General features: G+C 45.6%; 1 protein-coding gene across 1 annotated transcript; it reads left to right on the top strand.

The window, feature by feature from the left end:
• The first annotated feature begins 31,542 nt into the window (after positions 1-31,542).
• LOC120979858 (cytochrome P450 4B1-like) lies at positions 31,543-71,783 on the top strand. Its single transcript, XM_040408814.1, has 11 exons — positions 31,543-31,666; positions 34,013-34,057; positions 34,228-34,355; positions 34,934-35,058; positions 36,285-36,436; positions 42,513-42,619; positions 45,732-45,922; positions 46,756-46,889; positions 57,368-57,432; positions 58,779-58,861; positions 71,035-71,783. Exons 1-11 carry the CDS (start codon positions 31,543-31,545, stop codon positions 71,201-71,203), a joined length of 1,323 nt encoding a protein of 440 aa, XP_040264748.1. The 3' UTR covers positions 71,204-71,783.
• The last annotated feature ends 306 nt before the right edge of the window (positions 71,784-72,089 follow it).

The raw sequence follows: 72,089 nt of genomic DNA, 5'->3' as shown, positions 1-72,089 counted from the left end.
ACAAAATAATGGCTAGAGCAGCAGTCGAGCATGTGCACTGCATTAGTCTATGTGACTGACAGCACCCCTTGTCAAGTCAGGTGCTGTAACGGTCACGTCCACACACACACAGGGGGAAGGGTAGTGACCACTGCGCTCCATCCTCACCCCTGGCCCTGCCTACTTGCCTCACGAGTCCTGATGACAGGGGACAACTGGACGGCAGTCCCTAACTTAGGATATGTGCAGGGAAGACAGACAAGACAAAATACGGAACATGAACGGACCGTGTAAGAACCAAGAGAGCTACGCAGTACAACGGATTAAGCAAAGAATGGTCAGGAGAAGCCGGGGTCAAATACCAGGAGAGTAGCGAAGTACAAGAGGAGTCCTAAGAGAGTAGTCAGGTGGGAGCCGAGGTCACAATACCAAGATGTATGCGCAGTACAGGAGGAGCAGGCAGAGGATCGTCAGGGAACAGGATCAGGTAAATATTCAGTAGTCCAACAAATAGCCAGGAACCTAGAAATTAACAGGCAACCTGTGGCCAGCAGGCTGCCTGTATTTATAGTGGGGAGTGAGGGTCATGTGACGTGGCCAGCGTCACATGACCGACAGGCCAACCAGTCGAGCACCGAGTGATCAGCTCGGCGCTCAAGGCAGACTAGGAGCAGGGAGCCACCCAGCCAGCAAAGCCGCCCTGGGAATGAGGTCAAGCACAAATCCTCATTCCCAAAGCTAAGCAACAGGTCTGCGGGCAATGGGGGACCGAGTGCACCTTCGGAACCCCGTGACAGTACCCCCCCTTTTACGAGGGGCCACCGGACCCAAGACTTCAGGCGATGGCTTTTCAGGGTGTTCTAAATGAAATTTACGAACAAGTCTAGGAGCATGAACCTCCCTAGCAGGTACCCAAGATCTCTCTTCAGGTCCATACCCCTTCCAGTGAATCAGGTACTGCAAGGCATTACGCACCTTCCTGACATCCACTATTTTAGACACCACATACTCGACAGCATCATTAACAAGAACCAGCGGAGGCGAGGCTTTTGATGGTACTACCGGTTCAAAATATTTTTTAAGCAGAGATTTATGGAACACATTATGAATGTGGAATGACTCGGGCAGCTCCAACCTAAAAGATACCGGGTTAATCACCTCCGTGATCTTATATGGTCCAATAAAACGAGGAGCAAATTTTTTAGAAGTTACCTTGAGAGATAGATTCTTGGAGGACAACCATACTTTATCCCCAACCTGAAAGTTCACCCCCCTTGAACGTCTCCTATCGGCCTTGAGTTTTTGAGAACTTTGAGCCTTTTCTAGGTTCGATTGAACCCGGGCCCAAACTGTGCACAGTTCGGAGGAGAGTTTTTCCGCTTCAGGGTTAGAGGAGGAGACGGACGACCCAGAATGAAAACGGGGATGAAAACCATGGTTAAAAAAGAAAGGGGAGACCCCAGCAGAAGAATTGACACGGTTATTCAAAGCAAATTCAGCCAACGGAAGGAATTTGACCCATAATTGCTGGTCATCAGCAACATATGCAGCGTACTCAAGTTGTGTGCAATAGGTGTTTCTGGGTGATGTAGTGCAATATACACTAACCTGGTACAGCTGACTCTCTGCAAGGGCAGGTATAGGTAGAAATAGTTTGTGACGCCAGTGCCAAGTAAACGGTGGCACGCCGTTTGCGGATGCAGGAATAAATTTGAGGAAACGTGGTGTTAAAACAGAACTTCAACTTTAGTAGTTTGCAGGTAGAGACAATATTGGAAACGCAGTTCCTCAGCATACAGTCGATTTTGCAATTCGGTCGATGCAGGCAATTCAGTACAGCAGGGTAATTACAGAGTGTTGAACACAGGACTTGCAGCAAAGGAGCTTGCACTCTAACTCTGTCTGATCCTGGAATGTAGCAATTCTTCACCAAGGCCCATTAACCTAAGTCTGGCTTTATATCCTTGATTATGGCTTAAATAAGTACCTCCTCTGTTTCTCTGAGTACCTCTGGCTCCTCTGATCTTTGCCTCAGTCTCTCCTAGCTTCTGAATGGTTCCTCAGGCCCTTAGGCTAAGATGTTCCTGCTTCTGCATATGGGTATTCAGGAGGGAATCTTCTCCTGAACAGCAGGCTTCAGGCCTGGACTTGTCTCAGACATTGTCTAAACTCCAACTGTAGATTACAGATCCTAGACTCCGTCTGCCTTGCACTTCCCTGACTGGGCTTTATATAAACTAGGGCTCCCTAGCTCCCTCTATGGACTAGAAGTAGGAATGACACCCCTAGCAGGCCTGTAAGTGCAAGTTTCAGTGACAGGAAAATACACACATTACATTACATTTTATAAAACTGACATATAGCAACTTCCCATAATTAGGAGGGACGACAGCACACCAAGTGACCTTTGGTAGTAACGGGTATTACAACTCCCGTATACTACATACCCCACTGCTTTAAGCTGAGTACGACCTCGTACTCCACCATGGGTCGCCCAACTGGAATCTCTTCCTGAAATAGAAAATAGAGACATGCAGGCATACATACATGTAATTCATCTGCATTTACATTTACATCAGGTCCAATTGGCAAAAGTGAAGTGTGGTGACAAGGGGCGTCGTTCTCTTCTCTCAGGATAGTGAATGGAACGGGGGCGCTGACCTGGCACAGCGTAACATTAGAACCAGGATAGTCCATGACAATGAATAAGTCCATGATAAAACAGTAGAAAACGGTATAAAAGTTCTTGGAGGCTCAAATAACAAACATGAGTCCGTACCCAGGTTATTTCTTATTAAATCACAGAGGCTCTCATGCGGTGGAGTCCATCTCTGGGCACATTTCCTTAGTATGAAGTTGCACAATAAAATGACAGCATAATAACGGAACTACCCAGGGGTTTCCTGTGGGTGTAGCACAGGCAAGGGCTCACGTGGGGGAGTCCATTCTTGCGCACAAATGTCCAACAAGGTATTGCCCGTGGCAACTGTTTGGGAGGAGACACCACCAGAATAATCAAAGTCTCCTAAACGGACTGGCGGACGTCCCCTGGTCATCCGGGTAGACCTTCTCAACACAGGGGTCTCCTCTTCCCTTAGCAACGAGGTAGAAGGGAGAGGAGCAACAGGAGGGTCTCCATCCGTGAGACCTCGGTCAGGAACAACTGGAACAACAGGAACAACTGGAACAACAGGAACAACAATATCCACTACAGGGGGAACTGGATCCAGGGCATCTTGAACCGGCTCTTCTGGAAGTAAAACTACAGTAGGTGCCGGAGCAGGCACCAGCAAGTTCAACCACGGTGTCAGAAGCCAATGCATGGGATCAGCGTCATACCTGAGATTACTGACAGCCTGCATAGGATCCTCGGGCGGTATTGCTGACTCTGACACAGGATATTCAGATCCGGAACTCTCGGCACTAGGTTCTGGTGTCAGGCAGAGCTTCAACCGGTTTCGGTGTACAATTTGGGATCCCTTGTCTTCCCGGGTGATCTCATAAGTGTGAGTTCCAACATTTGGGATTGCTGTGACAACATAGGGACTTCGCTCCCACTTACTGTCCAATTTGCTGGTACGACGGTTATTCTTTAACCATACCACGGCCCCTATGGTCAAGGGTTCTGCATGGGCTGCCTGATCATAGTCTCTCTGCTGTCGGTCTCTAGCAAGGTCCATACGTTCCTGAACAATGGCTTTGGCTGCATCTAATCGCCTTTGGTGCTCAGCAACCCAGTCGGTGTTAGGTAATGGGTTAATGCAATCAGGTACATGTATGTCCAATGAATGATCAGCAGGCAATGTTCCTTGGCGCCCAAACATCAAGTAAAAAGGGGTATACCCGGTGGAACAATGTATGGTATGATTGTATGTGAACATGAGCTGTGGCAACAGACTGGGCCAATCTCCTCTGTTCTCAGGAGGCACGGCCCTCAGCATCTCTATCAAGGTCTGATTCATTTTTTCACATAATCCGTTACCTTGAGGATGGTAGGCCGTCGTCCGGATCTTTTTACAGTTGTGTAAGCGGCACAGTTCATGGAACAGATGGGACTCAAAAGCAGGTCCTTGATCGGTGAGGATCTTTTCTGGACATCCATAGGGCAGGAGGAAGTGCTTCCAGAACATTTCGGCTGTAGTCTTGGCTGTCTGGTCTCTCACAGGCACTGCTACAACAAACTTTGTGAAATGGTCAATAATAGTCATGGCATAAGCATACCCTGAGCGACTAGGCTCCAGTTTTACATGGTCGATGGCGACAAGTTCAAGAGGACGAGTACTTACAATGGGTCTCAGTGGTGCCCTCTGATCATGGTGCTCACTTCGTTTCAAGGCACAGGCTACACACTCTCGACACCACTTCTCCATGTCTTCTCTCATGCCTACCCAGTAAAACCGCTGGCGGATAGTAGCCTCAGTCTTTTGGACCCCAAAGTGACCGGATTGATTGTGGTACATCTCCAACACCATACCTGCATCTCGTCGGGGTATGAGAATCTGGTGTACTCTTTCGTTGGACACTGGGTCTAGGCTTCTCCGTAGCAATAGGCCCTTTTGTATGAAGAGTTGATGGCGCTGTCTCCACAGTTTGATGAGCTCAGGATCTGCACTCTTACGCCGGATCCTCTCAGGGGCTCTGCCACTAGTAATGAAGTCCAACAACTCACCCAGCACTCTACTTTCAGACTGTAGTTTCACCCACCTTTCTTCTTTAGGTTCAGGCCTACTGGAGGGTGAAGGAACTGCAGCTCTGTTATTGGTAGCTCGAGCCTGATCCTGTTGAGCAAATTTGTTATAGAAAGCCGGCATCTCTACATCTTCCCAAGCATCTCGTACATCATCAGGAGCTGTCTCTGTGGGAAGTCTGGATAAAGCATCAGCATTATCATTAGTACATCCAGCACGATACTTTACAGAGAAATTATAGTTGGCAAGGCGAGAGGCCCATCTCTGCTCCAAGGCCCCCAATTTAGCTGTATTTAGATGCGCCAGAGGGTTATTGTCAGTGAATGCAATGAACGGGGTGGCGGCTAGATAATCCTTGAATTTTTCTGTCACCGCCCACACTAATGCCAGGAACTCTAGTTTGAAGGAACTATAATTCTGGTCATTTTTCTCAGCTCCTTTCAGGGAGCGGCTTGCATATGCTATCACTCTCTCTTTTCCCTCTTGGATCTGGGCTAACACAGCTCCCAGGCCTCGCTTGCTAGCATCAGTATAGAGATGGAAGGGCTTGCTATAATCTGGATAACCTAACACTGGAGGCTCGGTCAGTTTCTTTTTTAGCAATTGGAACGCTATCTCTCTTTTCTCATTCCACTCAATGGGCACAGGAGTTCTAGGACTCTTTTTGGGTTGCCCCCTCAAGAGCTCCTGGATAGGATCAGCTATTTGAGCAAAATGGGGGATAAAACGTCTATAGTAGCCGGCAAAACCCAGGAAACTCCTCACCTCTTTGACAGTAGTAGGAACCGGCCAATTACAGACAGCTGCCAATTTATCAGGGTCAGGTTGCACTCCCTCTCCGCTTACTATATGCCCCAGGTATCTTACTGCAGGTTTGAGCAGGTGACACTTGGATGGCTTTACCTTCAAGCCATATTTGATAAGGATTTCAAATACTTCTGCCAAATGTTTCAGATGGTCCTCATATGTTTTTGAGTACACAATGACGTCATCAAGATACAGCAGCACTGTTTCGAAGTTTTTGTGACCCAAACACCGTTCCATTAGTCTCTGGAAAGTTCCTGGGGCATTACATAGCCCGAACGGCATACAATTGAATTCGAACAGGCCCATGGGAGTAGTGAAGGCAGTCTTTTCTCTATCTGCAGGAGCCATGGGTACTTGCCAGTAGCCACTGGTCAAGTCCAATGTGGAGAAATAGGCAGAGGAGCCCAGAGCAGTTAGTGACTCCTCAATGCGGGGCAGTGGGTATGCATCTTTGTGGGTTATTTGATTAATTTTCCTATAATCCACACAGAAACGGATACTACCGTCCTTCTTCTTTACAAGAACCAGGGGTGCAGCCCACGGACTACGGCTGTCCCGGATCACATTAGAGTCTTTCATCTCTTGGATCATTTCCTTTACAGTCTGATATGAAGTAGGTTGTAAGGGTCTGTATCTCTCCTTGATAGGAGGATGAGAGCCAGTAGGTATGGTGTGTTGTATGACACTAACCTCTCCATAGTCAGTAGCATGCTTACTGAAGGCCTGGTGGTGCTCCTTGACAAGCTGTAGAATCCCTTCTTGTTGATGTTGGGGGGTAGTCTCGTCCCCTACATGGAGCTCTTCCCACCAGGGCACTTGTGGCTGGGTCACCGGCGAACATCTGCTGTCTGCAGCTGGCGGCTTTTCTGTCACTGGAAGACGAATGATGTCTTGGAAGGACACCTGGGACAGCTGGGCAACAGGGCAATGCTTAGTAAGCGCAACAGGATGATTACTCAGATTAATCAGACGGACAGGTACTTTACCTTGGGAGACGTTCACCAGGCACTTGGCAGCTCTCACATAAGGATAATCCTCCATCTGGAGTGGTTCCACCAGGGCTGGATAATCTCGGCCTTCGACTCCCAGGACAGCACGACACCACAAAAGAGTTTGAGAATTAGGAGGCAAAGTCACAGGCTTAATATCACGGATCCTGGCAGTACAAATTTCTCCTTTCCCATTAGCAAACCTCTGCTGGGCACTTAACACAGTAATAGTCTTTTGAATCACCCTCCTGGATGCAGAGGAAGCAATGGGCAAAGTCTGATGTAATACAGCAAGTATTTCTGAATAACAGTTTTTGAAAACATTGGTGCCTAGAATGACAGGATGTCCTCCTCTGTCACCGGCCTGTACTACGATCACTCCCTGTTGAGGCAGGGTTACTTCTCCCACCTGCAGGGTGGGTTCCCAGTATCCATGAACCTTTACTGGTTTGCCATTGCTGGCGATAATTTCCACCCAGGATTCAGGCGGTTGGGTCAACTGGTTGGTGTCCCAGAACTTTTCAAATGCAGGCAGCTGAATAGTAGTGACCTGAGACCCAGTATCTAATAGGGCTTCAAAGGGGACCCCGTTGATCTCTATATTGATTTTAGGATGGGATCCTACATAACGTGGCATCCAACTTGGATCCTCTGGACCTAGTGTTCTACCTCCCGAGGGGTGGTCCTCAGCCTCAGGGGTTGCCCGTTTAACTGCCAGCACGTGGATTCTGTGTGTCCCAGCTTTTTGCAGTATGTACACACGGGCTTCTTGCGACCTCTATTACGCCTCCCAGGATCCCTGGGGTGAGTCTCTTGGTAAGGAGGTGGGAACGGCCTAGGAGGTGACAGGAATTCTTCATCTAGCATTATGGGTTTTTCCCATTCCTCTATTTTTCTGCACACTTTCTCTAGACTTTTAGTGAGGTGATTTACTTGCTCTGTCAGCATGGCAATAGTATCAGTAGCTGACACTTGAACAGCTTGGCCGGCCTCAGCTCGGTTAGTGACAAGCGGTTTTGGCTTGCAGGCTGATGACTCAGATAGGGCGCTCAACTCAGGAGATACTGTGGACCCCAGAATTTTTATAGCCAGTTCTTTAAAGTCCAGAAAGGCACTGTTAGGGTGCTGGGCGGACAGCATCTTTAACTGGGTCCTTATTTGTTCACTAGACACCCCGTTGATAAATTGTTCCCTCAGGGTCTGGTCCCGGTTATCAGCCTCTTTGGGATCTATCTGGATTACAGCCCCTAAAGCCTCCTGAAGTGATAGGGCAAAGTCACGGAGGGACTCACCGGACTTCTGTTTCTTGCCAAAGAAGTGCATCTTTATCTCTGAGGCAGTCCTAGTCTCAAAAGTGGCTCTGAGGCGGGTGAAGATCTGTTCTAGAGTACTCCGCTCAGTAGCAGGCCATGATAACACTTCCCTGCGGGCAGCTCCCTCCAGTTGCGCCAGCATGATTTCCATTTGCTGGTCAGCATTTATAGGGTACAATCGGAATAGTGCCAGCAACTTTTCTTTAAAGTCCCTTAGGGTATGGGTCTCTCCCCTGTAGCGGGGGAACCATGGGGCCCCGAAATAGTAAGGCATGGTAAAGGGCATCATGCTGGGGGCTGTAGGATGATTAGGAGCCGCAAGCTCTCCCGGGGCCGGCTGCTCAGGCACTCCTGGCTCTGACATGGTAGTCTATTGAGAGGTGGCCGCTGGCGACTAAAGGGGCCGGAACAATCCCCTTCCCTCCGGTTACAAGTGCTTACCGGTATCGCTGGTCTTGCGCAGGCCAAGTCTCGCGAGGTTCCGGACGTCCTGAGACCGCGGTGACGCAGGAGAAGCAGGGCCGCAGCGGTGCGATGATGAAGAGGGGCGGGACTCTCTGTGTCTTTGCAGGGATCCGCCCACGAATGTCCTCAGCGGCGCGGGAAACTTTACTCCAGGCAGCCGGTGGCCATCTTTAGCAAAACGCTGTCCATTCACTGACAGCAAGCAGGATTGTAAAAAGTCCACAAAACCACACTCCAATGCGGCGATTTTCTTCCTCTGGGTAGCGCAACACTGCACAGCGCTTTTTAGAGGTTTTTGGTACACTTTGGGTACGATTTTCAGTCCACAAAGTCCACTTGAATAAAACAGGAAAATTGTCACTTTGGTCACAGGGCAACTGTATAAGGCACAAAGTTCACGCTTCTTGCACTAGAAAGCGTGCGTATCCTGTTCGTGGAACGCCAAAAGAGATGTGCAGCGTACTCAAGTTGTGTGCAATAGGTGTTTCTGGGTGATGTAGTGCAATATACACTAACCTGGTACAGCTGACTCTCTGCAAGGGCAGGTATAGGTAGAAATAGTTCGTGACGCCAGTGCCAAGTAAACGGTGGCACGCCGTTTGCGGATGCAGGAATAAATTTGAGGAAACGTGGTGTTAAAACAGAACTTCAACTTTAGTAGTTTGCAGGTAGAGACAATATTGGAAACGCAGTTCCTCAGCATACAGTCGATTTTGCAATTCGGTCGATGCAGGCAATTCAGTACAGCAGGGTAATTACAGAGTGTTGAACACAGGACTTGCAGCAAAGGAGCTTGCACTCTAACTCTGTCTGATCCTGGAATGTAGCAATTCTTCACCAAGGCCCATTAACCTAAGTCTGGCTTTATATCCTTGATTATGGCTTAAATAAGTACCTCCTCTGTTTCTCTGAGTACCTCTGGCTCCTCTGATCTTTGCCTCAGTCTCTCCTAGCTTCTGAATGGTTCCTCAGGCCCTTAGGCTAAGATGTTCCTGCTTCTGCATATGGGTATTCAGGAGGGAATCTTCTCCTGAACAGCAGGCTTCAGGCCTGGACTTGTCTCAGACATTGTCTAAACTCCAACTGTAGATTACAGATCCTAGACTCCGTCTGCCTTGCACTTCCCTGACTGGGCTTTATATAAACTAGGGGTCCCTAGCTCCCTCTATGGACTAGAAGTAGGAATGACACCCCTAGCAGGCCTGTAAGTGCAAGTTTCAGTGACAGGAAAATACACACATTACATTACATTTTATAAAACTGACATATAGCAACTTCCCATAATTAGGAGGGACGACAGCACACCAAGTGACCTTTGGTAGTAACGGGTATTACAACTCCCGTATACTACACATACAACCTCAAGAATTGTTCCACAGACTGATTAAGTCGTTCAGTCTGCCCATTACTCTCAGGATGGTAGGCGGAAGAAAAAGACAATGAAATTTTACATCTTTGACAGAAGGCCCTCCAGAATTTGGACACAAACTGCACACCCCTGTCAGAAACAATGTTTTCCGGGATGCCATGTAAACAAACAATCTCTCTCACAAAAATAGACGCCAGGGTTTTAGCATTCGGAAGTTTAGACAGGGGAATGAAATGAACCATCTTGCTAAACCTATCGACCACTACCCAAACCACAGTCTTACCCTCCGCCAGCGGTAGGTCAGTTATAAAGTCCATCGAGATATGGGACCAGGGTCTACTGGGAATGTGCAGGGGTTGTAGGTTACCAGCAGGGCGAGTCCTAGGTGTCTTAGACCTGGCACAAACCTCACAGGCTGACACGTAGGACTTGACATCCCTGGTCAGAGTGGGCCACCAATAGGATCTAGAAACCAGATCCTTAGTGCCCTCAACACCCGGATGTCCACAAAAGGCAGAATCGTGACACTCCCCCAACAGCTGGAGACGAAATTGTACGGGAACAAACAACTTATCTGTTGGGGTGGATGCCGGTGCCAGATGTTGTTCAGCCTTAATGCGAGCCGAGATATCCTGGGTTAGAGCTGCTAAGAAGATGTTTGCTGGTAGGATGGATTCAGGCGGCGTCTCAGTGGTTTGAAAGGCATGGAAGCTCCGGGATAATGCGTCTGCTTTCACATTTTTACTTCCCGGCCTGAACGTAATGGAGAAATCAAAACGGGTAAAAAACAGAGCCCATCAGGCTTGTCGGGGATTCAACCTCTTAGCCGACTCGAGAAACATTAGGTTTTTATGATCAGTGACAACAGTTACTCGATGCCTTGCCCCCTCCAAAAAATGCCTCCACTCCTCAAATGCCCATTTAATAGCCAGCAGCTCCCTATTCCCAATGTCGTAGTTTCTCTCCGTGGGAGAGAATTTCCTGGAGAAGAAGGCACACGGTCTCAGGTTAGTGAGGCTAGCAGGACCCTGTGAAAGAACTGCACCTGCGCCGTCCTCGGACGCATCTACCTCCACAATAAAGGGTCTCTCCTGATCAGGCTGGATCAGAATGGGAGCGCTACTAAATGCCTTTTTTAATGTTTCAAATGAAGAAATGGCCTTGGTAGACCAATTCTCCAAATCCGCCCCTTTCTTAGTAAGGTCGGTCAATGGCTTAGCAATTACAGAAAAATTCATGATAAATTACGATAGTAATTAGCGAAACCCAAAAACCGTTGTAAAGCCTTTAAGGATGAAGGCCTTACCCATTCCTTAATTGCTAAAACCTTACCAGGATCCATCTTAAAGGCGTGAGGAGTCAAAACATGCCCTAGAAACAGTATCTCCTGTACACCAAAGACACATTTCTCTTGCTTAGCGGATAGCTGGTTCTCCCTCAACACCTCTAATACTTGTTTGACATGAGACACATGAGATTCGAAATCAGGAGAGAATATCAAAATGTCGTCAAGATAGACAATAATAAATTTACCTAAAAACTCTAAGAATATCGTTCATTAAGTTTTGGAACACAGCTGGGGCATTGCTGAGTCCAAAAGGCATCACCTGATATTCAAAGTGTCCTATCGGAGTATTGAATGCTGTCTTCCATTCGTCTCCCTCCTTGATTCGGATTAGATTGTATGCCCCTTTCAGGTCAATCTTGGAAAACCAGGTTGCCCCCAGAACCTGGTTAAATAAATCCGGAATCAATGGGAGAGAGTATCTATTTTGGACAGTGATCTTATTTAGTCTCCGGTAATCAATACAAGGCCTAAGACCACCATCCCTCTTTTTAACAAAGAAAAACCCTGCTCCCATAGGAGAGACTGAAGGTCTAATATGCCCATTAGCAAGGCTCTCCTTAATATAATCTTCCATAGCCTTGCGTTCGGGCCCTGAAAGATTATAAATTCGCCCTTTAGGAAATTCGGCACCCTCTATTAGCTCTATGGCGCAATCATACGGTCTATGGGGCGGTAGAACCTCTGGAATAGGGGATGAGAATACATCAGAATATTCTTTAATAACTGAAGGTAATGTATTAGACCTTACTGAAACCCCAGCCTGGACCACGGACAAGCATGAGTCACACTTAGGTCCCCATTTCACCAACTCTCCTTTGAACCAATCAATTGTGGGGTTATGTAAACGGAGCCAAGGCAACCCTAGTACCACCTCAACCGGTAGGTTCTCCAAGACAAAAAGAGAACATCTCTCAGAGTGGCACACACCCACGGTCAGAGAAATTTCAGAGGTACATGACCTCACCGTACCACCAATCAGGGGAGTAGCATCAGTAGCCATGACATGGATAGGTGTAGGTAAAGCAAACATTGGAATACCCAATTTACTAGCAAATTCTAAGTCAATAAAGCTGGCCGCTGAACCGGAATCAATAAAGGCCTTACCCGGCCACTTATTAAGCCCCAGAGAAATTGTTATGGGTACCAAAAGCTTATATTTAGAAAAATCAGGGTGTACCTGGTCTTTAGGTTGTCTTGCCTTAGGAGACTTGTCAGAGAGGACCCTCTTAGGACACTTGTTAATCCAATGGCCAGGATCTCCACAGTAGAAGCACTCTCCGCGTCTGCGACGAAGATTACCCCGGGTCATGCCAACCTGCATGGGATCCTCGGTGGAGACCTCAGTGTTGTCCCTGGAAAAGGCCTCTGGCTGGACCACCATCTGAGAACAGAACTGTCGTTCCTGTCATCTCTCTCTAACTCGTCGGTCAAGTCGGACAACTAGGGTCATCATCTCCTCTAAGGTCTCTGGAACTTGATAACTGACCAATAGATCTTTTAAAATATCAGACAGACCAGACCTAAACTGACTCTTCAGGGCTGGTTCATTCCATCCAGAGGGGACACACCACCGTCTGAATTGGGTGCAATACTCCTCCGCAGGGAGATGGCCCTGAACCAGTGCCCTAAGAGCCTTCTCGGCTACCAGGGCCCTGTCTGGTTCGTCATAGAGGGTACCCAGGGCCTGAAAAAACCCCTCCACGGAAGTCAGACAACTGGCCCCAGGAGGTAACGAAAATGCCCAGTCCTGGGGATCACCCTGTAGTAGAGAAATAATAATCCCCACGCGTTGGCTCTCGGGACCGGAGGACACGGGGCGCAAACGGAAGTAGAGTTTGCAATTCTCCTTAAAGGAGAGAAACCTCTTCCGGTCTCCAGAAAAGGGTTCTGGGAGCTTGATCTGGGGTTCAAAATATGGACTGGAGGACAGAGGAGTGGAAGAACCTTGCCCTAACTCACAAGAACGGAGTTTCTCTCCTAGCTCCTGCACCCTCTGTGTCAAGTTAGAGACATGGTCAGTCAGGGTAGTAAGAGGATTCATGATACAGTGGTTATTGGGCCTGTTAATCTGTAACGGTCACGTCCACACACACACAGGGGGAAGGGTAGTGACCACTGCGCTCCACCCTCACCCCTGGCCCTGCCTACTTGCCTCACGAGTCCTGATGACAGGGGACAACTGGACGGCAGTCCCTAACTTAGGATATGTGCAGGGAAGACAGATAAGACAAAATACGGAACATGAACGGACCGGGTAAGAACCAAGAGAGCTACGCAGTACAACGGATTAAGCAAAGAATGGTCAGGAGAAGCCGGGGTCAAATACCAGGAGAGTAGCGAAGTACAAGAGGAGTCCTAAGAGAGTAGTCAGGTGGGAGCCGAGGTCACAATACCAGGATGTATGCGCAGTACAGGAGGAGCAGGCAGAGGATCGTCAGGGAACAGGATCAGGTAAATATTCAGTAGTCCAACAAATAGCCAGGAACCTAGAAATTAACAGGCAACCTGTGGCCAGCAGGCTGCCTGTATTTATAATGGGGAGTGAGGGTCATGTGACGTGGCCAGCGTCACATGACCGACAGGCCAACCAGTCGAGCACCGAGTGATCAGCTCGGCGCTCAAGGCAGACTAGGAGCAGGGAGCCACCCAGCCAGCAAAGCCGCCCTGGGAATGAGGTCAAGCACAAATCCTCATTCCCAAAGCTAAGCAACAGGTCTGCGGGCAATGGGGGACCGAGTGCACCTTCGGAACCCCGTGACAGGTGCATTTTGTAGAAATAAAACTTTAAAATTTTGCAGTACAAATTTAGCAAATGTAAGAAATTTGGAACTATATTTCTAACAGGGAAACATTTGACAACTTCTTTTGTGTTTTTTTTTTACATTTTTTTTTATTTTTTTATTTTAATATTTTTTCTTTTGTAATTTATGGGAAATCTGCCACCATAAAATTTTTCATCTAACGCTGTACTCACAGACTGGAGACCAGGAGAATACAAATTTGATTCATCAGCAAAAGATAATCTTTTCAGGGAAGAAAGTACAATCTTGTGCAAATAGACTGGCGCCATGATATATGGCCCTATTACACAGGAATGCTCCATGTATTATGATACTGTATAAGTAACATTATGTAAGGCCTGGGCCTTCTGCCATACCTTCCACTGTGTCACCTGTCATATCCGCTCGCTGACCCCTGCTGTCTCTGCCAGATGGGACAGACACGCGACTGCCAGACGTGTCCTCCAGCCACGCTGCCTCTGTGCTCTATCCCATGCTGGTGTCCCATAGGGGTGTGCGCCCTCCACTTCCTGCCTCCCAGCACTCCGCCTGGGTGGGGTTACAAGTTTAAATAGCAGCTTCCTCTCCTAGAAAGTTGCCTGAGCAATGAGTTGCTAACAGTAATAGCAAAGGTGTTCTGTTCTGATCTTCTGTGTTTAACCCAGCCTGTTTGACCATTCTGTTTGCCTGCCGCCTGCATTGACGACTGGATCTGTCTGACCCTGAGTCTGATCCTCTGTTCCATGCTACTATCTGATACCGTCTTCTGATCTCTGGCTTGTCGCTGACTACTCTTCAGCTTCTACCTCTGACAGTGATCATCATCATTATTATCTGCTGCCTTTACTACAGTCTTCTCTGCAATACCACTTCTCACCACCGTGTCTGCTATTGGACCTAGTTCATACTAATGGCGGTTCTAACCGCAACTTGAACTATTGGGGCGTTATCTGTTGTCTGACTCAGTGAGTCAGCTGTCAACCATATTATCTAATCCTGTAGGTAGTAGTTCAGTTTCTCTCTTGCTGCGTTCTGTCCTGTCTCCCGGGAGAGTGCTGAATAACACCCTAGGGGTTAGTAGTTGTCATCCCTTGGTTGACACAGAGAATCAACACTATTTCTGATTTGACCAATGGGTCAACACATTGATATTAAAGGGCTTATCCCTATATATGTTTATGACTGAATTTTACTCATTTTTGGCAAAAAATATTTTCAATTGGCCTTTATTAAAAATATTGAGCCGTTCTGTCACAAAGCGTGTCACTGCCTGCCCTGTGAAAGGTCTGAGAAGATCAGATAGACTTGCAGCACGTGAGTCTATCTGACAGGTCTTTCTGTTTTTCCTTGCTGTCTGTTGTTGTGGGCAGGATCTCACCTCTCCACAGGTTCTACTCATTTGCTGTTTAGTGGCTCTTTTTAAGCCCGCCTCTCACAGCAGACCTTGCGGTTGTTATTTCCTTCTGGAGTTCTAAGTTGGTTGTTAGAGGTTCTCTTGCTTCTTACTCATCTCAAGCTAAGTCCTCCTGTTTCTACTTTTTGTGTGTGTTGTGTCTAAGCTACCAAGAGTAAGAGAACTAGATCTATTAGTTAGAACAAGTTAGAGATTGTTTGCTACCTCTTGGTAGCATGGATGGGGAGTTCTAGAATACAGTCAGAGAGAAACAAGGTATTTTTGTCGTTTACCTGTAATACCCAATTGGTCCTGCCTGCCATGGTGGCGCTAGACTCCGAAAATATTGAATTAGAAGTATTTGTTGACAGTGGTGCAGGGGTTAACCTTGTTGATTATGAATTTGTTCAGCGTCATGGTTTTAAAACAAGTGCATTAAACAAAGGGATATCTGTGTTTGCTATTGCTGTTTCCGGCGGTCTTTCAGCACTTTATCAATGAAATTTTTTATCATTTGATGGGGAGGTTTGTTGTTATTTACCTCGATGACATACTGATTTACTCACCCAATATGGAGACTCATCAGGATCATTTAAGACAAGTATTATTGATCCTCCAGGAGAATAAGTTGTATGCTAAGTTTGAAAAATGTGTGTTTGCTGTTCAGGAGCTGCAGTTCCTGGGTTACTTGCTTTCTTCCTCAGGTTTTTGTATGGATCCCGAAAAGGTCAGTGCGGTATTAGACTGGGATCGACCTGAGAATCAGAAAGCGCTGATGCAGTTTTTGGGATTTACTAATGACTACAGAAAATGTATTCTGAATTATTCCACTATTGTCAAGCCTTTGACTGATATAACCAAGAAAGGTGTGGACTTCTCAGTCTGGTCGGAAGAGGCATTACATGCTTTTTCTGCAATACAGAAATGTTTTGCTTCTGCTCCCATTCTGGTGCAACCCGATGTGTCTCAACCTTTCATTGTGGAGGTTGACGGGTCAGAAGAGGGAGCAGTGTTGTCACAGGGTCCCTCTCCTGGCAAATGGCGCCCGTGTGCTTTTTTTTCAAAAAAACTCTCTTCTGCCGAAAGAAATTATGATGTTGGTAATAGAGAGTTGCTGGCCATTAAATTGGCCTTTGAAGAATGGAGCCATTGGTTAGAATGAGCGATTCATCCCATTACAGTAATTACGGACTATAAGAATCTGGCTTACCTGCAATCAGCGAAGCATCTGAACCCAAGGCAGGCCAGATGGTCATTGTTTTTTACCAGATTTAATTTTGTGGTCACAAGCGGATGCTTTGTCGCGTAGCTTTCCCGGTGGGGGGAAGGAGATTTGTAGGATCCTGCTTCGATTTTGGCTGATGGGGTGGTGGTATCCACCCTTTATTCTGAACTTGAGGTGGAGGTGTTGGGAGCTCAAGGTGAGGCACCCGATTCCTGTCCTGTATTGTTTGTTCCTTCTGGGCTTCGACACAAGGTGTTCAAGGAGCATCATGATACTGTCCTTGTGGGATACCCTGGGAGCAGATCCACTATAGATCTTATTTCTCAGAGATTCTGGTGGCCAGGTTTACGTAAAAGTGTGGAGGGCTATGTGGCAGCTTGTGAGCCCTGTGCACGTGCCAAGGTGACTCATACTCGGCCTTCAGGATCTCTCCTTCTTTTGTCCATCCCATCCCGTCCTTGGACGCATTTGTCCATGGTATTCATCACTGATTTACCTAGCTCTTCTGGGAAGACTGATTTTGGTGGTGGTAGACCATGTCAGTAAGATGGCGCACTTTATACAATTATCAGGTTTGCCCAATGCCAAAACTCTCACTCAAGTGTTTATTGATAACATTGTGAAATTACACGGCATTCCCGTCTGATAGGGGGACGCAATTTGTTTCCAGGTTCTGGAGGGTGTTCTGTACTCGTCTGGGAGTTCAGTTAGCTTTCTCTTCGGCTTTTCACCCTCAGTCGAACGGACAAACTGAGCGCACTAACCAGAATCTGGAGACTTATTTGAGGTTTTTTGTCTCCGAGAATCAGGAAGAGTGGTCTTCATTTTTGTCTTTGGCTGAGTTTGCCTTGAATAACCGTAGACAGGAGTCCACTGATAAGTCACCATTTTTTGGTGCATATGGGTTTCACCCTCAGTTTGGTACTTTTTCTGGGACTCAGTCCTCTGGTATACCTGAAGAGGAGAGATTCTCTTCCTCATTGTCAAATCAATTTGAAAAAAAAAATGGGCGAAAGATATAAACGTATGGCTGACAAGAGACGTATGACTGGTCCGGACCTGTGTGTGGTGATTTGGTGTGGTTGTCCACTAAGAACATTAAGTTGAAGGTACCCTCTTTGAAGTTGGGCCCAAGATTTATTGGTCCTTACAAGAACTCTGCCATTATGAATACGGTTGCGTTTCGTCTTCAACTTCCACAGGCTTGGAAGATCCATAATGTGTTTTACAAATCTTTGTTGAAAAACTATGTGGAACCTGCTGAACCATCTCCCTTGCCACCTCCTTCTGTCATGATAGATGATAATCTGGAGTTTCAGATCTCCAAAATGATTAACTCACGTATCCTTCGTGGTTCCCTTCAGTAATTTCACATTGGAAGGGTTAAGGTCCAGAAGAAAGAATGTGGGTTCCGGCGACTGATGTCAGTGCTACTTGTGATAAATGAACTGGGCACTCTCATGATATAGGGATCAAACAGATATTTATTAATGTATAAGGCAATAAAAACGACAATAAAAGAGAGAATATGGCCCTCCTGTAGGAAAGCTATGTATAAAACAGCACTTGCTCACTGTAGCTGGCACTCTGAATCTAGATGGGTATTATAACCTACACATGGCATATTCCTGCAATAAAACGACAATAAAAAGGTACATCACAAATTATTCACACAATAAAAAAATCGCACAGTAAAAACGCATACATATCGCAGATGCTGAATGTTCACTGGGAAAACTACAATGCGAGTTGTTCCCCAACTCACTGACAAAGTTCTGAAGCTCCAAGGTAACAGTTAGAGGCACCGTGACGTGATAGTCCCACAACAAACAGGTATAGCGGCGTCCCACTCTATATTCAACCAGTACTGAGCTACTGAGGAAGGAGCAATTTTAAGCCCCGAAACGCGTCTAGCTCTAACAGGACCCCGAATTTTTAAGGTGTGAGGACCAACAGATAGTGCCGGAACCTCGTACCATACTGCTCAACACCACGATAAGGTTAAACTATAAGGAATCCGTGACAGCCTACAGCAGAGACCGGGATGCACATGCCAAACTTTTACCTACGTGGGATTTCAACAACCTGACCGCTCAAAAAAGTCTGGAGGTAATTAAAAACACGACCCAGCAGAGCGACGGTGTGCAGCGAAGTGGTGAGGAGAACCTTTCCGGTAAGACTATCTTTTTCATCAAATATTTGCGGACAGGAGATTTAACAAGACTTAAATGCTATTAGCCCAGTGGGACGCTACTGGTTGAATATAGAGCGGGACGCCGCTATACCTGTTTGTTGTGGGACTATCACGTCACGGTGCCTCTAACTGTTACCTTGGACCTTCAGAACTTTGTCAGTGAGTTGGGGAACAACTCGCATTGTAGTTTTCCCAGTGAACATTCAGCATCTGCGATATGTATGCGTTTTTACTGTGCGATTTTTTTATTGTGTGAATAATTTGTGATGTACCTTTTTATTGTCGTTTTATTGCAGGAATATGCCATGTGTAGGTTATAATACCCATCTAGATTCAGAGTGCCAGCTACAGTAAGCAAGTGCTGTTTTATACATAGCTTTCCTACAGGAGGGCCATATTCTCTCTTTTATTGTCGTTTATATTGCCTTATAAATTAATAAATATCTGTTTGATCCCTATATCCTGAGAGTGCCCAGTTCATTTATCACAAGTTTCACGTTATTTTAGTGGACTGGGTGAGTCCACTTTACTGAGTGCACCTCTGCTTGGTCCTTGTGTGTTCCTGTGCGCCTCATTTACCTTTTTTATTGCATGATGTCAGTGCTAGTCGCCTTCTGAAGGCCTTTCACAGGGCACACCCGGATAAGGTCGGTCCTGGGTGCCCGGAGGTCACCCGTAGAAGGGGGGGTACTGTCACTGCCTGCCCTGTGAGAGGTCTGAGAAGATCAGATAGACTTGCAGCACGTGAGTCTGCAGACCTTGCGGTTGTTATTTCCTTCTGGAGTTCTAAGCTGGTTGTTAGAGGTTCTCCTGCTTCTTACTCATCTCAAGCTAAGTCCTCCTGTTTCTACTTTGTGTGTGTCTTGTGTCTAGGTCTCAGGGAGACGCTGGTCCCTTCACGGTGAAAGGTCCCGGCAGTCTCATCTCCGCTCCCTAATTTAGAGTTTGTGACAGTTTCAGCAGGTCTTAGGTTTCGGTGTATTAGTTCTTCCACCATTAGGATTTGCCCATACTGTCAGCAGTCAGGGAGAGGCTCAGGGATAACTAGGAGTTTACCATCCCACTCCTCACTAGCTTTGGGGCCTAGTCTGTGTTACTGTTGTAGTTTGTTTATTTGGTGTCCTTCTTTTCCCCACTTATCGTGACAAAGGGTTAACTGTTTTTCTAGCTGTGCACTGGTACTTTCACTTTCACTTTGTGGCGGTCTTCTAATAACCCCTATCTCTAAACTTCTAAGAGGTCATAAACAATTATTTAATAGTGGATAGGTATAAAAAATGAACCTTATAAAAAGCGGCGCTGCTGCAGAAGACAGGACTCAAATAGATAAAATAAAGTGGGTCTTTATTTATATAGGTCTACGCGTTTCAGGGTCGGACTGCCCCCTTCATCAGGACAATATGTCATTACCAGGTAATGACATATTGTCCTGATGAAGGGGGCAGTCCGACCCTGAAACGCGTAGACCTATATAAATAAAGACCCACTTTATTTTATCTATTTGAGTCCTGTCTTCTGCAGCAGCGCCGCTTTTTATAAGGTTCATTTTTTTATACCTATCCACTATTCTCCATACCCCGGATATCGTGCTCCACGAAAACGGGTAAGAACCTGGGCAGCAGCAGCAGTCATCCCCACAAGCTGGACGGGCTTTTACCAGCACAAGTGATTCATAGGAGTTGTGACTCATCACAACCAAATACGGTAAGCACAATCAGTGCATTATTGTTTTTAATATTATCATACGGTTTCTACACACGAGGCGCTGCCTCCTGTCTTTCTCCTTTTTCTTACATAAACAATTATTTAAAGAGGACCTTTCACCGATTCTTACCCTATGAACTAAGTATACATACATGTGGAGCGGCGCCCGGGGATCTCTCTGCACTTACTATTATCCCCGGGCGCCGCTCCGTTCTCCTGCTATGTTCTCCGGTATAGCAGGAGAACGGAGCGGCGCCCGGGGATAATAGTAAGTGCAGTGAGATCCCCGGGCGCCGCTCTACATATCTGTATAGTTAGTTCATAGGGTAAGAATCGGTGAAAGGTCCTCTTTAAGACACATTATTCTCAGTAAGATAAGGATTGAGCTCTGATGACTGTTTATAATGTCAGAGAGCAGAGATAAGGAGTCTGTATGCTCCCCAGATGACGGAAAAGACAGAAAATCCACAGGCAGCTACTAGAGCATGCATGTCAGAGCATGGGCACCTTATGTAAGTCATTAGCATATCACTAAAATCGATTTTATAAAGAAATAAATCAAGACTATTAGTTAATAAGAGCATCATTTATTACAGCTCAGGGAGACCTACAAGTAGCTATGTTTTACTGTAGGGGGTAAAATGCGGTGGCAGAATCCCTTTAAAGTCTGCTACTACTGAATGTATTTGTAGTTCTACAAATACATTTAGTTCTGGCCTCATTCTTCAGTACTGCATTTCCACTGCACCGATCCCCAGGGAGCAACAGCCTAAGTGAGTACACTGGGACACAACACTTCATCAGGGCCACTACTACTCCCATCCTCTACACCGGCTCCTCAGGGGCTCGCCACACAGTGAAGTTGTTGCAGCTAACCTAGTCTCATCATTGCTTCATGCACTACTATTACACTAAAAATGCTGGGGTCATTACATCCGGGTCCCTGCCTTGCACCTCAAAACTTGCAACACCAAGGGCCCCTTGACCATCATCAGGCAGGAGAGCCAAGAACGAAAGTGTGCCCTGAAGGGAAGAAAAGGTGTGCTCCTGCCGTGAGTGCATGCCGACCCAAGGGCTTCAGAACCGTGTGTTCAGCTACTACTACTACTACTACACCCATATGGCTACCCATACCCACGAATGACCCTGCGACCTGGTCTCTGCAGGTGCTGTCAGGGACAACATTTTCTCTGCACACTCATATCCAAGAAATTGTTCAGTTGCAATACCCACACATGGACAGAAGTAGCTTTATAAGAAACACCTCACCCCTTATAGTAGCAGCTGGCAGGCGACCCAAGACGTGAGTCTTACAATCCACAAGTCTTGGCAAATCCCAGCAATATGCTGCGACTTATATGATAAAATGGCATCTGTCAGCAGATTTGTATCTCTGAAACTGGCTGACCCGCTGCATGTGCTGTAGGCAGCTGAGGGCATCTGTGTTGGTCCCATGTTCATATGTGTCTGCATTGCTAAGAAAAATTAGGTATTAATATATGCAAATGAGCCTCCAGGAGCAACGGGGGCGTTACCGTTACACCTAGAGGCTCTGATCTCTCTGCAACTTCTGCTTCTCCTGCATTTTGATTGAGAGGGCCAGGCAGTGTAAATGTCACCGCACATGTACCTGTCAATCAAAGTGGACAGGTCGCAGCAGCTACAGAGAGAGCTGAGCCTTTAGGTGTAAAGGTAAGGCCCCCGTTGCTCCTAGAAGTTAATTTGCATATATTAAAACTAATTTTTTCTCAGCAATGTGGACACATATGAACATGGGACCAACACAGATATCTTCAGCTGCCAAGCGCACATGTAACAGGTCAGCCAGTGTCATAGGTACAAAACTGCCATTTAATCCCTCTAGGGTTAAAAAAGCACTTCAGTTTTTATTTTATTTTACATATATTGTTACCTCACCACCAGTATCCTAGCAGTGTACACTCTAACTCATTTGCATTTATACATTTTGAACCTTGCTAACCCCTTGCTGTGATGTGTAAACAGGAACTAGGTCTCTCCTCTGTGGCTGACTTCCTGTGAACTACAGGATGACATCATCACCAATCAAATCCCTCCTGGCAGCTTTCAGGTGCCGCTCCGCCCTCCATGTTCTTCAGTATATCTCTGTATTGTATTGAATATATAATGTCTCCACTATCTAGAGGACCAGAAGTGGAGATGTATAGAAGGTGAGTGTATACAGTGATTAGCTGCAGTTATATAAACCTCCTGACCAGGGGCATACATTGAAATCACTAGGCCCCATAGCAAAAAACTAAAATTGGGCCCACATGCCCCATTCATAGGCCCTCCAACCACCTGTAACTGGCCAGTATACACTCACCTAAAGAATTATTAGGAACACCTGTTCTATTTCTCATTAATGCAATTATCTAGTCAACCAATCACATGGCAGTTGCTTCAATGCATTAGGGGGGTGCTCCTGGTCAAGAAATCTCCTGAACTCCAAACTGAATGTCAGAATGGGAAAGAAAAGTGGTTTAAGCAGTTTTGAGCGTGGCATGGTTGTTGGTGCCAGACGGGCCGGTCTGAGTATTTCACAATCTGCTCAGTTACTGGGATTTTCACGCACAACCATTTCTAGGGTTTACAAAGAATGGTGTGAAAAGGGAAAATCATCCAGTATGCGGCAGTCCTGTGGGCAAAAATGCCTTGTGGATGCTAGAGGTCAGAGGAGAATGGACCGACTGATTCAAGCTGATAGAAGAGCAACGTTGACTGAAATAACCACTCGTTACAACCGAGGTATGCAGCAAAGCATTTGTGAAGCCACAACACGCACAACCTTGAGGCGGATGGGCTACAACAGCAGAAGACCCCACCGGGTACCACTCATCTCCACTACAAATAGGAAAAAGAGGCTACAATTTGCACGAGCTCACCAAAATTGGACTGTTGAAGACTGAAAAATGTTGCCTGGTCTGATGAGTCTCGATTTCTGTTGAGACATTCAAATGGTAGAGTCCGAATTTGGCGTAAACAGAATGAGAACATGTATCCATCCTCTGATGGCTACTTCCAGCAGGATAATGCACCATGTCACAAAAGCTCCAATCATTTCAAATTGGTTTCTTGAACATGACAATGAGTTCACTGTACTAAAATGGCCCCCACAGTCACCAGATCTCAACCCAATAGAGCATCTTTGGGATGTGGTGGAATGGGGAGCTTCGTGCCCTGGATGTGCATCCCTCAAATCTCCATCAACTGCAAGATGCTATCCTATCAATATGGGCCAACATTTCTAAAGAATGCTATCAGCACCTTGTTGAATCAATGCCACGTAGAATTAGGGCAGTTCTGAAGGGAAAAGGGGGTCCAACACCGTATTAGTATGGTGTTCCTAATAATTCTTTAGGTGAGTGTATATCTATATTATATATTATAGATATTGTGTGAGGTATATGAGGTAATAGTGGTTGTAACTGTCTGTACAATATATGAGTGAGATGTGAGTAAAAATAGGGAATGGGGGGGGACAAATGAAGAGAAAGGAGGAGGACCTCCTCCTAGTCTACTTTCACACTCGCGTTTTTGCCTGATCCGGCAGGGCTCAGCAAAAACGCTTCCGTTACTGATAATACAACATCTGCATCCATTATGAACGGATCCAGTTGTATTATCTTTAGCATAGCAGATCCGTCATGAACACAGTTGAAAGTCAATGGGGGACGTATTCGTGTGAGGGCATGGTGCTGCTGGTGAGCGTCGGCGGCTGAGCTGTATGGTAAAGCGGAGAGCGGACGGCACCCTGCTTCACCAATACAGTCAGCTGTCTCTGCGTCCTATGGAAGCAGGACCATGGGAAAGCCACTAAAATCCGGGGCTGTCACGCTGGATCCGGGACGGTTAGGAGGTATGCATTTGAGGATATTTATCAAAACTGCTGTAAAGAAAAACTGGTTTAGTCAACCATTGCAACCAATCAGATTACACATTTCATTTTTAAAGGAGCTGTGAAAAATAAAAGGTGGAATTAGATTTTTTGCTATCAATGACTAAGGCAGTGTATCTTTACACTAGCCTTGATAAACGAGGCCCATTGTGTTGTGTACTGCTCCTCCCCTCGTCCTGACATTCCCTCCTCCTCTTCCCTACAATGTCTTATGAACCTTTTTCAACAGAGTGCAGCGTGCCAGGGCTCCCTAAGGATGATGCGGGCGTGAGCGTACTAGTGATAAGGTGCCGAGTATAGTAGTACTTACGGTTTAGTGTCTCTTTGGGGCCGGCAGTGCAGTGGATGGGAAGACAGCATGAGATCTTCCAGGGCACTCTCTGCTGCAGGGAACACCAGCCAGATGTTGGTTGAGGTGCCCTTGAGGGTGGTGATGTTTAGGCAGGGCTCGAGATGGCGACCAAAATGGTCGCCAATGCGACTTAGAATTTACAAATGGCGACAAGACTTTTTAGTCTTGTCGCCATTTGCGACTATACCCGCCGCCGCAGCTCTGCAGTTAAATACAGCGACGGGGCACAGGAGATGATAGTTCTCTGCCCCGCCGCCGATGTTCTTCTCAGCAGCGCAGTGGAGAAGGAGTCTCTCCCTCCCCCCTGTGCTGCCGCCGCCAATAGGAAGAGAGACGGGAGGAGGAGGGGAGGGGCTGTGGCCACTGCGCCACCAATGAAGATAACTGACCTGTTAATACAAATACAGGAGGCGGGTGCCGGAATCAAATAGCCGGCACCCGACCTCTATGACAGGGAGCTGCGATCAGCGGCAGTTAACCCTTCAGGTACCGCACCTGAAGGGTTAACTGCCGCTGATCGCAGCTCTCTGTCATAGAGGTCGGGTGCCGGCTATTTGATTCCGGCTCCTGCCTCCTGTATTTGTATTAACAGGTCAGTTATTTTCATTGGTGGCGCAGTGCGCCACCCCCCCAACACCCCAGTATAATAAACATTGGTGGCGCAGTGCCAATGAGGGTTAAAAAATAACATGGTTATAAGGGAAAATGATAGCATTCTTTAATACAGAATGCTTAGTAGAAGGTCAATTGAGGGTTAAAAAAAATATATATATAAACTCTCCTCCTCCAATTGATCGCGTAGCTGCCGGTCTCCTGTTCTTTCTTCAGGACCTGTCAAAGGACCTGTGGTGACGTCACTGAGCTCATCACATGGTCCATTACCATGGTGATAGATCATGTGATGTACCATGAGATGAGCGCAGTGATGTCACCACAGGTCCTTTGACAGGACCTGAAGAAAGAACAGGAGACCGGCAGCAGAGTTAATATATATATTTTTTTTTAACCCTCAATTGACCTTCTACTAAGCATTCTGTATTAAAGAATGCTATCATTTTCCCTTATAACCATGTTATAAAGGAAAATAACACAGTGAATAGACTTTTATCCTAGCAACCATGCGTGAAAATCACACCTCATCTGCACTTGCTTGCGGATGCTTGTGATTTTCACGCAGCCCTATTAACTTCTATGGGGCCTGAAAAACACACAACATAGAGCATGCTGCGATTTTCACGCAACGCACAAGTGATGCGTGAAAATCACCGCTCATGTGCACAGCCCCATAGAAGTGAATGGGTCCGGATTCAGTGCGGGTGCAATGCGTTCATCTCACGCATTGCACCCGTGCAGAAATCTCTCCCATGTGAAAGGGGCCTAAGGGTGAATAGGACAAGGGTTCCAGCCCCTAAGGGGGCTAATAGTAAGTTAAAAAACAAACAAACACAAGCACTAAGGCTACTTTCACACTTGCGGCAGTGTGATCCGTCAAGCAGTTCCGTTGTCGGAACTGCCTGCCGGATCCGCCGATCTGGATGTGACTAAAAGCATTTGTGAGACGCATCCGGATGCGGATCCATCTCACAAATGCATTGCAAGAACGAATCCATCTCTCCGCTTGTCATGCGGACAGACGGATCCGTCCTGTATCTTTTTACACATTTTTACACGGATCCGGCACTAATACATTCCCTATGGAAAAAAATGCCGGCACTTCCGGCAAGTCTTCAGTTTTTTTCGCCGGAGATAAAAACGTAGCATGCTACGGTTTTATCTTTTGCCTGATCAGTCAAAATGACTGAACTGAAGACATCCTGATGCATGCTGAACGGATTACTCTCCATTCAGAATACATGGGATATGCCTGATCAGTTCTTTCCGGTATAGAGCCCCTGTGATGGAATGAAAAACGCTAGTGTGAAAGTACCCTAAAATATTAAGTTTAAAGAGGACCTTTCACCGATTATTACCCTATGAACTAACTATACAGACATGTGGAGCGGCACCCGGGGGATCTCACTGCACTTACTATTATCCCCGGGCGCCGCTCCGTTCTCCCGCTATGCCCTCCGGTATCTCCGTTCACTAAGTTATGGTAGGCGGAGTCTGCCCTTGTTCTTCTGTAGCGCTGGCCAATCGCATTGCAGAGCTCACAGCCTGGGAGAAAAGAACCTCCAGGCTGTGAGCTCTGCGCTGCGATTGGCAGCGCTAGAGCAGAACAAGGGCAGACTCCGCCTACCATAACTTAGTGACTGGAATCTCCCGCCTACCATAACTTAGTGACCGAAGATACCGGAGGGCATAGCAGGAGAACGGAGCGGCGCCCAGGGATAATAAGTGCAGTGAGATCCCCGGGTGCCGCTCCACATGTCTGTATAGTTAGTTCATAGGGTAATAATCGGTGAAAGGTCCTCTTTAAATCCCCCCTTTACATATAAAATATCTAAACAATAAATAAATAAACATATTACATAGCGCTGCGTCCGAAAAGTCCAAACTATTAAATTATTTAAAATATCTCCTACAGTGGGATGCGAAATTTTGGGCAACCTTGTTAATAGTCATGATTTTCCTGTATAAATCGTTAGTTGTTACGATAAAAAATGTCAGTTAAATATATCAAATAGGAGACACACAGTGATATCTGAGAAGTGAAATGAAGTTTTTTGGATTTACAGAAAGTGTGCTATAATTGTTTAAACAAAATTAGGCAGGTGCATACATTGGGCACCACAAAAAAGAAATGAAATCAATATTTAGTAGATCCTCCTTTTGCAGAAATTACAGCCTCTAAACGCTTCCTGTAGGTTCCAATGAGAGTCTGGATTCTGGTTGAAGGTAATTTGGACCATTCCTCTTTACAGAACATCTTTAGTTCATTCAGGTTTGATGGCTTCCGAGCATGGACAGCTCTCTTTAAGTCACACCACAGATTTTCAATTATATTCAGGTCTGGGGACTGAGATGGCCATTCCAGAACGTTGTACTTGTTCCTCTGCATAAATGCCTTAGTGGATTTTGAGCAGTGTTTAGGGTCGTTGTCTTGTTGAAAGATCCAGCCTCGGCGCAGCTTCAGCTTTGTCACTGATTCCTGGACATTGGTCTCCAGAATCTGCTGATACTGAGTGGAATCCATGCGTCCCTCAACTTTGACAAGATTCCCAGTCCCTACACTGGCCACACAGCCCCACAGCATGATGGGACCACCACCATATTTTACTGTAGGTAGCAGGTGTCTTTCTTGGAATGCTGTGTTCTTTTTCCTCCATGCATAACGCCCCTTGTTATGGCCAAATAACTCCATTTTAGTTTCATCAGTCCACAGCACCTTATTCCAAATGAAGCTGGCTTGTCCAAATGTGCTTTAGCCCACCTCAAGCGGCACTTTTTGTGCTGTGGGTGGAGAAAAGGCTTCCTCTGCATCACTCTCGCATACAGCATCTCCTTGTGTAAAGTGTGCCCGAATGGTTGAACGATGCCACAGTGACTCCATCTGCAGCAAGATGATGTTGTAGGTCTTTGGTGCTGGTCTGTGGGTTGACTCTGACTGTTCTCACCATTCGTCGCTTCTGTCTATCCGAGATTTTTCTTGGTCTGCCACTTCGAGCCTTAACTTGAACTGAGCCTGTGGTCTTCCATTTCCTCAATATGTTCCTAACTGTGGAAACAGGACAGCTGAAATCTCTGAGACAGCTTTCTATATCCTTCCCCTAAACCATGATGGTGAACAATCTTTGTCTTCAGGTCATTTGAGAGTTGTTTTGAGACCCCCATGTTGCTGCTCTTCAGAGAAATTAAAAGAGGAGGGAAACTTACAATTGACCCCCTTAAATACTCTTTCTCATAATTGGATTCACCTGTGTATGTAGGTCAGGGGTCACTGAGCTTACAAGCTAATTTGAGTTCCAATAATTAGTTCGAAAGGTTTTGGAATCAATAAAATGACAACAGTGCCCAATTTATGCACCTGCCTAATTTTGTTTAAACAATTATAGCAGACTTTCTGTAATCCAATAAACTTCATTTCACTTCTCAAATATCACTGTGTGTGTCTCCTATGTGATATAGTTAACTGACATTTTTTATTGTAACAACTAACGATTTATACAGGAAAATCATGACGATTAACAAGGTTGCCCAAACTTTCGCATCCCACTGCATGCGGTGAGCGCCGTACAGAAATAAATAAATAAAACCATGCGATTCGACATTTTTTTGTCACCCCAAAAAATAGGATCGGACTGTTCTATTATGGGCCGAACGTTTCATAAAATGCGAAATGCACGCGGCTTTTTATTTTTTTTTGCGTGTATTGAATATCACAATACTTTTTTTATAGTGATGAAAGCGAATCAAAATTTTGGTATTGAAACAACCCTACGCCGATCTGATCGGCGTAGCGTCGTGTCACGATACAAAATTTTGATTCAGTTTCGATTTGGCGACTAAAAATTTTATTTGGCTCCTAAGTTTTTCAGTTAAGGAGCCAATGGCTACTATGTATTTTTTTTTTTGTCTGGAGCACTGTTAGGGTGCTTGTGGCTGGGCCCCTGGTTCGTGACGCCAGCACCGTTAGGTGCAAATGTTGAGAGTAGTAGTAAAGATGATATGGAATAAAGAAAACTAGAATTTTAAATAAACTCCTGGTATTTTACTGAAGCTGATCCACAAGTTATTAATGTATAAAAAGTAATTTACATCAGAGCAGCTTTTACAATGATTCCCATTAGTTCTGAGGAGTTGCACGGGGGAAGAGTCCTTGATGACAATCAGTCTTTCTCACTCTTAATGCTCCAAATTGGAGGTTAATGCTGTTTTTATTGTACTGTATAAGGCTACTTTCATACTCGCGTTTGGTGCGGATCCGTCTTGTATCTGCACAGACGGATCCACACCAATAATGCAAACGCTTGGATCCGTTTGCATTATTCCTAAAAAAAAGTCTAAGTCAAAACGGATAGATCATCAGCTTCTGATCGGCGGGGGTCCGACACCCGGGACCTCCGTCGATCAGCTGTTTGTGAACGGAGCTTAGCCCCGCCCACGCTAGTTGATACTAGTCGTGACGTCACTGGGCCGGAGGTAAACAGTGAGAAGGCCATGGCGCTGCTGGAGCGCCGCTGCCTTCTCAAACAGCTGATCGTCAGGCGTTCCGGGTGTCGGACCCCCGCCGATCAGAAGCTGATGATCTATCCAGAGGATAGATCATCAGTTAAATGAAAGTGCAGAACCCCTTTAACTATGGAGGTTTTGTAACCCTCCAAGATGGAAGCTGAGGTTCAAGTTGTCCTCAGGCATCTCCACACACTGACCTTCTTCCTGCACTGTGGACTGAGTGTAGGGTGGAGTCATCCCCGGGAGGCTTGTTAGAACCTCCTCCTCCCTATGCAACTTTATGAGAACAGATTTACAAGCACAGTTACATGAAACACAGTCACAACATTAAGCAGTGTGCTTCAGGACACTGCAAGAGCACGATCTATCTCCAGTGTGACAATCCTGACATATGTAGCAGAGCTCAGGCTGCGTCCCAGACATGTCATCCCCTCTATTCTTCGGGCTGCACTCGCAGAGTGTGTGGTCCTGGGCGGTCTGGCTCTGCCTCCTGTATGTGCTGATGAAAGCCTGGAAGCTCTACCTGAATAAGAGGCAGCTGGAGAAAGATTTTAGGCAGTTTGAAGGTCCTCAAGCGTCACTGGCTGTACGGCAATGCTCAGGAGGTAAGAGGTGTGCGATGTAGAGGGTTCTGCATCAATGTACTTTATGTTACTGCGTTACTCCCATAGTTACTGTAATAAAAGTCACTTATTATGTGATCAAATTGGCAGTGAAATTCCATTAATCTGGCATCTCATCATCTAGAAGGTTTGATTAAAATTACTGAATCTTATATTGACCTTATCTAAACTTTGTTCTGTACTTGAAGTCTGAGTAAAATCACCTAATCGTATCTTTACCTTATCTAGGGTTGTAGTCTGAGCTCCACTTGTCCCCACTGGGATGGGATAAGGCCGGGTTCACGTCACCGTTTCGTTTCCCGTTCTTCTGATCCCTTAGAAGAACTGAAAGATAAACAAAAAAAACTGGATCCTGTATTTTAAGCATCCGTTATTCACTGTTATGCACATTTTGCATCTATTTTTAGCCATTTCCATCTCAGATCCGTTATTTTACGCAGAAAAAAAATACTTCGTAGAGGACTTTTTTTTCTGTCTAAAATAACGCAGATGAGATGGAAATGTCTAAAACGGATGCAAAATCTGCTTAACTGAGCATAACGGGTGCTCAAAATAAAGGATCAACGGTAGTTTTTTGGGGTTTTCTGTTCAGAAGAACGGAAAAACGAAATGGTGATGTAAACCGGCTTGATCTGTCATATACCTTTTTTGTGATATTCTGCATGGGTTCCCCTTTGACTAATTGTGTGACTATTTAATATGGCCTCTTATCTTGTTTTTCTTGATTAGCTACTACATGTCTTGACCTTCGACCTGCTTTTCTTCATTAGTTGGCACACTACCACACGATACTTCCATTTGCAAATGAGGCGACGGTGAATGTGATCTAATGTTATTAGCTTAATAGGGAGTTTCTGCTCCTAGAGATAGATCATCAATATCAGATCTGTGGGGATTCTACATCCCGCACCCCCCACTGATCTGCCTGTTTTCGGCAGCTGCGATTGCAGGAAACAAAACTCTGGACGGAACCAGAGAGCAGAACACTCCATTTACTGCCTAGTGGCCCGTGCTGGGTACTGCAGCCCCAGCTCACATTCAGCATGGTCACTACACGTAGATGATGAAGTCTTCTGCCTTTTAGCTCCATGCCTGTGTTCTTGAGCTGGAAACTGGTTGCTGGGGGTGCTGAGTGGCCACCAATATCTAGAAAATGAGTAACGCCCTTTAATCAATAGGATAACTGACCCGTCCAAAGAATCATTGCTGTTCATTGTGAATGCCTCAGCTTTGAGTACCGTCTTTCTTGATTCCCATCATAGTTCCATGAATCTGCAATGACATGGAGATTATGGTTCGTCATGCTGAACAATACCCGTACGGCCTATCCACTGTGGCTGGAAATTTCTTTGCATTACTGAGCATATGCCATCCAGACTATGCAAAGGCCATCCTGTCCAGACAAGGTGAGAGGCCCTTTGCGATGACGTCTTGTTGACCATTTTTCTGTCACACATTGCCGGAGATTTATCACCAAGGGAATATAGAAGTCAATTTGGCAGGAGTCTGCATTGCCACAATTTACACCAAATTTATCAAAATGTTTGATAAATTTGGTGTTTCTTCAAGTCTAGGTGTAGGACCACATGGTCAGGTTTCCAGATGCAGTTTTGGAAGCCAAACCAGTAGCTTGATTCAAAAAGAGCAGAGTCATATCCACTCTTTATACTTTCTCTCCTTTTATGAGCCACTCCTGATTTTGGCTTCCAAAACTGCATCAGGAAACCTGACCGTGTGGTCGTATGTAGAAGATGGTTGATAATGGAACAGCAGTTGAGCAAACATCTGGTGAACGTTCGCTTTGCAGACACTCTTTGGTCCATATTGACCGTTACGGTTGATCAAACTGCCCATACATGTTCAATGAAACCGGGCGATGTAGGAAAGATCCTTCTGGGAATGTTCTTTTAGAAATTTCTTTCATTCTGAACGATCACTCTTTGAACAAAAGATCTTTCGATGAAATATTAAACACAGCCGACGGTTTCAAACGATAGTGCTCTGTCATCTGTCTGGCTAAAGCGATAGTTCATTGTTAAATTTCACCTGACGAAAACATTTGTTTGGGTCAACCCGTTCCTTTATTTTTTTTATTTATTTTATCAGATGTCTTTTTATTGCTTTTCCAACATACACATACAATATGTGAATCAGACAAATTAAGGAATGCCATATACAGAGACGATTCTGACAAACATTGCAAAAAGCAACATATCGAAGTACTAAGCAAAAGTAGATCGTATATATCCCCTATAACAAGAACCCCCCCCCCCCCCCCACCCCAACATAACAAGAGCAGGTAATAATAAAAAGTCCATATATGTTCTCCTCCTAGAAAAGAAAATAGACACGCAAAGCAGTCAGCGTTATACCCATTATCAGTAGTATGACCCATTCAGTCACCTCTAGGGTGTCGACACCACAAATCCCAATTTGGAGACAGCAAGGGGCACTAACAACATGGAAAAGTGCATGCATTATTGTACGTATCGCACACACCAGACACCTAGACACCCAGGCCCATTATATTGATAGAGCACCAAGTACCTTACTAATCCGTAATCCCGTACCCTACTCCATCCAACAGCTGTACAAGCATCAACACTTTCTCACATTCCAAAGCCACATCCACACCCACCAAACACCAGGGTTAAATGGATCGTAAGATCCCCCTGGTAAGTGCCAGCCACGGGCTACAGCACCCTAAGTTGTCAATCCATGCTCCCCAAATACCTTCAAACTTAGACAAACTGTTCCTTTTTAGATAGACCCCTCTCTCCAAACGAACAATCGCATTCAGTCTATTCACATACTCCGATACCACGGGAGGCGTTGGTTGCATCCATTTTGCCGCTAACGTTTTGCGCGCTTGATACAGCATTCTGCTAATACCAATGGTGATAACCACTTGTAGATCCTCCACTGGCAGAATTCCCAACAGGCACATCCTGGGATCGGGAACAAAATGTGTACTATATACTTTATTAATTAGTTGCACCACCGCTATCCAATAAGCTGATAATAAAGGACATGCCCAAAGCCAACCCGTTCCTTTTGATCAACTTTAGACTAATGTGTATGGCCATCTTAAAGGGGTTATCTGGTTTACACCGCCATCCCATATGAGGGCCACTTCCTGGATCCCATGCAGTACAGTAGGCACATGATCCCAGCCTGGCGTTTGAACCCACAGAGCATGCACGAGTCTGAATCACTCGCTAGCACTGTGGTGAGAGATTCAGGCTCACGCATGCGCAGTGGGTGCTAACCCCAGGCTAGGATCACATGCCCAGCTTCCTTATATCATGCTTCCTTATAACATGCTTCCTTATATCAGCTGGACAGGCTATCCATGTCCGCTTTCCTACCCTTTTCTCAAAACTGGAAGGAGTAATAAAAGTGCAAAAGTGTGTCCCTACACAGTCTGACAATGGCAGCACTGATTGGATAGTATTAGACTGTGCATGGACATGCCCTCAACTGGTAAAACCCAGCTGGACCTTCAATGTAAACTGTTAGCAATCCATTCATAACTTCTAGCAGGAATATTAAAGGAATGGCAGGACATAGAGTCATAGGAATAGATGCTCCAGAATTGTTATTACATGGGAATGCAATGAGATGATAAAACAGACTCATCTCAGCAGGGAAGACAGGTCCTAAGAATAACACAGTGCCATTTTGCCAAAGTGTTCCTTGAAACCCCCCTCTAAAATTTTAACCTAGATTGTCTTTTTTTTTTTTTTTTTTAGATCCAAGGATAATTTTTGCCTACCACTTTATTACTCCATGGATAGGTATGTAATTTAGTAGAAATAACTATGACTGAGGTGCCTACAGACATTGAGGTGATTAAGGATGACTTCACCAGGATCCAGTAACAGCCTTCCTGTGTATCAGACACCAAGAATTGAATCCACATTCTAAATCTTCAAAAAAGCTAATTTCTCACATTTGTATCATTTAGGGAAGGGGTTGCTGGTGTTATCAGGAGAGAAGTGGTTTCAACACCGCCGGCTGCTGACCCCGGGATTTCATTATGATGTTCTGAAGCCGTATGTCAAGCTGATGTCCGACTGCGTCACTGTCATGCTGGTAATTCTGCAAAGAGTTTAATAATGGAATATAACAAAGGATTTCCACCAAACAGGGATGATAGCTTCCCCCCGTTCTTCATCAGGATGGGGCTTCAATTTACAGTACGGGCAGAATGTATGGCTTCAAGGGCTTTCCACCATTGGGTCGAGTTGTACCATCTAAGGAGTCAAAATACATTTCTGGAATCCCTAAGATTCTTCAGGAGTGAATCCTATCTGTATTGATACTATGGTAAAATCCTCAGGGTGGGACGCCATATTACCGCTATGCATCTATATCTCTATGCGGGGTCAGACTGGGGTTCCTTGGGTCCACCAGTGGAAATTATTCTCAGGCCAAAACCCCATATCAACAATAAAGTCTAATTGATTTTGATTCAAAGCTATAGAACCTAATGGCAGGTTATTGGCTCCAAAAGCAACTCCAAAAAGTATTTTTTTCCTGGACCTTTGGGGCCCACTATGGTATCAGAGCCCAGGAGGATCCTCTGGTTCTCTGGTGGGCCAGTCTTACACTGTCTCTATGGTTATAATCTATAGCTCCTGAAATATGTTGTTGATGTTGTATTATTGTAGGACAAATGGGAACGTCTTATCCCAGATCAGAACCCTGTGGAGCTTTTCCATCACGTCAGCCTCATGACCCTGGACACCATCATGAAATGCGCCTTCAGCTACCAGAGCAACTGCCAGCTGAACAGGTTTGCAAAAAAAAAAAACATATAACACATTAGTATAAAGTCTTTTGGGAATAGGAATTTGTATTGGATATAGGGATTGTACAGCAAAATGTAGATGATTTCTTCCAGAAACAGCGCCACCCCGGTCCGCAGGGTATGTAGCAGCTTAAGGGTGGGTTTGCACTTGCGTTATGTCATTCCGTTATAGATTACGTTTATAATGGAATATAACGGAATGTCCAGACAGAATGCAAAACGGAAGCCTTTAAGAGACATTCCATTTTTATCCATCACAATAGAAGTCTATGGGCAAGCATAACGGATCTGTCTGGTTTCCGTTATGCGAAACAGAAAAAAAAGTCCTGTCCATAGTTTTTTTTTTCCATTTTGCATAACGGAAACCAGACGGATCCATTATGCTTGCCCATAGACTTCTATTGTGACGGGTCAAAACAGAATGCCTCTTAAAGGCTTCCGTTTTGCATTCCGTTTGGGCATTCTGTTATAAACGGAACCTATAAAGGAATGCCATAATGCAAGTGCGGACCCACCCTTAACGGCATCTGTCAGCAGATTTGTCCCTATGACACTGGCTGACCTGTTACTTGTGCACTTGGCAGCTGAAGGCATCTGTGTTGGTCCCATGTTCATATGTGCCCGTATTGTTGAGAAACATGATGTTTTGATATATGCAAATGAGCCTCTAGGAGCAACAGGGGCGTTACCATTACACCTAGAGGCTCCACTCTCTCTGCAACTGCCGCGCCCTCTGCACTTTGATTGATAGGGTCAAGTATTATGATGTTTCCACTGCCTGGTCCTTTCAATCAAAGTGCAGAGGAAGGTCTGGCAGATGAAGTGGGAGAATCAAGAGTGCACACAGTGACTTGGACCCGCCTTCAGTGCACTTAACTGCTCGTTTCCATATGGATTAAAACTACTTTTTCTCCAGATTGCCAAGTGAAAGGTACCATTTCGTTCCGCAGAGCTAGTCCTACAAGGCATTGTGTCTGGCTTATAAGTGAACTTCCCCCTGACAGATTCCCTTTAAGTTAATAAAGCATCCAATCACTCTCATCCAATCATTTTGGCAGCATATATACAGTGGGCAGTGAACAAGAACAAGCGTTGTTCATACCCGATCTCAGCATGAGCCTTCAAGAGCCCTTCAAACTATAGCGACCTAAATATATTAGATCACCCTAAAAGTTTGCAAAGTTTTAAAATGTTCAAATTTCTCTTCCTAGTGAGAGCATTTATATCAAAGCTGTATACGAGCTATCCCATCTGGTGAGCTACAGATTGTTCTATCCCCTGTATCATAACGATCTGATTTTTTATCTGAGCCCTCATGGATTCCGATTCCGCCGAGCCTTAAAGATAGCGCATGAACACACAGGTGAGTCTAATCTGGAGTAATACACCCAATGGTCTCCAACCGGTGGCTCTCCATCTGTTGTAAAGCTCCAATCCAACATCACTTGTTGGGAGTTGTAGTTTAGAAACGACCGATTTAACGACATTTCTTTTACTACTAGAGTGCTTTAGGTTTATAGTTTTAGGAACCAGGGTCGGACTGGCCCACCAGAGTATCCTCCAGGGAGCCCAAACTCTGACACAAAAATGGGCCCCTTATAATATAGGGCCACTGAGGTCTAGCAGGAGAGAATTTGGAACTGACCTTGAAACCAATGAGCAATTAAACTTTATAGATAACTCCTGAATATGGAATGATAGCAAAAATGGCTTGAAAGCGAATGTGTGTATAATGGTGGGCCCCCAGAATTATTTCCTCCGGGGGCACAAAGAACTCCAGTCTGACGCTGATAGTAACACCTACTGAGTTCATTATTGTGTGCTTACATTAGGCATGAACTTTGAGCTGTTGCCGAATACAGTGAACCAGACTTTGTTATCAACCACAATTGATGCCAAGAGATACAACAGAGTCCAGCACGCCTACGTAGAATTGTAAAACTTGCATGGAATCACTGGGAAGGCATCAAACTGAAAAATACGATTCCAGCTTCCTTAAAATATAGTTTTTTTTTTCAAGCCAGTAAAATCCAAGAAAAATGACATGTGCACACTTTAACGCGTTTCGGGCGACAGGCTAGTTTAGAGATACATGCAGATGTGTCCTCCATTACCTTTCCTCGTGATCAATAAAAAAAAAACTGTTACTCAGTCGGGTGACCTTTATGTTATAAGTCCTCAGGATAGGTCATCATTATCACATTGGCGGGGGTCGGAGTCCCGGCACCCTTCCCAATCAGCTGTTTGAGGAAGCTGTGGAATTCACTGGAGCTCCGGTGAGGGTTGTGGCCTCCTGACAGCTCCGTACATTGTTTAACATCTGTGCTTGTTATTGCAGCTCAGCCCCTTTGACTTGAATGGGGCTGAGCTGCAACTAGGCCATGTGACCAATGTATGGTGACATCACATGGCCTAGGAAGACTCTACGTCACTCATGGAGTGCCCCGACTCTTGTAACAGCTGAACGGTGGAGGTCCCGGGTGTTGTATCCCCCCAAAGGTAAGGGTGGACATGTGGGTAGATTGAATTGATCTTGATCTAAGAATTAAAATCTGGGAAAAAACCTCCAAGTAAGGTTAGGTTCACATCTCCGGTATGTACTACAGGCTACCGGAGTATACCATAACGCCGGATCCCCATTGTCTATAATGTTTCACATCTCCGGTGTATACTCAGTAGTAGAGCTGTAGACTACTGCAGTATACTACAGTCGTGGCCAAAAGTTTTGAGAATGACACAAATATTCGTTTTCACAAAGTTTGCTGCTAAACTGCTTTTAGATCTTTGTTTCAGTTGTTTCTGTGATGTAGTGAAATATAATTACACGCACTTCATACGTCTCAAAGGCTTTTATCGACAATTACATGACATTTATGCAAAGAGTCAGTAATTGCAGTGTTGGCCCTTCTTTTTCAGGACCTCTGCAATTCGACTGGGCATGCTCTCAATCAACTTCTGGGCCAATTCCTAACTGATAGCAACCCTTCTTTCATAATCACTTCTTGGAGTTTGTCAGAATTAGTGGGTTTTTGTTTGTCCACCCGCTTCTTGAGGATTGACCACAAGTTCTCAATGGGATTAAGATCTGGGGAGTTTCCAGGCCATGGACCCAAAATGTCAACGTTTTGGTCCCCGAGCCACTTAGTTATCACTTTTGCCTTATGGCACGGTGCTCCATCGTGCTGGAAAATGCATTGTTCTTCACCAAACTGTTGTTGGATTGTTGGAAGAAGTTGCTGTTGGAGGGTGTTTTGGTACCATTCTTTATTCATGGCTGTGTTTTTGGGCAAAATTGTGAGTGAGCCCACTCCCTTGGATGAGAAGCAACCCCACACATGAATGGTCTCAGGATGCTTTACTGTTGGCATGACACAGGACTGATGGTAGCGCTCACCTTTTCTTCTCCGGACAAGCCTTTTTCCAGATGCCCCAAACAATCGGAAAGAGGCTTCATCGGAGAATATGACTTTGCCCGTCCTCAGCAGTCCATTCACCATACTTTCTGCAGAAGATCAATCTGTCCCTGATGTTTTTTTGGAGAGAAGTGGCTTCTTTGCTGCCCTTCTTTGCAGCTGAATCCTCTTTAGGAGACGATCCTGGCGCTTGCTGGACTTTCTTGGACGCCCTGAAGCCTTCTTAACAAGAATTGAATCTCTTTCCTTGAAGTTCTTGATGATCCTATAAATTATTGATTGAGGTGCAATCTTAGTAGCCACAATATCCTTGCCTGTGAAGAGATTTTTATGCAACGCAATGATGGCTGCACGCGTTTCTTTGCAGGTCACCATGGTTAACAATGGAAGAACAATGATTTCAAGCATCACCCTCCTTTTAACATGTCAAGTCTGCCATTTTAACCCAATCAGCCTGACATAATGATATCCAGCCTCTGCTCGTCAACATTCTCACCTGAGTTAACAAGACGATTACTGAAATGATCTCAGCAGGTCCTTTAATGACAGCAATGAAATGCAGTGGAAAGTTTTTTTGGGGATTAAGTTAATTTTCATGGCAAAGAAGGACTATGCAATTCATCTGATCACTCTTCATAACATTCTGAAGTATATGCAAATTGCTATTATAAAAACTTAAGCAGCAACTTTTCCAATTTCCAATATTTATGTAATTCTCAGAACTTTTGGCCACGACTGTATATCCATTATATCCAATCACCACTGGATCCCCATTGACCATAATGCCGACTTTTATGTTGAAAACCCCCCAGATTCCCATCAGATCCCATTATGGACAAGGAGGATCCAGCAGTGCCCGGCAGTGTGAGGCAGTGTCTGGCTGTGCCGGATACAGTGCTTCCAGTCTGTTCCTCTGCCAGAATACCTAAAGCCTGTATTTCACTGGCAGATTGCTGGCCAGTTCATCGTTAGCAATGATCTGACAGTCTAAGGGTGGGTTCACACTAGCGTTATGGAGTCCGTTATGGCTTTCCGTTATAACAGGGTTATAACGGAACATAACGGAATCCATAAGACGGAAGGGCGGATCTGTTTTGCTGCCCATAGACTTGCATTATGACGGAATGCAAAACGGACGCCTTTACAAGGCATTCCGTTTTGCTCCGTTCTAATAGAAGTCTATGGGAAAACATAACGGATCCGTCTGGTTCCCGTTATGCAAGACGGAAAACAAAGTCCTGTCGACAGGACTTTGTTTTCCGTCTTGCATAACGGGACCCAGACGGATCCGATATGTTTTCCCATAGACTTCTATTAGGACGGAGCAAAATGGAATGCCTCTTAAAGGCTTCTGTTTTGCATTCCATCCTATGGATTCCGTTATGTTCCGTTATAACCCTGTTATAACGGAAAACAATAACGGAATCCCTAACGCTAGTGTAAACCCACCCTAATACTGTCGCCAATAACCTGATGAACAAGCAAAAGGTCATTCATCAGGCAATCCAGATTTTAAAGCATGCTTAAAAATCATCATTTGCCGGCGGCAGATCATGCTGTGTAATTATGATCTGCTGCCGGTAAACAACTGGACAGCATGAGGGCGAACAATGGCATAACGATCGCTCCTCCCCATACTCTGGAGGAGATTGCTGCATGTAATAGCAATGGTCTCCTCTGCTAGCGAGCAGGCGATTGCCAGGAAGGAACCCTTCCCTCCCGACAATCGCCTGCTAGATCGTATAATCTAATACAGGCAGGGGTGCACCTAGCCTTTACGCTGCCTGAGGCGAAAACTGAAGTGGAGCACCAACCCCCAATGCCAATTTCTTAACCTAACCACTTTCCTTTAGCCCTACTGTTAACCCCTTAGTGACCACCCATACGTGTTTTTATGGCACTCACTAAGGAGCCTTAGGCTGGGCAGCTGCTTTTTTACGGCGGCACAGTCTAAGCACTGCACGAGTCCCCCGTGCATCGGAAAGCAGGGACCAGTCTCTCACATGAGAGTCACGGCCCTGCTCTAGCAGCCCGGACTGCAAATGCGATCGCGGGGTGCCGATGTGTGTGAAGGCTGCCTGGGGTCTGATGTAGGCCCCAGACCAGCCTTCAGTGATTTCCAGCGGGCTGTGCCTCTCTGGCGCAGCCTGCTGGTCAATGTTAGAATAGCATTGCCATTAAAATGCAATGCACTATAGGGATAGTGCATTGCTTTTAAAAGCAATCAAAAAGCTGTTATAGTCCATGTGGGACTATTAAGTGGTAAAAAAAAAGTAAAAAAAAATCCCATTCAAAATTTACGCTTTTTTTTCCATTGAAAATACGCTTTTCAATGAAACAAATTGCAAAAAAAATCTTCCCCATATGTTTGGTATTGCCGCGTCCATAACAACCCAAACTACATAAATATCATGATACCAATGAATGATACCAATGAAAATGATACCAATGAAAAATACATGTCGTCCCACAGAAATCAAGCCCTCACACAACTCCATAGAAAGAAAAATTCAAAAGTTATGGGTCTTGGGAAGCGGCCATACAAAAACATTTTTTCCTTTTAAAAAAGGGGGTTTATTGCAAAAAAGTAGTAAAACGTAAAAAAAACAATATGTATTTTGTATCACTGTAATTGTACTTACCCATAGAATAAAGATATTATGTCATTTATACCGAAAAATGAACGCTGTAAAATTTATAACGTAAAAACGCAGTGGCAGTATTGCTGTTTTTCCCATCTCCCTCCCGGAAAGAGTTAATAAAAGTTAATCAGAAAGTTATGTGTACCCCAAAATGGCACCATTAAAAACTACAACTTGTCCCGCAAAAAACAAGCACTCATAAAGCTATATAGACATACTTGGAAAACATTACATACAGAGCTTCAAAACATACAGAGTAATACAGCGCCACATACTGTGCCCATTGTGCTTCCTAATACTATACTGCAGAAACAGATAACCGCCCCTTCCGCTGCCCCCTCTTGCCCTTACCTGGTTCTGCCTGAGGCAATCGCCTCACCTCGCCTCATTGGTGGTGCACCCCTGAAGCAAATATAGGAATATAAAAAAAGAGGATTAAGGTACAATTGAAGTTCTCTGGTCTTGAAGGCGGACCAGGCAATACAAAAAGAGTACCTGACGTAGAGGCTCGCAGAGGCGCCAAGGGGTGGAGGTGAAATTTCAAATAAGTAGTGTATATAAAAGTTATGCTCGTTTTCAACTATGGAATAGGGTAGGCCGCACAAGTGCTTCGGTGGGTCAAGGGTGTCCTTGCCCACTGTGGAAAGATAGAGGTGGTGTAGAAAGGAAAAAAAGAGAGAAGGAAGAACCCTTCACACCCGTTAAAAAGAAAAGGAAACACGTAATAGGCGCCAAATTCCCTCAGTCACTAGACGTGATGATACTTGGAATCTGTTGTTAGTTATATAAATAAGGTAGGTATGAATAAAAAGACCTTCACCTAGGTCTGATAAAAGAGCCAAAGATTTAAGAATATCAACACATCCATGTAATGGTGATGTTGACAGATGATAATTTGATAATTATGAAATAAGAAAAATAAAATCAAATGCACTCACTTCACGGGGGGGGGCAGTCACCTGGATCAATGCAGAGACCCCTGGGACTACTTTTCCCCCCAGCCAGGATCACATGCAGAAATGTAAATAATTGAACAACGCCTACACAAGTGGCTTCTGGTCAATCATTTTAATGGTACGTGGCTCAACGCGTTTCGAGGGTCTAAAGCCCTCTTCTTCAGGAGTGCTTGGAACAAGCTTCCAAGACCAGTCTGAAATGTTTTACAGCGCCACAGAGTAATACAGCGCCCCATAGTGTGCCCATTGTGCTTCCTAATACTATACTGCAGAAACAGATAAACGCCCCTTCCGCTGCCCCCTCTTGCCCTTACCTGGTTCTGCCTGAGGCAATCGCCTCACCTCGCCTCATTGGTAGTGCACCCCTGAATACAGGCTTAAAAGGAGATGTGAACATAACCTAATATTCTGTCTGTTCTGCACTTCAGATAAAGTAATTAAAGAGAGGAAACAATCCCTCAAAGAAGATACGGAGCTGGAGAAGATCAAGAAGAAGAGGCACCTGGATTTCCTTGATATTCTACTCTGTGCTAGGGTAAGTTACGGCACCCCTGACTGATTATATTTCCATGTGCCCCATTAGGGTTTACTGACAAACATGGATGAGGTCCCCTTCAGGAGACCCCCATTATATTAGCCAGACAGAAGAGGCCATAAATAAGAGCTTCTCCTGTTCTGGTGGATTCAGTCTGGCCGTGTATTACATCATCGTCCTTTCATGTGAACAGATGGGATGAATTTTAGAATTTCTGGGTAATGTGTGGCTGCACCAAACATCCCCAGGCAGTATCTGCAGAGCAACCTTTATTGGTGAGACAAACCTATTGTAACGGTCACGTCCACACACACACAGGGGGGAGGATAGTGACCACTGCGCTCCACCCTCACCCCTGGCCCTGCCTTGCCTCACGAGTCCTGATGACAGGGGACAACTGGACGGCAGTCCCTAACTTAAAATATGTGCAGGGAAGACAGACAAGACAAAATACGGAACGTGAACGGACCTGGTCAGAACCAAGAGAGCTACGCAGTACAGAGGGTTAAGCAAAGAATGGTCAGGAGAAGCCGGGAGAGTAGAGAAGTACCACAGGAGTCAGCAAAGAGAAGTCAGGTGGGAGCCGAGGTCAAAATACCAGGAGGGATGCGCAGTACAGGAGGAGCAGGCAAAGGAACCTAAAATTAACAGGCAACCTGTGGCTAGCAGGCTGCCTGTTAAATACTTGCTAGCTGGGGTCATGTGACGTGGCCAGCATCACATGACCCGCAGCAGGAAGACAGCTGAGCACCGAGTGCCCAGCTCTGTGCTCAGATCCCGCCTGGTTGCTGGGGGAACTGAGGACGCCGGCCGCGCGGAGGAGACATGCGCAGCCGGTCCGTCCCGCCCCTCATCACCAAGGAGACGAGGACAGAAACGGGACGCCGGCAGCGCTGAGGAGAGTGAGCGCCCCGGCGTCTCGTGACACCTATGTTCATACAGTTGCAAGAAAAAGTATGTGAACCCTTTGGAATGATATGGATTTCTGCACAAATTGGTCATAAAATGTGATCTGATCTTCATCTAAGTCACAACAATAGACAATCACAGTCTGCTTAAACTAATAACACACAAAGAATTAAATGTTACCATGTTTTTATTGAACACACCATGTAAACATTCACAGTGCAGGTGGAAAAAGTATGTGAACCCCTAGACTAATGACATCTCCAAGAGCTAATTGGAGTGAGGTGTCAGCCAACTGGAGTCCAATCAATGAGATGAGATTGGAGGTGTTGGTTACAGCTGCCTTGCCCTATAAAAAACACACACCAGTTCTGGGTCTGCTTTTCACAAGAAGCATTGCCTGATGTGAATGATGCCTCGCACAAAAGAGCTCTCAGAAGACCTATGATTAAGAATTGTTGACTTGCATAAAGCTGGAAAGGGTTATAAAAGTATCTCCAAAAACCTTGCTGTTCATCAGTCCACGGTAAGACAAATTGTCTATAAATGGAGAAAGTTCAGCACTGCTGCTACTCTCCCTAGGAGTGGCCGTCCTGTAAAGATGACTGCAAGAGCACAGCGCAGACTGCTCAATGAGGTGAAGAAGAATCCTAGAGTGTCAGCTAAAGACTTACAAAAGTCTCTGGCATATGCTAACATCCCTGTTAGCGAATCTACGATACGTAAAACACTAAACAAGAATGGATTTCATGGGAGGATACCACAGAGGAAGCCACTGCTGTCCAAAAAAAAAACATTGCTGCACGTTTACAGTTTGCACAAGAGCACCTGGATGTTCTACAGCAGTACTGGCAAAATATTCTGTGGACAGGTGAAACCAAAGTTGAGTTGTTTGGAAGAAACACACAACACTATGTGTGGAGAAAAAGAGGCACAGCACACCAACATCAAAACCTCATCCCAACTGTGAAGTATGGTGGTGGGGGCATCATGGTTTAGGGCTGCTTTGCTGCGTCAGGGCCTGGACGGATTTTCATTGAAAGAAAAATTAATTCCCAAGTCTATCAAGACATTTTGCAGGAGAACTTAAGGCCATCTGTCCACCAGCTGAAGCTCAACAGAAGATAGGTGTTGCAACAGGACAACGACCTAAAGCATAGACTTAAAGGGTTTCTACCACCACATTTTGAAACTACGTTTTTTAGGGTAACCGCTGCAGAGAAAGGAATTACAATAGCATGGTTAGGTACAGCAAACACTAGCAGATCGCTAGTGTCTGACAGCTTATTAGGTCAAAATGTGGTGGTAGAAACCCTTTAAATCAACAACAGAATGGCTTAAACAGAAGAAAATACGCCTTCTGGAGTGGCCCAGTCAGAGTCCTGACCTCAAACCGATATAGATGCTGTGGCATGACCTCAAGAAAGCGATTCACACCAGACATCCCAAAAATATTGCTCAACTGAAACAGTTCTGTAAAGAGGAATGGTCAAGAATTACTCCTGACCGTTGTGCACGTTAGATCTGCAACTACAGGAAACGTTTGGTTGAAGTTATTGCTGCCAAAGGAGGTTCAACCAGTTATTAAATCCAAGGGTTCACATACTTTTTCCACCTGCACTGTGAATGTTTACATGGTGTGTTCAATATAAAAATGGTAACATTCAATTCTTTGTGTGTTATTAGTTTAAGCAGACTGTGACTTAGATGAAGATCAGATCACATTTTATGATCAATTTGTGCAGAAATCCATATCATTCAAAAGGGTTCACATACTTTTTCTTGCAACTGTATCATAAGTCTTGTTTGAAAGTAAATAAATATAGCGTTCTTCCTGATGCCACTACAAGATGTCTTATGGCTATCCAGGATATTGGGTGCACAGGACATGCAAATCAAGTGGACAAGTCAAACTGATTTTCTCCATCTGTATTGATTTGGTTTGTTGAGGCCAGTAATTTTACAATCTATAAATGCTACTCAAATTTCATCAAAGTACCCCCAAGACTGTGTACCCCATGGATGTACCACAGGTTTAGAACTTGGGGTGTATACTATCATTCTGGAAAGCTCCACAGTATAAACTGAGGGGGTTATCCCCTTTTCAGAATTAAGCCACCAGCTTCACCCAGCTTCTCTAATCGTCAATGATCGGAGCTGGAGAACCTGTTGTTCATTATACGTGACATGTAATATAACTTTATAGGATGAAAATAGTCAGGGTCTATGTGATGAAGACCTGCGAGCAGAGGTGGACACCTTTATGTTTGAGGGTCATGATACAACATCCAGTGGCATCTCCTGGATATTGTACTGTTTGGCTAAATATCCCGAACATCAGGTCAAATGCCGGGAGGAGATCAGAGAGGTCCTGGGGAAGAGGACTACAGTGGAGTGGTGAGAGTCTGCGGTTTGCAGCATCTACTTGTATTACTATTAATATTGTATATTCTGTTTCATAAATTGATAAATTCATGTGATATCTAATATTTGATGCCTCCCTTTCTCCATGCGCTGAAGCTCTGTGCTTTGTGACTGGCTGTTAGGATTAAGCACAAACCCTAGCCCGCTCTTCAACAAGTGCCCAACTTCACATTAAAGGGGTGTTCTCACTTCCGCAAATGGCATTTATCATGTAGAGAAACTTAATGCAAGGCACTTACTAATGTATTGTCATTGTCCATATTGCCTCCTTTGCTGGCTGGATTAATTTTTACATCACACTATACACGGCTCGTGTCCAGGGGTTATGACCACCACTGCAGCGCAGATACAAGGTGGACAGGAGCTGCTGCGCATGTTTTCCTGTGTGCACTCCCATGGTGCAGGCCAGAGAGGCCGATGCCTTTCCTATGGTGTGCAAACACGACCACTGCTTCCGGATTGCAGGGTGGTCATAACCCCTGAGAATGAACAGTGTATACTGTGATGGAAAAATGAGTCCAGCCAGCAAAAGAGGCAATATGGACAATCACAATACATTAGTAAGTACCTTACTTTCTCTACATGATAATGGCCATTTGCAGAAGTGAGACAACCCTTTTAAGGGCTTTTACCGTTAAAAACACATATTGACTATATATCCCACAAGCCTGGTGGGACTTGGACTAGGCCACCTCTGTCCTTAGCACAACCCGTAGGAGGCCTCGATATCTACCAAAGATAAGTCATAGTCTCGTGTGTAACCTGTTATCTGCCTGAAGATTATGTTTCTTCACTGTGTGTGCCAGGGAGGACCTGAGTAAGCTGCCATACACCACCATGTGTATTAAGGAGAGCATGCGTCTCTACCCGCCTGTACCAGAAGTGGCTCGCCAACTTAAAGAACCAATAACATTTATTGATGGACGGAGCCTACCCAAAGGTTAGATACATTCTGAGACATTGAGGGTAAAAGGTAACTTTCTTCTATCTATCTATCTATATATCTACCTATCTATCTATCCAAAAAAAAAAAAAAAGGAAGATGAAGACGCAGCCCACTTATCGGTTGGGTGCAAAATCAGGCCAAATATGAACCAGCACCAAGGTCCCATTCAATAAGAAGGAAGAAGCCAGCAGCACACCATTAAGATCAAAAAAACACGTGTGGTTTATTCACCCAGTGTCATGTAGCAGCGACGTTTCAACTGCTTGTTGCGGTCTTTCTCAAGCTATGCGCACATGTGTTACAACCACAATATATATACAGTACAGACCAAAAGTTTGGACACACCTTCTCATTCAAAGAGTTTTCTTTATTTTTATGACTATGAAGGCATCAAAACTATGAATTAACACATGTGGAATTATATACATAACAAACAAGTGTGAAACAACTGAAAATATGTCATATTCTAGGTTCTTCAAAGTAGCCACCTTTTGCTTTGATTACTGCTTTGCACACTCTTGGAATTCTCTTGATGAGCTTCAAGAGGTAGTCCCCTGAAATGGTCTTCCAAAAGTCTTGAAGGAGTTCCCAGAGATGCTTAGCACTTGTTGGCCCTTATGCCTTCACTCTGCGGTCCAGCTCACCCCAAACCATCTCAATTGGGTTCAGGTTCGGTGACTGTGGAGGCCAGGTCATCTGGCGCAGCACTCCATCACTCCTCTTCATGGTCAAATAGCCCTTACTTTTAAAGTTTTCCCAATTTTTCGGCTGACTGACTGACCTTAATTTCTTAAAGTAATGATAGCCACTCGTTTTTCTTTACTTAGCTGCTTTTTTCTTGCCATAATACAAATTCTAACAGTCTATTCAGTAGGACTATCAGCTGTGTATCCACCTGACTTCTCCTCAACGCAACTGATGGTCCCAACCCCATTTATAAGGCAAGAAATCCCACTTATTAACCCAGACAGGGCACACCTGTGAAGTGAAAACCATTTCAGGGGACTACCTCTTGAAGCTCATCAAGAGAATGCCAAGAGTGTGCAAAGCAGTAATCAAAGCAAAAGGTGACTACTTTGAAGAACCTAGAATATGACATATTTTCAGTTGTTTCACACTTGTTTGTTATGTATATAATTCCACATGTGTTAATTCATAGTTTTGATGCCTTCAGTGTGAATCTACAATTTTCATAGTCATGAAAATAAAGAAAACTCTTTGAATGAGAAGGTGTGTCCAAACTTTTGGTCTGTACTGTAGGTGTGTCAATTCATGATACAAAAAATCCAATTAACTTTAAAAGTGAACAAAATTCATGATAAATCACATTTAAAGAATTACAAACTCATCAGCATCAATGTGCAAATTACATAATTGGAATAAAGTGTCAGTGCCTTGTAAACAATACATGATATATAGTGACAATACATAATAAGGTATAATTGATGATAAAAAAAAATACAGGTGTACCCAATACATATTATATTATATAAAACTCACACAATCAGCTGATACACTGCGCGCGCCAAGCATAGCGATCTCGGAGGCGTCCACATTCGGTTACTGCGCATGAGCGAGAACAATAGATCTCGCAATATCTCGGGCGCAAGGGAACTTAATGGAGACCTCATCAAAGATGGCCTAATCCAAAGGTGCCCACAAGTGCGCATGCTTACGCAATAGAAGCCACCCACTCTAGAGTCATGTGATCCTTGTGACATGATCCAAACAGAGCCGGATAAACAAAACTATGGGGATGTAAAGGATCCAAGCTGTAGACTGCGGGTCAGGATTGCGCAAGCAGCCCATGATTCCCCAGTAATCGGCGGTAGAAACACTGCCATGGAACCCAAGGTCAAGCGTCCCACCAACCCTCCTACCGCTATATAGACCCATTCATGAAATACACAACGTGGGGAAAGAAAGTGTCTCACAGTTAGGACCAACCGGGTCAGCAGTAAAGTCATCACTGTAATAGGGCAGCAGTGGCGTTGGCACGGGTCACCGTGTCAAACCGCCCATGCACCCTATGAGACACTGAGCAAATCCACACGTGTGCCCTACATAGATAAAACCAGAGCTGGCGTGACCCCTTGTCAAAAGAGGGGGCAGCACCTTTTCAGGTGTAACATGTTCCAAAAGCATTCAGTATATAAGTGGACCTAAAATTGAAATATGCAACACGTCACATGTGTGGCACAATACAGACACGGCCATCATAAAGGTTATTAACAAGATATGTAAAACAGAATGTGGATAGCTAATGGGGACCGAGATGCTCTTGTCTTCATGCAGAATATCAGCCATGATCGTGATTAGTAGCCGAATCTACAAATAATACAAAAAAAAGAAAATGTTAAAAACAATCTATATTTCAGCTTGGTTGTATTATACACATGTTCACTATATCCATACCAGGGGATAAGGACAACACGGTACACGGGGAGAGACACCACTAATCTACCCTGAAGTCAACATTTAAACCATTTGGCCTGAGGGTCTTCAAGGTAAAAATCCAAAATAGCTCTCGCTTTTTGAGGAGAGCCTTCCTGTCTCCACCACGTCTGCCCCTCTGTATCTGCTCTAATGTGCGGAACCTCAAATCTTTTTCCGAATGACCCGCCTCCTTAAAATGCTTGGAGACTGGCAAATCCATTTTTTCTTTTCTAATGGAGTATCTATGCTGATTTAGGCGTGTCTTAACGTCCCACGTGGTCTCACCAACATACCACTTCTCACATGGGCATGACAGTAGGTAGACCACGTAGGACGAATCACACGTCAAATACTGAGTGATTTTGATCATTTTATTGGTCGCAGAATTAAGGAACGAATCCCCCTTAAGCACAAGGCAGCAATTCACACAGTGATGACATGGGTAGCAACCAGTCCACGTGGAGCCACATAGTGACCTCACACTGGTCCTGCTGCTACCCACATCAGACTTAAGCAACCTGTCACCTAGGTTCCGCCCTCTTCGATAAGAAAAAAGTGGGGGTGTACGAAACTCTTCAATCTGAGGAAAACTGTTCCCTATAATCTTCCAATGTTTTCTGATGACAGACGCAATTTGCGGACTATCAGCAGAAAATTGTGAAATAAAAGGAATCTGCTGGACTCTTGTAGTATCATTGCATGGGATTTGTATATGATTACTATCAGCTCGCAAAATACTCCCCGTAATAAGTTTCTTGGGATATCCTCGAGTAGCAAATTTCTTACTCATTTCCCTAAATCGTAAATCCCTGGTCGATTTATCCCTCACAATCCTCTTGACTCAGAGGAATTGACTATAAGGTAACGACTGAATCATGGAACGTGGGTGATGGCTATCAAAACGCAACAAAGTATTTTTATCAGTACTTTTCACATAAAGATCAGTGGTTAAACCCTGATCCATGACCTTAACTTCTGTGTCCAGAAATTGAAGTTTATGAGTTGAATGGACAACAGTAAATTTTACCGTGGGATCGATTTCATTGAGAAATGCGTGGAACGCGAGGAGGCCCAAACGTGTCGCCTGTCCACACCAAGAAGATATCGTCAATATAGCGCCACCACCCCAGAACATGTCTGAAGTGGTGGCTACCATACACGAACGACTCCTCAAGGTGGGACATGTAGATGTTGGCATAAGTGGGCGCCACGTTGGACCCCATCGCAGTCCCACGCATCTGTACAAAGAAATCGTCCTGAAACAAAAAATTATTCTTAGTCAACACAAATCTCAAAAGTGTCAGAATAAAGGCTTGACAAGCCTCAGTATAATCCGATTGTCTCAGACAGACTTGTATGGCCTGAAGGCCTAACTCATGGTCAATCGACGTGTACAAGCTGCACACGTCGAATGATACCAGGGTGGCCCCCACAGGCACAACAAGATCATCAATTTTGGACAAGAAATCACCCGTATCTCTAATATAAGATTTAGAGGAGATGGCATACTGGCGTAAAAGCTTATCCAAAAAAATTGCCACATTGCAAAATAGGGAGCCCCTCCCAGACACAATAGGGAGCCCCTCCCATATTGAACCAGTCTGTCTTGGAGACAGGGCAAAAAGAGAGCCCCTTATCCAACACAGACCACTGTGCATCATTTAATGAAACAGAAGAAATATTTACCGCTGTGTCCTCTTTTTGTTTAATACTTTCTGGCGTTGAGGTCTCTGGATTTTGGTTTTGTCTTCTCCATTTGTGATGGCGTTTACCGCCCCGCCTGGTTCTAAAATTGGTCGGGACTGAGTCCTAAAAAAGGCACAGTAGATGTTGCTTGTGAGCCATCATCCCGTTCCTGGTTTATATTCTCTTGAGACCGATTGTCATGGTCTTACCTTCTTGCTGTTCTCCTTCGTTTGACATGTGCTGGCGGCCATCTTGGTTTCTGGGTTTCTTGTAGCCTTCCACCCTGCGGCTCCTCCTTCCCACTGGGAGGAGCTGGATGCCTAGCTCATATATATAGGAGGTCTGTGGCTTCAGTTCCTTGCTTGGTCCTCCTGTGTTCACATGCTTCTAAGACTGCTGCTGCTTCTGGTTCCTGATCCTGGCTTCGTCTGACTACCCTGCTGGTTCCTGATCCTGGCTTCGTCTGACTACCCTGCTGGTTCCTGATCCTGGCTTCGTCTGACTACCCTTCTGGTTCCTGACCCCTGGCCTCTCAAAGACTCTGCTTCGGTTTCACCATCCGTTTGGACTTTTGCTTTACAGCTTTATTTTCAATAAAGCCTTCTTATTTTCACTTATCTCTTGTTGTACGTCTGGTTCATGGTTCCGTGACATTAGGACCAAGCCATGAATTCTGACGGTACAGGGCCATCCTCGCTACCCATGCTGGTTGCCAGACTTGATCAGCAGGATCACCTGTTGGGTCGGTTCGCTGTGGCGTTGCTAACCCTGCTTGAACGCACGGCTCATTTCGCTCCCGTTGCCGATGGGTCGGTTGTCGCTCCTACTGCCGCTCCGGTTGTTGCGCCAGAGTCTACCCCGACACCTGTTGTTGCGCCTGCGGTGTTTCGGGGTATGACCGGTTCTGCCCCTCTTCCACAGCGCTTTGGGGGAGAGCCAACTCAGTGCCGAGGTTTCCTTAACCAGGTGGGCATTTATTTCGAGTTGCTGCCACATGCCTTTCCTACTGAGAGATCAAAGGTGGGCTTCTTGATCTCGCTGCTCTCGGACAAGGCCTTGGCCTGGGCCAGCCCTTTATGGGAGAACAACAATCCGGTGGTTGCCGAGTTTTCCGGTTTTGTTGCTTCTCTTCGGAAGGTATTCGATGTGCCGGCTCGTGCTGCCTCTGCTGCGAAGCTCCTTATGTCCATCAGACAGGGTTCACGATCCGTAGCTGAATACGCCATTGAGTTTCGTACCCTGGCAGCAGAGGTGGGCTGGAATAATGAGGCTCTGGTCGCTGCTTTCTCTCATGGTCTCTTGGATGCCTTGAAGGATGAGGTTGCAGCTAAGGACCTACCAGTGGAGCTCGAGTCTCTTATTTCTTTCCTGATTTTGATTGACACCAGACTTAGGGAGAGACCTTCCTTTAAGGAGAGCCTGCGGAGGTCTTCTAACAGATTGGCGCCTATGTTTGCTGTCCCACCCGTGCCTCCCTCTCCTCCCACGCCTTCTGGGGATGACTTGTCTGGGGGTGAACCCATGCAGCTGGGGTTTGCTCGCCTGTCCGAGGGGGAGAGGGTACTCCGGAGACGCGAGGGCCGATGCATGTACTGTGGTCTCGGTGGGCATTTTCGGTTGGCATGTCCGAACCGTCCGGGAAAACGCTCGCACCTGAGATCCTGTCGGGGGCAGATCTTGGGTGGAGTCTCCTCGTCCCCGGTTTCCCGTGTTGACAAACCACTGATCACTGTTGTCCTCTCCTGGGTCGGGGGCTCGGTGACGACCCAGGCGTTGGTGGACTCTGGTGCTGGTGGTTTGTTCATTGATAGTGTGTTCGCTGCCGCCAATTCCATGAGACCCTTCCAGTGGGGATAGCCATTGGTGCCGTTCACAGAGAGTCGGTCTGCCTCCAGGTTATTTCGTCTCCACACTACTCGGTGGTCTTGGGGTACCCCTGGCTCCAGAAGCATAATCCGACTTTCGATTGGAGATCGGCCGAGATCCTCTCGTGGTCACCGCAGTGTGGGGCTAGTTGCATCCATGGGTCTGTCAAGTTGCTGTGTACTTCCTCGGACTCTCTGTTGCCTCCTGAATACGAGGAGTACCGGGATGTATTCGATAAGGTGCGCGCGGTTGCCCTACCTCCGCACCGCCCATACGATTGTGCCATAGAGTTACAACCTGGTGCCGGTCCTCCTCGTGGCAAAGTCTATCCACTGTCGGTAGCGGAGAATGAGGCCATGGAGGAGTACGTGAGGGAGGCGCTTTCACGCGGACACATTCGCAAATCCTCGTCCCCGGCAGGGGCTGGATTTTTCTTTGTGAAAAAGAAGGGCGGTGAGTTGAGGCCTTGCATCGATTACAGGGGTCTCAATCGCATCACGATCAAGAACGCTTACCCGATACCCTTGATTTCCGAGCTGTTCGATCGCCTTAAAGGGGCCACGGTCTTTACCAAACTCGACCTGAGGGCGGCATATAACCTGGTAAGGATCAAGGCGGGCGATGAGTGGAAGACCGCGTTTAACACCAGGACCGGTCATTATGAATCCTTGGTTATGCCCTTTGGGTTGTGCAATGCGCCCGCAGTCTTTCAGGAATTCATCAACGATGTTTTCCGTGACCTGTTGCAGCAGTGTGTGGTGGTCTATTTGGATGACATCTTGGTATATTCTGAATCCATGGAGGTCCACATTCTGGATGTCAGACGAGTGTTGCAACGGTTACGAGAGAACAAGCTGTTCGGTAAGCTTGAGAAATGCGAATTTCACCGATCCCAGGTAACCTTCTTAGGTTACATCATTTCCGCTGAGGGGTTCTCCATGGATCCTGAGAAGGTTTCGGCTGTCTTACAGTGGCCCCAGCCCAGTGGTCTTCGTTCCCTGCAGCGCTTTTTGGGCTTCGCCAATTATTATCGGAAGTTCATCAGGGACTTTTCCATGCTGGCCAAGCCTCTCACGGATCTGACCAGGAAGGGCAGTAATTCCCAGGTCTGGCCGCTCGAGGCCATCCGAGCTTTTGAGGCCCTAAAGTCCGCTTTTGTGTCGGCTCCGATTCTGTCGCATCCCAACCCTGGGTTGCCCTTTGTCCTCGAGGTGGACGCGTCTGAGACGGGAGTAGGCGCCCTTCTGTCTCAGCGTAGAACACCAGAGGGTCCTCTGCTTCCTTGTGGGTTTTACTCCCGGAAACTGTCTTCCGCGGAGTGCAACTATCAGATTGGTGACAGGGAGTTATTGGCCATCGTGCAGGCCCTTAAAGAATGGAGGCACTTGCTCGAGGGTTCGGTGGTTCCGGTTCTCATCCTGACGGACCATAAGAATCTGACCTACCTTTCTGAGGCCAAGAGATTGACACCACGTCAGGCCAGATGGGCTCTGTTCTTGTCACGTTTTAATTACGTGGTCTCCTACCTACCCGGTTCCAAGAACATCAGGGCGGATGCCCTATCACGGCAGTACTCCGAGCTGTCCAGGGAGGAGTCGATTCCGACTTCGGTCATACCTCCGAATCAGATCCTGGCCGCCATTCGCACCAGCCTGACCTCTCCCCTGGGTGAGCAGATTTTGGCGGCTCAATCTGGTGCTCCCTCTGGGAGACCCAACGGCAGATGTTTTGTGCCTGAGGAGTTGCGCACTCGGTTGTTGCGAACCTACCATAACTCCAAGACCGCAGGGCATCCTGGAAAGAATCAGCTGTCCTGGGCTGTTTCACGTCTGTTCTGGTGGCCTTCCCTACGTTCCGACATCGCCGCATATGTAGCGGCATGCTCCGTTTGTGCCCAGAGTAAGTCCCCTCGGCACCTTCCGTTGGGCCTTCTGCAACCCATAGCCACCGGGGAGCGCCCATGGTCACACCTGGGGATGGATTTCATTGTGGACCTCCCTGCATCCCGAGGCCATACGGTCATTCTCATGATTGTGGATCGGTTTTCCAAAATGTGCCACTGTGTTCCTCTCAAGAAGTTACCCTCTGCACAAGAGTTGGCCACGATTTTTGCCAGGGAGGTCTTCCGGTTGCACGGTTTGCCCAAGGAGATTGTGTCGGATCGGGGGAGTCAGTTTGTGTCCAGGTTCTGGCGCGCCTTTTGCTCCCAGTTGGGGATTCATCTCTCCTTCTCCTCGGCCTACCACCCTCAGTCCAATGGGGCCGCAGAACGATCCAATCAGGCCTTGGAGCAATTCCTTCGTTGCTATGTCTCCGATCACCAAGACAATTGGGTTGACCTCCTGCCTTGGGCTGAGTTTGCCAGGAACACGGTTGTGAACTCTTCCTCTGGGACGTCTCCCTTCATGGCCAATTATGGGTTCCAACCTGCCGTGTTACCGGAGGTATTCTCTCCCCAGGATATTCCGGCTGTGGAGGATCACCTTTCCGTCCTACGTGCTTCTTGGGTACAGATCCAGAAGTCCCTTGAGGCCTCTGCGCAGCGCCAGAGACTCCAGGCTGATCGCAGACGAGCGCCTGCTCCTTCCTACCAGGTCGGAGACCGTGTATGGTTGTCCACCCGCAACCTCAACCTTCGAGTGCCCACTCCCAAGCTGGCGCCTCGCTTTGTTGGTCCCTTCCGAGTGCTTCGCAGGGTAAACCCGGTAGCCTATGCCCTTGCGCTTCCTCCTGGCATGCGGATCTCTAACGTGTTTCATGTCTCCCTGTTGAAGCCACTGGTGTGTAATCGTTTCACTTCCTCGGTTCCTCGGCCTCGTCCGGTCCGAGTGGGCAATCGTGAGGAGTATGAGGTGAGCAATATCCTGGACTCACGCCTGGTCCACGGTCGGGTGCAGTTTTTGGTCCATTGGCGTGGTTATGGTCCAGAGGAGCGTTCCTGGGTTCCCTCCGCAGATGTCCATGCTCCTGCCTTGCTCCGAGCCTTCCACGCACGCTTCCCTCAGAAACCGTTTTTTTGCTCCGCGGAGGAGGGGCCCTTGAGGGGGAGGTACTGTCATGGTCTTACCTTCTTGCTGTTCTCCTTCGTTTGACATGTGCTGGCGGCCATCTTGGTTTCTGGGTTTCTTGTAGCCTTCCACCCTGCGGCTCCTCCTTCCCACTGGGAGGAGCTGGATGCCTAGCTCATATATATAGGAGGTCTGTGGCTTCAGTTCCTTGCTTGGTCCTCCTGTGTTCACATGCTTCTAAGACTGCTGCTGCTTCTGGTTCCTGATCCTGGCTTCGTCTGACTACCCTGCTGGTTCCTGATCCTGGCTTCGTCTGACTACCCTGCTGGTTCCTGATCCTGGCTTCGTCTGACTACCCTTCTGGTTCCTGACCCCTGGCCTCTCAAAGACTCTGCTTCGGTTTCACCATCCGTTTGGACTTTTGCTTTACAGCTTTATTTTCAATAAAGCCTTCTTATTTTCACTTATCTCTTGTTGTACGTCTGGTTCATGGTTCCGTGACACCGATTTAGTACACCCTTTTTATCCGATGAATTCAGGTATCTCTTGTCGCCCCCTCTGGGGTTCTTTTTAGGATCACGTTGCCACATGTAAATATATCCCCGTGTATAATCCTCCATATCACGAATCCATTTATGTTGTTTCTTTTCTTGTAACTCAGATTTGAATTTATCAAATTGTGGGGTGCATGAAGTAATGTACACAGCACAGTCATCAGCAGACATCAATTCTTCCAATAGAGCTGTATTTTTACGGATATTTTCCTGCACCACAATCATTTCTTTTTGTAAAAACTCCATGTTGAGAAGTATCATATCAAAAGCAAATTTGTTGCATATTTGAGTAAACCTGGTGCAAAATTCAACATTGTTGGGAAATTAGTCCGGTCTAAGTTGCGACCTCATGCCACGTGGTAATCTATGCGTTTGATATACTCACAAAGAGTGAACATAAGCAGCTCCAAATTAATCAGACGTTTAGATTCATACTGAAATTGCTTTTTAATCTCCAAAAGTGACGGGGCGAACAAAAAAGTAGTGTCTCTCACCGTGTCCCGCATTATCCTCAGCTCATCCTCCCTATCTATCTCTCTATCTATTATCTATCTATTTATCTCATTCAGGCAGGCTTATCACACTTCCTAAACTGACACTAGCTAACACAGATCGGCCTACAACATTCCTTTCAGTACAAAGCTGGCTGGACCACTTCAGATAACAATCTGCTACCTTTTGTGTCACCCCCAGATTGTAAGCTCTTGCGAGCAGGGCCCTCACTTCTAGTGTTTCAGTTCTATATTAGCCGGTAACTTTGTGATGTCCTTTTGTTTTGTACATGAATACTCTGAATTGTAAAGCGCTGCGGAATATGGTGGCGCTATATAAAAAAAGATTATCTATCTCTTATATCTCTCTGTGTTATGACACTATTTTATGTATTGTATATATGATCAGTTATCGTCTCGTCTGTCTACAGGTGCTGTTATCCTCCTCTGTATATACGCTATAAACAGGTGCCCCAGCATCTGGGAGGATCCAGAGGTAATACTAGGAAAGTCAAAATGTTCTACAAGTCCATGAAACCACAAACTGTTATCCCGTCCCACTCCTGCAATGGCATTCTGCTCTGTTTAACAGGACCAGACACAAGTAACCGGGATCTCAGCCAAATATCGTTGGCTCTGTCCTTACAACAGGAGATATGTGACACAGCCGCATTGTGTTAGTCATTGTGTCTAGACATGACATATCCAATTCCCCACAGCCCTCCAGTTTTGGTATAACATCAGATTAAGGCTACTTTCACACTCGCGTTTTGGCTTTTCGTTTGTGAGATCCGTTCAGGGCTCTCACAAGCGGTCCAAAACGGATCAGTTTTGCCCTAATGCATTCTGAATGGAAAGGGATCCGCTCAGAATGCATCAGTTTGCCGCCGATCAGTCACCATTCCGCTCAGGAGGCGGACACCAAAACGCTGCCTGCAGCGTTTTGCTGTCCGCCTGACGAAGCGGAATCAATCATGGATCCGTCCTGGCACACAATGTAAGTCAGTGGGGACGAATCCGTTTTCTCTGACACAATATGGCCCAATAGAAAACGAATCTGTCCCCCATTGACTTTCAATGGTGTTCAAGACGGATCCATCATGGCTATAGAAGACATAATACAACCAGATCCATTCAATGTATTATTGTAAAGGAAGCGTTTTTGCAGATCCATGACACTAGTGTGAAAGTAGCCTAAGTACATGCCGTATTAAGACGGAGCTTAATAATTTAACAAATGTACATGAATACTGCACCCCTCTCCCATTGGCCAAATTAGTAAACATACATAAAGGGGTTTTCCAGGAGAATAATTGTATGATTTTTTTTTTTAAAGAAGAATTAAGAATCAGTTAAAAAAGTAAAAAGAATCATTACTCACCTCACTGATCCTCCACTGCTGCTGTTCTGATGCTACTGCTCCCTTACCTAACTGCTCCCCACTTCCTGCTCCTGGGCTCGACACATAGAAAATCCCTTGGACTACCTACAGAGCCAATGACTTGCTGCAGCAGTGACCTTCCTCAGCCAGTGATTGGCTTAATGGGCAGCCTACGCCATTTCCTGTATGCTGAGCCTGGGAGCAGGAGCTGGAGAGTGGCTGGGAAACAGTAAGGTGAGTAATGATTCTTTTTTTAAATTCTTTTTACTATTCTGCCCCCTCTTTTTTTTTATAAAATCAGTGAGGTGAGTAATGATTCTTTTTTTTCTTTTTTTTTTACCATTCTGTCCGTCTTTTTTTTTAAGTGAAATTATTCCCCTGGAAAACACCTTTTAAAAGACCCATGTTGCAAACGTATGATATGTGCTGTGGTAAGCGTTATATGTCCTATGTCTTTTTAGGTATTTGATCCCCTGAGATTCTCTCCTGAAAATGCATCCAGTAGACACTCCCATGCCTTCTTGCCCTTCTCTGCTGGAGGAAGGTAATGTAAAAAAGCAAAATAGTAATAAAGAAACCATTTGGGGAAAAAAACAACTACTGCAGCGGACCGGACCGCAGGGGCACAGTGGGCCGATGGGGGTAGTATAGTTCATCTACACATGGTTAGCAGAGTCTCCCTGGGCCGGTGTGCAGTGATGGGGAAGACAGCACTAAATCCTCCGGGCCACTCTCTATTGCAGGGAACACCAGCCAAATGGTGGTTGATGTGCCCTTGATGGTAATGAGTATTTAAGGTGCTTTTGTGGCTGGTCCCCTGTGTTGTTCGTGACGCTTGGTACAGTTTACACAGACGCCTCCTGTCCACACGGGCACAGAGAGGCCACAAGCTGAGAGAGCCTTTTCACTGCCCTGGTGAAACAGTGCTTTATCAGCCCGGATAGACTGCCACCAGCTTCTCGTTTGATATAAGCCTGGTCCGCTACTGGGATTATGTAGGGTGAGAAACCAACCCGCAGTAGCGTATAACTAGGCCGAAACACTGACATGGGGATTCGTGATCGAGATACCAGGACAGCACAAGATTAAATTATATATTTAATTGCCTTAGGGGCTCACTAGACATAACACAATATACACAGGGAATATATACAGTGGTCTGAGGTTTAAATACAGATGGCGTGGTACAAACAAGGTTAAGCCGAACAAAAGTCAGTTTACTAGATATATGAGTCCTTTGGGTTGTGATGAGTTCTTAGCTGTAGTCACATGGAAGGCAGTGATGTCAGCAGTTTGCAGGTCCCTCTAAACACATGGCACGATGTGACCCCCCTTCAGAGAAAAGATACGCCCGCTAGCTGGCACGAGCCTTTTGACCTGTAGCTGGCCCCTCCCCTTCCGGCCTCTGGGAGAAGCCCCCCCCTCCCTGCTGGTCCGGGCAGCCCAACGATCCACAAAACCCTTTAGGGTTCATAGCTCCAGAACAGAAGTTCACAGGGAGATGGTTCTGGGACCAACGGACCCGCCTGGGTTCCAGCTACAAATAGAGCTCCTCCATACACTTCCTTCTCCTCTCTGCTTCCTACATTTCTCACTTCTGCTTCAACACTTCCTTCACACTGTGTCAGCAAACCCCAAGCTATATATAATATGTGGCGCCAGCGCCACCTAGGGGCGAATAGATGTAATGACAATGCCAGCCTGAACTTAAGAAGTACAATACATTAAATACATATACAGAAATTTAAGGGAACCACTTATACACACATAAGTGGGACACTGCACTACCTTATTAACAAGGTCATACTATTGTTCACGGGGACTATGTCATGTTTGCTGCTATTGGACAATGAGTACACTCATGGGTTTGTAATAGGAAGGTACATCATCATCATCATGATCACACCTACAACGTCACATACCTACAGTACATATCATACTTGGCGGAACTGTACTTCTTGCCAACCTATTGAATATACACTCACCTAAAGAATTATTAGGAACACCTGTTCTATTTCTCATTAATGCAATTATCTACAGTACAGACCAAAAGTTTGGACACACCTTCTCATTCAAAGAGTTTTCTTTATTTTCATGACTATGAAAATTGTAGATTCAAACTGAAGGCATCAAAACTATGAATTAACACATGTGGAATTACACTGCGTGCAGAATTATTAGGCAAAGGAGTATTTTGACCACATCATCCTCTTTATGCATGTTGTCTTACTCCAAGCTGTATAGGCTCGAAAGCCTACTACCAATTAAGCATATTAGGTGATGTGCATCTCTGTAATGAGAAGGGGTGTGGTCTAATGACATCAACACCCTATATCAGGTGTGCATAATTATTAGGCAACTTCCTTTCCTTTGGCAAAATGGGTCAAAAGAAGGACTTGACAGGCTCTGAAAAGTCAAAAATAGTGAGATATCTTGCAGAGGGATGCAGCACTCTTAAAATTGCAAAGCTTCTGAAGCGTGATCATCGAACAATCAAGCGTTCCATTCAAAATAGTCAACAGGGTCGCAAGAAGCGTGTGGAAAAACCAAGGCGCAAAATAACTGCCCATGAACTGAGAAAAGTCAAGCGTGCAGCTGCCAAGATGCCACTTGCCACCAGTTTGGCCATATTTCATAGCTGCAACATCACTGGAGTGCCCAAAAGCACAAGGTGTGCAATACTCAGAGACATGGCCAAGGTAAGAAAGGCTGAAAGACGACCACCACTGAACAAGACACACAAGCTGAAACGTCAAGACTGGGCCAAGAAATATCTCAAGACTGATTTTTCTAAGGTTTTATGGACTGATGAAATGAGAGTGAGTCTTGATGGGCCAGATGGATGGGCCCGTGGCTGGATTGGTAAAGGGCAGAGAGCTCCAGTCCGACTCAGACGCCAGCAAGGTGGAGGTGGAGTACTGGTTTGGGCTGGTATCATCAAAGATGAGCTTGTGGGGCCTTTTCGGGTTGAGGATGGAGTCAAGCTCAACTCCCAGTCCTACTGCCAGTTTCTGGAAGACACCTTCTTCAAGCAGTGGTACAGGAAGAAGTCTGCATCCTTCAAGAAAAACATGATTTTCATGCAGGACAATGCTCCATCACACGCGTCCAAGTACTCCACAGCGTGGCTGGCAAGAAAGGGTATAAAAGAAGAAAATCTAATGACATGGCCTCCTTGTTCACCTGATCTGAACCCCATTGAGAACCTGTGGTCCATCATCAAATGTGAGATTTACAAGGAGGGAAAACAGTACACCTCTCTGAACAGTGTCTGGGAGGCTGTGGTTGCTGCTGCACGCAATGTTGATGGTGAACAGATCAAAACACTGACAGAATCCATGGATGGCAGGCTTTTGAGTGTCCTTGCAAAGAAAGGTGGCTATACTGGTCACTGATTTGTTTTTGTTTTGTTTTTGAATGTAAGAAATGTATATTTGTGAATGTTGAGATGTTATATTGGTTTCACTGGTAAAAATAAATAATTGAAATGGGTATATATTTGTTTTTTGTTAAGTTGCCTAATAATTATGCACAGTAATAGTCACCCGCACACACAGATATCCCCCTAAAATAGCTAAAACTAAAAACAAACTAAAAACTACTTCCAAAAATATTCAGCTTTGATATTAATGAGTTTTTTGGGTTCATTGAGAACATGGTTGTTGTTCAATAATAAAATTAATCCTCAAAAATACAACTTGCCTAATAATTCTGCACTCCCTGTATATACATAACAAACAAGTGTGAAACAACTGAAAATATGTCATATTCTAGGTTCTTCAAAGTAGCCACCTTTTGCTTTGATTACTGCTTTGCACACTCTTGGCATTCTCTTGATGAGCTTCAAGAGGTAGTCCCCTGAAATGGTTTTCACTTCACAGGTGTGCCCTGTCAGGTTTAATAAGTGGGATTTCTTGCCTTATAAATGGGGTTGGGACCCTCAGTTGCGTTGAGGAGAAGTCAGGTGGATACACAGCTGATAGTCCTACTGAATAGACTGTTAGAATTTGTATTATGGCAAGAAAAAAGCAGCTAAGTAAAGAAAAACGAGTGGCTATCATTACTTTAAGAAATGAAAGTCAGTCAGCCGAAAAATTGGGAAAACTTTGAAAGTAAGGGCTATTTGACCATGAAGGAGAGTGATGGGGTGCTGCGCCAGATGACCTGGCCTCCACAGCCACCGGACCTGAACCCAATCGAGATGGTTTGGTGTGAGCTGGACCGCAGAGTGAAGGCAAAAGGGCCAACAAGTGCTAAGCATCTCTGGGAACTCCTTCAAGACTGTTGGAAGACCATTTCAGGTGACTACCTCTTGAAGCTCATCAAGAGAATGCCAAAAGTGTGCAAAGCAGTAATCAAAGCAAAAGGTGGCTACTTTGAAGAACCTAGAATATGACATATTTTCAGTGGTTTCACACTTGTTTGCTATGTATATAATTCCACATGTGTTAATTCATAGTTTTGATGCCTTCATAGTCATGAAAATAAAGAAAACTCTTTGAATGAGAAGGTGTGTCCAAACTTTTGGTCTGTACTGTAGTCAACCAATCACATGGCAGTTGCTTCAATGCATTTAGGGGTGTGGTCCTGGTCAAGACAATCTCCTGAACTCCAAACTGAATGTCAGAATGGGAAAGAAAGGTGATTTAAGCAATTTTGAGCGTGGCATGGTTGTTGGCGCCAGACTGGCCGGTCTGAGTATTTCACAATCTGCTCAGTTACAGGGATTTTCACGCACAACCATTTCTAGGGTTTACAAAGAATGTTGTGAAAAGGCAAAAACATCCAGTATGCGGCAGTCCTGTGGGCAAAAATGCCTTCTGGATGCTAGAGGTCATAGGAGAATGGGCCGACTGATTCAAGCTGATAGAAGAGCAACGTTGACTGAAATAACCACTCGTTACAACCGAGGTATGCAGCAAAGCATTTGTGAAGCCACAACACGCACAACCTTGAGGCGGATGGGCTACAACAGCAGAAGACCCCACCGGATACCACTCATCTCCACTACAAATAGGAAAAAGAGGCTACAATTTGCACGAGCTCACCAAAATTGGACTGTTGAAGACTCGAAAAATGTTGCCTGGTCTAATGAGTCTCGATTTCTGTTGAGACATTCAAATGGTAGAGTCCGAATTTGGCGTAAACAGAATGAGAACATGTATCCATCCTCTGATGGCTACTTCCAGCAGGATAATGCACCATGTCACAAAGCCCGAATCATTTCAAATTGGTTTCTTGAACATGACAATGAGTTCACTGTACTAAAATGGCCCCCACAGTCACCAGATCTCAACCCAATAGAGCATCTTTGGGATGTGGTGGAACGGGAGCTTCGTGCCCTGGATGTGCATCCCTCAAATCTCCATCAACTGCAAGATGCTATCCTATCAATATGGGCCAACATTTCTAAAGAATGCTATCAGCACCTTGTTGAATCAATGCCACGTAGAATTAAGGCAGTTCTGAAGGCAAAAGGGGGTCCAACACCGTATTAGTATGGTGTTCCTAATAATTCTTTAGGTGAGTGTATGTTAGCATAAAGTCAAGGACAGATTGTAGGAAGAATGACTGGAGAATCAGACTACGCAGTGTTTTTGTTGTCTGTTACTATGGAGACACATAGGACTGTATAGGAGCTGTCAAAACAAAAGGAAACAATAGGAAATTTGGCTCACACATGATTCGGACTTGGAAAGTTGCACCATTTCTCATCTCATATCATTTGGGATAATTATTAAAATGCATTAAATATGAACTGGAGTTCACGGATCCCACCCGAGGAACAGATTTTTAAAGTCCTCCCTCCATGTATATAGGGCATGTGCATATACGCTTAATTTCATCCTAATCTTTTTTTTTTTTTAACATATTTTTATTTTATTTTCATTTATAGTAAATCTTTCCACATGACATTTTCACTGCATGTCACACATTTGCAAGCAAAAAGATGAAATATCATACATTACAATGATAATAGACATATTGCATACATGTCCCAATAGTCTGAATATTGTTGAGCACATGCAGATAAGACAGAATACATGCAAGCTTTTATTAAGCAATAGAAACACGACAATAACATCCCCCCCCCCTCTCCCTCCCACCCCACCCTAAAGGATGCCCGTACTTGCTCCCAATCCCCCTTTATACGTTTTGTCAAACGGACTCATTCGGGAATTATATATGTGGTTTATAACACCGGACCCGACTTCCTGGTGCCGTCTGTTAACCTTCCAATGCTCCCAGTCAACACTGCTTTTGAGTACCACTCCGTATATCTAAAAGATGCCATTAGTGTCGTGATATCTCTCCGTGGGAGATGTTTTTCAATAAAAATTTGCCATTTGCGGAAAAATCTCTTTGTTTTTTTCTCTTTTTGATGCTCCGTGTCGAGTTTATCTATATACATGAAGTGTGACATTTGAGAAATCAGTTCACTAATTTGAGGGGTGCTGGGTTTGAGCCAGCAATTAAGAAGACCACGGAGAGATACCAACAGGGCTACATCAACAATCAACCTGGGTTTAACGTTACCTTCAAAGATGTGAAAAAGCAGTGTGCTGGGACTGTGAACTAGCGATTCCCCCCATGTATCCCTAATCCAGCCAGCCACCAACCTCCAGAAGGACTGAACAGCAGTACATTCCCACATACAATGCAACAAATCTGCCTGCTCTGCATCGCACTTCGGACACTTTGTTAAATACCCTTCTTTTGGGCTCCTTCTTACTACATTAAATGCATAAATCGCTGAGTGCATGAGTCTGAAATGTGACTCCCTCCATTTTTCACAAGGTACCGCTTTACAAACTCTTGACCACCCCGTCAAGACTTCCTCTACTGGCAACGACACCTTTAATTTTCTCCCCCATTTTTTGAAGAGACCGGCCACAATCTTCTTATCTACTGCTTCTCTAATGACAAGGTATATATGAGAGATAGAATATCTAGCACCGCTTCGCGTCATAGAAAATGCCAGGGATTGGTTTATGCATTCACTGGAAACGTCAAACAATCTCTGCCTGCAAAAGTGTGTTAGTTGTTGATAGGCAAGAAACTGGGAGCCATCGAGGCCATACTTGTCACATAATTCTGGGAACGTCATATATCTTTTCTCAGATATGTGAAGCACATCTAATAATGTACGTATTCCTCTAGCTCTCCATATTTTAAACATTTTGTTTTGTATTCCCAGTGGGAATTCGGGGTGCCTCCACAGCTCCAGATCTCTGGAAGCCAGGAATGGTCTCTTGGCTAGTTTACGTACCTCCTTCCAAGTAACCATAGTGTCTCGTAGGATTAGAGAATGTTTTAAATGGGGTGAAAGTACCTGTCTCCTAGTGTGCAGTAAATTTATCAGTGGCCAATCACCCGCCAATTGCTGTTCCAGACTAGGGTTGGAGTAGAAGTGAGTGTTACCCGTCCAGTCCAGGCAGTGCCTGAACAAGCAGGCCAGGTTATAGAGCCGTATATTTGGGATGTTCAAGCCCCCTTGATGCCTGGGCAACATTAACTTAGATAGGGCCACCCTAGGTTTTTTCCCAGACCATAAGAAAGATGTAAACATGGATTGGATACTTCTAACATCAGAGTGTGTCAAAAGCAATGGCAGTGTTTGCATAGGGTATAGAAGTTTCGGGAAGCAGATCATCTTGATAAGATGTCCTCTGCCAGTTAGGGACAAAGGGAGATTTTTCCACCTGTCAAGATCTTTTTTTATTGCCTTAAATAGGGGAATGTAGTTTAGAGCATAGAGTGATTCCGAAGTTCGCCCTATTTTAATGCCTAGATATTTAATATAGGTCTCCGCTACTACTATTTGATTACATGACTCTGGCAGATTAGGGTTTGGTGAGGAAGTTCTCAATGTGAGTAACAAACATTTATCTAAGTTTATTTTGAAACCTGAAACCGGACCAAATGAGTTCAACAGTCGCACTATTTTCTCTAAGTCAGCCAACGGGTCGGAAAGGAAAAGGAGAAGGTCATCAGCAAATAGCGAAGTCCTCACCTCAGTTTTCCCCACCTTTATACCCTGAAAAATATTTCCCTCCTCTAGTAGCCTAATTAACGGCTCCAGGGCTATATTAAATAATAATGGCGAGAGGGGACAACCTTGGCGCGTCCCTCTGGCTAGATTCAAAGGTGATGACAGGAATCCGGGTATCGAGAATCTGGCTTTGGGATCGCTATAGAGTGCTGATACAAATATTCTGAAGGGACCGGAAATCTGCATTTCATCCAAAACCCTATTTAACCAGTCCCATCTCACATTATCGAATGCCTTTTCCGCATCAAATGCGACTAGTGAAGGCATAACAGATCTATCAAGATTCCCTTTCACTGCATCGAGTACAGTAAGGACTTTGCGGATATTTGAGACTGCTGCTCTATTTTTGATAAATCCCGACTGGGATGGGGATACTAGGTCAGGCATTATCAAGGAAAGTCTATCCGCCATTATTTTCGCTGCTATCTTTAAGTCGACATTGATAAGTGAGATGGGACGGTACGACGAAGGCAACAACTCCTCCCTCCCTGGCTTGGGGATTAACTTAATATAAGCCACATTATCTGAGGATGACAGGGGAGAGCCCGTGAGAACACCATTAAAAACCCTAGTAAGAGGCTCCACTATTTCTCCCGCCAACATCTTATAAAATTCTATGGAGTACCCATCAGGTCCCGGTGCCTTGTGCAATTTCGAGTTTTTGATTGCCTTCAAGACCTCCGAATCCGTGATTGGCGAATTTAAAGCCTCAAGCTGAGCCTGCGACGGTGCTGGGAGGGTGGTACATTTCAAAAAGAACTCGGACATTGAGTCTATTGGGCCCGGGTCTTCATACAGTTTAGCATAAAAGTCACGTAGAACGGTGACAATCTTCTCTGGCTTTTTGTGGACCTCGCCCCGAGAGTCTGCTATGGACGTGATATGATGTTGTCGCCTAGCATTTTTCACTAATGACGCCAAGAGTCTACCTGACTTGTTACCTTCCCTAAAAAATTTGGCCGTGGAGGTTGACATATCTATCTTTGCCCTTCTCTCGTACCACAATTCATAATTTTCCCTGGCTACCTTCCATTGTTTCATGGATTGTTCTGAGGGCCTAATCACGTGTTCTGTATAAGCCGAACGAAGAGCCTGACTGTGCTTTGTTAATTCTTGAACCACTTTTCTCTTGAGTCCCTGCGTATAAGCCATTATGCGACCTCTTAACACCGCTTTAGCTGCATCCCAGTATATGGATGGTGAGTCTCGGTGCAAGCTATTGTCCCCTTTGTATTCCCAATACCATCCCCGTAAAAGGTCCGCAAAATTCTCATCTTGATATAAGAATGTTGGGAATCGCCAAATGATATCTGTGCCCCTGGGCTGTCTTTCTGCTAAATTTAAAGAGATGGGGGCATGATCTGATATAATCAAGTCATGTATCTCAGTTCTTAAGATCCTATTTGTTAGACCACTAGAGGTAAGAAGATAGTCAATTCTCGACCAAGAGTCGTGGGGGTTGGAGTAGAAAGTGTACTCTCTGCTATCTGGGTTTGAAAGCCGCCAGGAGTCTACCAGTGCTGTGTCATCCATAAATTTTACCAATCCTCCCTCCGCTACAGATAGGCGTTCCTCGTGCTTCCGTGAGGATTTCCTGTCCTCCCTTGAGGAGTGCACAGCATTGAAATCTCCCCCCACCACTTTGTTGGATGACCCATTTTTGGCAACAATCCCGGCTAATTTAGCCAAAAATGGCCTATTGTCTCCATTAGGGGCATAAACATTGTATATCGTGAATTCATCTGATCCCAATGAGATCCTCGCTACACACCACCTCCCTTCATCATCACATGAATGTTCTAGAACAGTAGAAGACAAATTTTTGTGTATTAACATCATCACTCCCGCTTTTCGATTAACTGCAGCGGAGCCAACCACAGTACCCACCCATGCCCTTTTCATCCTGACATAATCCTCTTCCGATAAGTGTGTCTCCTGCAGGAGGGCTATGTCAGCATGAAGGTTTTTTAGATGTCGAATTACTTTGTTACGCTTCTGAGGGGAGCGCAACCCCTTAACGTTCCAGGATACTATTCTCATGGTGGCTCCCACTGTGTGTCAATTTGCATGTGGAGATAGGGAGCGGCGGACATCCAATAGTAAAATACCCCGTTAACTTTACCCAAAATCCCTACAATAAAACAAAAACAACAACAATAACAGGTGTATAGCTTGAGTATACCAAGCCCTAAATATGGCTTTGAAGGCCATTTTTGATCATTTAGTGACTTCACTTTTTTCCCCATGTGTGAGCGCACGATCCTGATGTTATGATCACCACGCCCCCCTAGCTACCAACCTACTGAAAACACATTTCTAATTTTAACTATATCAGAGCAGAGTATATCAACGTTAAGAATGTGGTGCAGTGTGCCCCCACCATCTGAAAGGCCAAACCCCACCACACACAGCCATTCCGGTACATAACAGTAAAATAACATTACATAATGGCAGGGCACACTGAGTCAGCGGGTCTGCCTCTCGGATTCGGGAAAGCCGGGGCCCCAGGGATCCAGTGAGATCTCAGATATCCCTAAGGGAGCAAGTCTGCCCCCGGTTGCCCTCATCCGACAGACCGACCCCACCACATACCCCTCAAAACGCTCTGGAGTCCAGCTTGTCCCCTGGACCTGGGCAATGTAGTGCTCCGCCATAGTCCGCTGGCCGATCATCTAGCCTCACGACTCTGGCTCGAGCTCGCGATGAGTCGATCCACTGTGGGTTGCTCGTGTGGTCCCATCAGCATCAGGTCATCCGTCTGGCCATTTACGCCCCAGTCCCGATCCCGATGGCTCGGTGTCTCCGACTTTTCTCTCTGCGATGACGTGCTTCTTCCCCAGACTTTGGAGGCCTCCTCTGGTGAGTGGAATAACGTAGAGGAACCATCCGGACGGTAGATTCGGAGAGACGCTGGGTATACCAGTGCAAATTTAACCTTTCTGTTGTACAATTGCGTACAGACCGGTGAAAAAGCCTTCCTCCTCTTAGAGACTTCCGCAGAATAGTCCCCAAACAATAAGATCTTCACCCCTCTCAGCATGACTGGGCCTTTACGCGCTTTATATGCTCTGAGGATGGCTTCTTTATCTGAGTAGTCTAAATACCGCATGATGACCTGTCTGGGCCTGACTGGTTGCCGGTCATCACTGCGGTTGTTCGGGCCCACTCTGTGTGCACGCTCCACCTTGCAATGGCGCGAAATCCCCAAGACTCCAGGTAACTCGTTCTCACATATAGCCAACAGCTCTCCCGCCGGGATCGTCTCTTTCAGACCCACCAACCTCAAGTTATTGCGTCTGGAGCGATTCTCCAAGTCCTCCACTTTTTCACACAATCTCTTGTTTTCCGTGAGCACCTTATGTAGTTTGTGGAGGATCGATTCTGCGGTGTCTTCCATCACCTGAATTCGGGATTCAGCCACATCTAGTCTGGCATCATGCTGTTGCACCGTGTCCTGCAGCTGTTGCATGACATGTGTGACTGAGGAGGCCAGGGTTTCCCGCAGATCTGGCGCCAGGTGAGCAGCAACTTCCACTGCAAGCGCCTTGTAATCTATGTATTTAATCAGAGATTCCGGCCTGTTAATCTGTGTCTCCCTTCTCTCTGATATCTGCTCCGGCTGACTCTGGTGCGCGTCTAGATCCGTCACGCCTGAGTTTGGCGCCATACTGGCTGGCCTCTCGTCCTCATGCGTCGGTGATGGTAGCATTCTGCCTTTGAGTTTTTTGCCCATGTTCACAAGATAGCGGTCCATACAGCGTGGTCGCACCCTGCGGTCCCGCTGCCTACTTCAGGGAGGCAGTCACACGGGCAGTATGTCTCGATTTGTGGCTGGTATTCGGGGAGCTCCTACACCGAGCTGCTTCACATGGCGGCGCCGGAACCGGAAGTCCAATTTCATCCTAATCTTTATTATAATCACACCGGATATATGATCAATATGGTCTAATAGGTTATTTGTGAATCATACCTTTAAGGGCATCTGTCAGCAGTTTTGTACTTATGAAACTGACTGACCTGTCACATGTGCACTTGGCAGCTGAAGATATCTCTGTTGGTCCCATGTTCATATGTGCCCGCATTGCTGAGAATAATTATGCTTTAATATATGCAAATTAGCCTCTTGGAGCATAGAGGGCATTGCCGTTAAACCTCGAGGCTCTGCTCTCTCTGCAGCTGCCGCACCCGGTGCACGTTGATTGACAGGACCAGGCAGTGTAAACGTCATCATGTCTGCCTGACCCTGTCAATCAAAGTGCAGGGGGCACTGCAGTTGCAGAGAGAACAGAGCCTCTAGGTGCAACACCAATGCGCCCATTGTTCCTAGAGGCTCATTTGCATATATCAAAACTTCATTTTTCTCAGCAATGTGGACACATATGAACATGGGACCAACACAGATGCCTTCAGCTGCCAAGTGCACATGTAACAGGTCAGCCAGTGTCATAGGTACAAAACTGCTGACAGATGCCCTTTAAAAAATAGACCCTAGTAGTCTAAGTGATTGTGTCCATGTCACCTTCAAATGTGGTTGTCATCCTGAGTGGCCATTATTGTGTCAGAGCCCACCCGAAGATCCTCTAGGATTAGTATGACCCCAGTTTCATGTATTATACATTATATTACTATTGCTATGTCTTACCTCTATATATTTTCCGTCCCAGGAACTGCATTGGACAGAACTTTGCAATGAATGAAATGAAAGTCACCACCGCTTTAACCTTACTGAGGTTTGAGCTACATCTGGACCCTAAAAGAGAACCAGTAATACGATCCCAATTGGTCTTACGCTCCGTGAATGGGATACACGTCAATCTGAAGAAGATCCACTAGGACAAGACAAAAAATATCTGATCTGATAGAAATCTCTGAATATCACTGTTCATAATGATATTTAAGCTAGAGATTTTCAAGGATACAATCATATAATTAATATTAAAGGGGTATTTCGATTTTTTGGGGTATCAGATCCCCACCAATCAGACGACAGGCCATGACTTGTTAAACTCTGGAATACCCCTTTAACTATCATACACTGCTCAAAATTGAGATACAATATAACATTCTGTTTGCCCACAGCTCCCACTAGGGGGAGATTAGGAGGTCACTACATAAAGCACCCGTCAGCAGGATCAACTCCATAAGGGTTGATCCAGAATGATAGCAACAGTGTTCTTTCGTCATCCACTCGGCAGTATATGCCATGGCTTCTGAATAGTGCAGGGGGCTGCTGTGCTATTCCATCCAGAGACATCCAGTAAAAAACATATACCGTGCAGAATAGGTTTTTAACATGGGCGCCTGTGGGGGATGAGTGCCGCCCAATGGTGTCTGTAAAACGCATACGTTCCAGGTTTCCATAGGGGAATACTCCCAACAGACACTGCTGATATAGTTTGAAAAGGGCCATATACATGTTTACTGCTTTTATGTCTTTTTATAATTTTACACTGCATTCTTGTGCTTTCTATAATTTTATGCTTTTTGATTAAATTGTGTGAAATTGTCTTTATGAAGTAGAGCATTGTTTTCGTAGGTTATGCAAATCATTAAAACGCCACTTCACAAACCCATGACGTCTTGTGCTGATGATATCCTAAAAGCCTTAAAGGGGTTTCCTGGGAATTCGATATTGATGGCCTGTCCTCAGGAAAGTTCAACAATATCTGATCGGAGGGGGTCTAAATCCCAGCGCTCCTCGTTGATCAGCTGTTTGAGG

This window comes from Bufo bufo, chromosome 9 (genome assembly GCF_905171765.1).
Source record: "Bufo bufo chromosome 9, aBufBuf1.1, whole genome shotgun sequence".
NCBI lineage: Eukaryota > Metazoa > Chordata > Amphibia > Anura > Bufonidae > Bufo > Bufo bufo.
Note: the sequence above shows the minus strand (reverse complement) of the source record. Positions and strands in the feature narration are given on the sequence as shown.

Excerpts from the sequence above, each read along its gene's own strand:
- LOC120979858 (XM_040408814.1), top strand. The coding sequence starts at position 31,543 with ATGGAGATTATGGTTCGTCATGCTGAACAATACCCGTACGGCCTATCC. Across the intron at positions 34,058-34,227 it reads CTTTATTACTCCATGGATAG|GGAAGGGGTTGCTGGTGTTA; the intron begins GTATGTAATTTA and ends TGTATCATTTAG. Across the intron at positions 46,890-57,367 it reads TGGACGGAGCCTACCCAAAG|GTGCTGTTATCCTCCTCTGT; the intron begins GTTAGATACATT and ends GTCTGTCTACAG.